This window comes from Podarcis raffonei, chromosome 2, assembly GCF_027172205.1.
Source record: "Podarcis raffonei isolate rPodRaf1 chromosome 2, rPodRaf1.pri, whole genome shotgun sequence".
NCBI classification, from domain to species: Eukaryota; Metazoa; Chordata; class Lepidosauria; order Squamata; family Lacertidae; genus Podarcis; species Podarcis raffonei.
In genome coordinates, this window is record NC_070603.1 from 97658540 (window position 1) to 97730628 (window position 72089).

Here is a 72089-nt window from a genome sequence, read left to right on the forward strand (position 1 = left end):
TTCTACATAAATGCTAAAAAAAAAATTAGAAATATCAGAAGTATGAACTTAGATACAATATTAAAAAAAAGTTGAATAGATAAAACCAGAAAGCAAGTTGACACGAACATAGACAGGTTGAGGTTTCCCCCTAGAGGTAATATTTGGAAAATCCTGTAGCATTTCGGTTCATACATGAATTCAGATTTTAAAATTGGCAAAAACATAAACTCTGGTCAGAGTATTGCTTTGTCTTGTAGATTCGTAAAAACAAACAAACCGTGAAATACGGATGAATCTGTCATGTAGGCATCCTGATATCTGTAATCAAGTCATCTTCTTTCAGCAACCCAGAGTAAGGCAATCCTTTACATTTTATCACATCCCCTCTCAGTTTTACTGGACAACCAACTTGGCAAAGAGCTCTGATGAACTCAAAAACTTGCTTACTTTTTGGTGGCATTTTTGTGTCCATAGATTGATTCTTCTTGTATCAACGCGATGTGTAAATTTTGCTGGCATCCCACTAAAGCAGGGCTTATTTTCCAGCTGGAACTCAGTTCTGGCACATCTCTGGTGGGCACCATTGCCATTATAAGAGAACAAGGGTTCATGGTGAGTTCCAGCACCATCCAGCCTTAGTTGAGATGAGTGGTGACTGAGACAGAAACTTCTTGGTTGTGACACCCAGCTTCTGAAATTCCTTCTGGGACCGCTCACCTGGTACCTATATAGATGTCTTTTCAGTGCAAGGCAAAGGGCTCTTTATTTCCCATGACACCTTTAACATTGAATTGCACTGTTTTATTTCTGTTGTTTTGCCTGCTGCTATTGCCTGTTGTATTATTTTAGCTTGCTCTGGGGACTAGGAAAGGAAAAGGTGGTTGTGGAAGAGGAGGCAGGCCCTCCCAGGACCCTGAGCTTCAATCACCTCACTCTTGCTCACATCCAGTTGAACAAGAGCGCTCATTTTGCAAGTGAATTCATGTGGCATCCCTAAAACACTGATCTCAAACGACTTGGACAGGGGTCGGGGAAAACTTACATCAGATATCTGTGGAGTAAGTGGACAAATCCTGCAAAGGACTGGTAGCTGGTTAAAGAACAGTAAGCAGAGAGTAGAATTAAATAGCGAGATGCTGGCTCAACCCTTGGTGCTAGATGACAGCATTTACTGTGAAGGGACAAAGGGAAAATCCCCCTGCCAAAGCAATGCCCCTTTAGCCTTCTTAAATAAGTAGTTGTGGTTGTGGTGGATAGCTCCATGCACATCAATGCATATGTGAAGAAAGGAATTCTACTCCCTCCCCAATGCTTGATTACAATGAACCACCTTTAACATTTTAGTGCCTGGTTTGGGGATTATTATTTTTTTGGAACAACTTGGTGTCATCAGCAATAACTCCATATTATTAACACCAGTCCAAAAGGAATCAATCCCAGTGCAGAGCTTTGGAGAACCCCGCTTCATACATCCCTCCATTACAAGAACTGATTATTTTCCAGACTACTCTGACATATTGGTGAGGGTATGCCCCTCTCCTGTACCCATGAGGTTGATCCTTTACACCAAGGTTTATGATCTATAAGCCACAATTTGGGGATTTGGAAGCCCCTTGTAGACTGCAGAACGGTCGTTTCTACTTAGTTCAGAAAATGCTGCGGTGTTACAGACCTGTTGGCATATTTATAGCTCAAGGAGCTAGTCCAAAAGATTACTAACCAATACCACTTTACCCGCCATTACTATGAAGAAGTATACCCTCAAACAATATCGTCGGTGGAGGAAGGGAGAAGCACCATTGATTTGAACAGAAGGACTAAATTATATGGTCTTATGACTACAATGTGATTCATATCATAATTTTGCCCCAGATGTTTCCAGTTTGAAAGTCGGAGAAGTCATTATTGGACATAAAAGGTTGGTTCGCAGTCTGCTTACTCCATAGTCTTTCCACTAGGTCTGGAAAAAAATTAGGCTTTTTTTCTTCTTATTATTATTATGCCAATTGCAAATGGTGGCTTATGTTTCAAATTAGCTGAAGTTTGTTATTTTTCCCTCTTAGGTAGGGTCTAAAACAAGCTGTTCACAAGAGGTCCAGCCACAGTATACAAGTCCCCCTAGAATTAGTTGGAAGAACTCCTGATGAGTTCACTCCTGTTTGTACATTAACCTTGGGATGAAAGGCTAGCCACAGTCATGTGAGAATCAAACCAAGTTTTCCAAAGCATGACACAATTTGATGGAAGTGTACGGGGCTCACAGAAAAATGTTTCGTGAGCCCAGAAAAACAATGAAAACGCTTAAAGTTTTTAATGGTTCCACTTGAAGAATTACTAAGAGGTTGTTGACTCCAGAGGCCACACTGTAATGTTTGGAAGACGAAACGGGTCAGGGAAGGAAGAACAGCCAACTCAGCTTGTGATGGGCAGTAGAAAGTCACGAAGGTGGGTGGAAAATTAGGCTAGGAATACAGCTCATCTGCCCCGCTCCATATCAGCATTTGCCGAGAGCAAAAATTAGTATCCCAGATGAATGTTGGTGTTTGCATAGGACTGCATCCATAGATTTGTCAGATATACAACACTTTATGCAAAGAAAATATAAACTCCACATTTATAGCAGTAAAGGGCAATGGAAGGGCCACTGTGCCCTGCAGATGGACAGCTTTCCCCACCATTTCAAGAGCTATTGCCAGCCTACAGGTGCACCACAAGTAAGGATGCTTGAGGAATTCGACCTTGCAATGCAATCGTTCTCATCCTCACTTCCTGGACTGAAATCCAGACTAGAAATTAGTTTATCCCCCAGCTATCAGCCTTCCTAAATATTTTGCTGCAGTTCTCAGCACACCTGCAAAAATCAGAGCTACACTTTAAAATGTGTGTTTTGAGAGACACTATGTTTAAAAATGTGTATTTAAAATGCAAACTTTGTGCAGCGTTTTTTAAAATGGGATGCATGTCAACCCTGGGCAAGAAGACAGAAGACAGCACACAGTTCTTCCACTGCCTATCTCTGCATTATGGTGCAAGGGAAAACGTGCCACTGCTTACAAAATGTGGTCTGAGCATGGAGCACCACCAGAGCAAATAACAAACGACAATATCAAAAATGAATTAGATAAAGTGATTTTAATTTTGCAATGCAGAATGCAATCCCAACACCTTTTAGAGCAATTGCTGGAATAATTTCCATTTAAAGCTGGGGGTGGGCGGGGGCTATAACACACACCGACAAACATTGACTGTCAATCCTCAGTTTACTTTCTCAAGACAAAATCCTGCTGCAAGAATAACTTAGCATTTCAAGCATTTCTCTTCCCACCCCCCATGCAACCCCCCCCCCCATATTTGACATTACAGCTGCAGTAGAAGTATCAACAAATTTTCTTGATTAATTGAAGCAGTAATTTAGCAAAGATTCAAGCACAACAGTCAAGCTGGCAACAGGATGTCTTCTCTGTTGGCTAAAATATAGGATCCTACTTTATTTTTATTTTTTTAAGTACAAAATTATTTGCATAGTGGCAATCTGTTTACTCCACTGAACTGAATGTGTCGATAGAGGGAAAATCAGTGTGTGTGTGTGTGTGTGTGTGTGTGTTACTACAGCATTCAGTCTAGGGCAGATTTTTTTAAAAAATAAGCAAACCTCCACATGCAGACTTTTGTTAAGACAAGAGGTGCTGTAGATTGGGTCTAAAATAGCAGTTTGGAAATTAAAAGCTGTATTTTTTGGAAGAAGGAATTAATGGACAATGTCAAGAGAGAAGCTGAACACTCGTAACTCGTGCAGAACTGCAATGTGATCAGGGGAGTCTTTCCTGTGTGCCTGTCATTCCTCCGCATGCATTGAAAGAGCGTTTCCATTCCTTTTCTACCATAAGCTTTGCCCTCCTTCAATGACTAAGTTGTGGCCAGTCATATAATCTGAAGCTTCAGATGCCAAGTATATGACGGCAGCTTGCAAGTCTGTCACTCGAGCCAGCCGTCCGGCTGGGATGTCCGTGAGCCAGCACTGCACAAGAGGTTTCAGCTCCTCAGAATGGATGAGCGGTGTTTCGACAATCCCCCTGTATAAACATATAAGACACAAACCGGCTTGTTATGGCTTCTTTCTTTCTTTCTTTCTTTCCTTTGCAGCACAAAATTGCAACAATACAAAAATAGCCCTGGGGGTACTTTTCAAACGAAGGATGAGAAAGATTCCAAACCTCCCTGGCTAAAAGCCACCAGAAACTTCAAACATGATTCCCGTTAAATGCCTTTCTAATATAGTTTTTATGTATCATCATTGTGTCCTTCATTTATTTCCACATTAGCGATACATTATTTAGCATAACGTCCCAATTGAAAGATTTGCCTCACAAACAATCACATCATCTAAATTGAAAGTGACTTGCGAGCGTTTACCTACAAATAGATTTTTTGGAACTGGACATAGCAATTATTCTATTCATTAGGAGACACTGAGCAAGGGGGTTTACAATATGTTCAGCAAATGCTATCATTTCAAGAGGAAGGCATAACCATTATTTATTTCTTTTCTAATTTTAGAATAAAAGTTCACATTCACTAGGACTTTTCCCGAGAAGAAAATGTCAGTTAGTAAAAAGCTTGAAGGAACTGGCTCCTAATATCTTCCAGCTTAGACACTTTCTCTGCAATATGACAGAGAATTTATCAGGAAATGTTTGCATATATATATATATATATATATATATATATATATATATATATCCCCCCAAAAAATATATGAATGAGAACCAAAGAATCCACAGCACTCCATAAACATTTGGTGGGTGTTTAGGGCTTTAACAATAACTGATTTGTCACCCTCCTCCTTAGCAACATATTTGTATTTTGAGAAATGTTATAATTCTCTCCCCCCCCCCAGTCCCTGTATAAATATATTTACATAACTGGGCCTATCAAGAAATTACATTTAACTTCTCAGAAATGACAATAACTAAAACCTGAGCTGCCAATTCCACTTCATTAGTGTGGTAGAAATGCATTCCAAATGTTAATAAAAATTCCAACATGCTGATAAATTAGTGCTTCTAAGGAACATGTGACACCTTGGTTAACATATTCAACCTCAATTATATTTCTCTTCAGCACCCTGTTATCTGGAACCTTTGCTGGCAATCAGAGGTGCTGTTTTTCAGCGGCCAATTTTCTAGATAATGTAGCTTATCAACACTGTGGGTAAACTTGCCAATGAAATCAGACTGCACTGAACCACACACGCGCTAATTGCATCTCTTTTTTATGCATATTTACAGACTGTCACTTCAAAGAAATCAGTGGCCCATTGAGGCAGCCAGTTAGCTGGAAGAATTGCCTCTTGCAAATGAAAATTAGCAAACAAGCTAGTGATAAATATGAAATGAACAAAGTCTCGAAATGCCGTTTTGTTCTCAAACTTCATCCTCATCCCAATTTATGCTTCCAAAGAAACAGGGTTTAGAAACACTGAATTCTGGGAACGAGAAACCCCCGCCTTGTACTTTTGTTTTAAAAGAAACTCTTGCGATATTGTTTAATGGATGTGGTTCAGACTTTGCTCTTGTTCTCATATACATGTTTTAATTTTTTTGCTTAACCGGGGCACTCTTCCACAACCCTACTTTCTTTTCAGTCTGAAACTGACAATAAACAGGATAGCTATTCAGAAATAATACCACACAAGGGCAACACGATTGACCTCTGGCACTATCCTGCATTCCAAAGTAATATTATAATCACAATATTATTTTCCCTAAGTAGTTCCCTATCCCAGTCTTCTCAACCCCTTGACTCTAGCACATGTTTTCTACGAAAACAATTTGATTTTTCAGTTGCAAAAGAATATCAACAGGCTTATCATTTACTGTTACTCAACAACATTTCCCCCCATATATATTAGACACATGCACACACACACACACAAAATATGAAACAATACTAGGCTTGGATCACACTGATAATAATAACAACAACAATAACTATCAAAATATGCTAGGTGCTCTAGGGGTAGTGACGGATGATCCAAAGAAGGTCAGCCCTATTATTTTATTTTACTTTTAGTAGACATTTGGAGACTGGGGCGGGGGGGGGCATCAATCCCATTTTTTCGCACATTTTCTGTGAATCTCTGATTACAATTCAATGCCAGTTTTATTTGCAAATGTTAGCAGGGTGTGGCCTTAGGCTTCATGCTACATCATTTTATTTTCTATTCATCAGAAAGTAGATAAACAGTCTGGCTTTGATCATTTAAACCAGATCCAAGCAGCATCTCTTTCTATGTGGAGATATATTCAACAACCAATTGTGTAACAAATAGATAGATTGCTCAGTTTGTTTACCTTTTCACCAAACAAAATGTTTTTTTTAAAAATAAAATAAATGAATGGGTTTATTCAAATGAGGAATATCCACACAGAGATATTTGGTGGGGTATATATGTGTGCAGTGATGCAGTTTGGTAATTTTAGACTCTGGAATCAAGGGGAAGAGCTCCTATTAATTCTGCTGAGTATGGCCCTGAACGTCTGCCTGAAAGTCCAATGGCACCCTTGCTGGGGGGAGAGGCACAGTCATCTCTGACAAGTCTGTCTACCCAGAAGTGTGTATAATGGGGAGAAGAGGAGAGCAAGCTTAGCTTCTCCTCACAACAAACAATACTGGGCGGCAGGTTTCTGCAGTAAGATCTTTGCAATTCTCCACTAGGGAACAAAATAGGGTGAAGTAGGACGGCTTGAATGAACCTTTCCACCTCTCTCCATTTAACAGGCTAACAGGATCGTCAAACCTGTCCATTATAGTCCTCTAAATTTCTCCTTTTCCAATCTTAAATTCAGTTATCCACATTTCCACAAGGTTTTGTTTTTTTAAAAAAATCGTCATGAACGTTCATCAGCATTTTAGTGTGAATTATTCCCAATAAACACATTTTTGTTGTATGCAGTTTTGACAAACGCACACATTTTTGCAAGCAGTTCTTCTTATTATACTGCCTTTTAATACGTTGTTTTCACTGCTATATGCATTTTTAGAATAGAATATATTTATTGTTTGGTTGTCAAACTGCCTCACAAAATTCAGACAAGCGTGCATTTTGAAGGATAGCTGTGTTTGGTTCACACATTGGTTCAAAATATGTAAATTAACTAATTTCTCAGTAAAATAAACACAAAATTCAATTTTGTCCTTAATAGCAGGACAACAACCAGCTTTCTGAAAGGAAGGCCTCAGAAACCCTCCTGAGCATATAGAAGTCCTGTGGATAGCGCTGCAGCCAGTGCCTCCAGGCAAATAAAATCCAGCAAAACTGAAATTTCTGAAGTTAATTACGATATTCATAAATTATAGAGCACAGTACCACATAGTAGAACTTAGGCCTTTCTTTTAATTATGCTGGCGGTGGGAGGAAATTGAACGTTTTATTCTAAAGACAGCATAATTTAGGACTGTTCTGGTTTGAAAAATAAGCAAACGAGAAAAATAATAACAACAACAACATAGTGGCTTGTAAGCACGCTTTTAGGTTCTTGTACAAATATTAGATATGCCCCAGTATACTGCACATCTTCTGGGAGAGGCTCGGTGCCAAGATGGGCAATTTAATGCTGGAGATGGAAAAACCCTTTTAGGCAAATGTGCGTTGGCTCTTAACCATTCTGAGCGGTGACAAGTGCCAAGGCGTTAATTCTCTGCCTCATCTGGAATGCAATGCCGTTGCATAACAATGGCTTATCACACTATCTAGGTTCCCTTCACGGGAGATGCAGAACTGACATTTCGCTGCTGACTGCGGGTTGATTTAAGACTCAAGTAGCCCCCAAACGATCCCACACTTTATGCCAGTGGATATGTTGGTCTTTGAGTGCCCTGTTTATCCGCTGCTCCCTTAGAATGCTTGCAAGAGTTCTTCTCCCAAAGTGTGTGCATTTGTGTGTTTTGGAGAAAGGGGTTTCCATCTGTGTATAAGTTGATTTCTTTCAGATGAGTTATTAATTTGAATGATTTAAGTACACTTCAATTACTCAGGAAGTGTTTAATCAGTAAAACCCACTTAATTGGGACATCTCCCAAGAAACTACATAAAAGCCCAGAGATATTTAAGAGCAACTGCTGTTGCTTAATGGGGATGGTAATGCTGGTTAATTGGGATGCCTTTAAGTGATAGGGCTTTGCTTGGTTCTTCCCTCTGGTGTCCTTTTATGCCAGTTCCATATACAACGGAACCTTGGTTCCCAAACTTAATCCATTCCAGGAGTCTGTTCGATTCCCGAAACAGTTCAGGAACCATGGTGCAGCTTCTGATTGGCTGCAGCAGCTTTTTGAAGCCAATCAGAAGCCAGGGGTACGGCTTCCAAAGAACATTCAAAAACCAGAACAATTACCAGAAGTATTGTAAAATGTATGAATGCTGATGACATTGAAATAAAATGAAGGGGTTCTAGTAATAAGAGATAAAAATTATAAATTATAAATTTGGGAGGTAAAATATATAAGGACAAAGTAGTAGGATACGAATTTGCTGAACTAATTGTTAAAAAGGGATATAAAAAAGGGAGGCGTGAGGAAGTCAGGAAAATAAGTTAATTGAAGATTAATAATTAGAAAAGAGTTGTGTTTTTCTTATTCTATGTTTTGTGTGTTGATCTTTTTTTCCCCCTTGTTAAATGTTTGTATTTTATGTATTGTGAAAGTTTGTATTGTGTTTTATATTTTTTCTGTGTTTTTATTGTTCTATTTTTCTATTGTTAAACTTAATAAAATATTATTTTAAAAAACAAAAACAAAAACCAGAACAATTACTTCTGATTTTTGTTCGTTTGGGAGCCGAGGTTCCACTGTACACACAAAAACTTATTGCCCACCCCCCTGTCAGTGTGAAGATGCTTCATCCTACCCTGAAAACTTCAGCATTCCAGATCTCTTGCAGATTTTGTTGATCCAGATTGGAGAGCAATGTTTGGATTGCTAGAATAAGCATTCGTAATCCAGCTGTCATTCTCAATTGGCCTTGTCAATTCTCAATTGGCCTTATCATTCACATGTTAACACAAGAACCGAAGGTGCGCTTCCAAAGGAAGCTTCAGCTGTATTTATGTATGTACCTAGCCACAGCAGCAAGGGATCTTTATGCACAGAAGTGGAAGGAGGAAAGAATACCCTCAAAGGAAGAATGGCTGGTAAAAATCATGGAATATGCAGAAATGGCAAAACTGACGGCTCTGATAAGAAACACATTTAGAATCTTTCAAGGAGGACTATATACTTTTTCTGTATTTAAAAAATAATTTTCCATATGTGAAGTCCACAGCAGGGTTTGAAGTTTAAAGGGGGGGAAAAAGAATATACTAAGATACCTGTTAAAGAGGATGAAACTTGATAGGATGGATTTTTAAGACGCAATCGTATATAATTATGATTATAAACATGGGTGAGTATTTTGGAATAAGCATTATAATTGCTGAGTGATCAAATGTAAGTTTGAATTGAAAAGAAAAAGAAAGTGTAAAAAAAAGAGAGAGAGCTGTAGAGAACATTATGGCGTGATTGAATTCCATTTGGACGTGATCATGGGCTAACTGCGGTGAGAAAAAAGCAGCAGATGTTACCAACGATGGAGACCACAGTCAGTGGTTCACAAGAGCACAGAAGCTGGTTTGATCACAGAACCATAGTGAGTAAATGCCGTTGGTTTCCTGGAAGTGTGATTGAGTGGGCAGCCTCCATAACATGAATTCCGTCTACAAAGTTATTCATGCCCACAAACCAATCTCCTTCCAACTCCCAAACCCAGATTTCTCTCAGACCAGGAATGGGAGACCTGTATCCCTCCAGATGCTGTTGGACTACCACGGCCTTCATACCTGACCACTTGCCATGCTGATGGGAGTTGGAGTCCAAACCAACATCTGGAGAGCCCCTGGCTCAAATTTTCTGGGTTTTGAAGCTAACTGCCTAGCCCAAACAAAAACCGCACAATATCCTCTTTACACCACATTCACCCACCCTTCTGGGGATCCTAGGAAACCCAAATTCAAAGTGTTGGTGCTGACCTTTAAAGTCCTAAATGGCTTTGGCCCTGTATAACTGAAGGAATGTTTCCACCCTAATTTTTAAGCCCGGACACCGAGGTCCAGCTCCAAGGGCGTTCTGGTGGTACTCTCATTGCAAGAAGTGATGTTACAGGGAACCAGGCAAAGGGCCTTCTCAGTAGTGGCGCCCTCCCTGTGGAACACCTTCCCATCCAATGTCAAACTGATCAGCAACTACACAACTGACCCATCTGAAGCAGCCCTGTATCAGGAAGTTTTTAATGTTTTGCTGTGCTTTTGATTATGTTGGAAGCTGCCTAGAGTGGCTGGAGCAACCCAGTCAGCTGGGTGGGGTATAAGTAATTAATCCTCCTCCTCATCACCCTGGTCATTTAGTTTGGGAGGCCCTATTGTTATAAAAGTGACCCCATGCTTTCCTCTTTATCAGCCTGTCCAGTCTTCCCCCATCCCTGCACTATATCTACCACTAATTGTGTGATGTATATTAGGACATTTCTGTTGTTTTATGCATAACTGGAAACAAAACATAAATGCACAAGCAGATATGCATTAGTTAAGATATATGCATTAGCACTTTCATACTGCAATAATACTGGCAATTAGATATTACTAAAGGAAGCCTTAGGCACCGACACAGCAATAAATATGGATTCTCTTGTAAAATTTAGTTCAGGAATGCATTTCCTTGTGGAGCTGGAGCCTGTATACTTGCTAAAACCCCATAGAGCTTTAAAAAAATGTAACACATAGGGAACAGTGCATACAGGGCTCATGTATTCACTTATCTAATACAAAACTGTGAAACGTGTCAAAGCTTCTGCCGGTATAGCTATTACAGCCAAGGTAAAAGAGCTAATCACTTCAAAGTGCTTGTTGTTGTTGTTTAGTCATTTAGTCGTGCCCGACTCTTCGTGACCCCATGGACCAGAGCACGCCAGGCACTCCTGTCTTCCACTGCCTCCCGCAGTTTGGTCAAACTCATTTTAGTAGCTTCAAGAACACTGTCCAACCATCTTGTCCTCTGTCGTCCCCTTCTCCTTGTGCCCTCAATATTTCCCAACATTAGGGTCATTTCCAGGGAGTCTTCTCTTCTCATGAGGTGGCCAAAGTATTGGAGTCTCAGCTTCACGATCAGTCCTTCCAGTGAGCACTCAGGGCTGATTTCCTTCAGAATGGGGAGGTTTGATCTTCTTGCAGTCCATGGGACTCTCAAGAGTCTCCTCCAGCACCATAATTCAAAAGCATCAATTCTTCGGCGAACGGCCTTCTTTATGGTCCAGCTCTCACTTCCATACATCACTACTGGGTAAACCATAGCTTTATCTATACAGACCTTTGTCAGAAAGGTGATGTCTCTGCTTTTTAAGATGCTGCCTAGGTTTGTCATAGCTTTTCTCCCAAGAAGCAGGGATCTTTTAATTTCGTGACTGCTGTAACCATGTGCAGTGATCACGGAGCCCAAGAAAGTAAAATCTCTCACTGCCTTTATTTCTTCCCCTTCTGTTTGTCAGGAGGTGATGGGCCCAGTGGCCATGATCTTCGTTTTTTTTATGTTGAGCTTCAGACCATATTTTGCGCTCTCCTCTTTCACCCTCATTAAGATGTTCTTTAATTCCTCCTCACATTCTGCCATCAAAGTTGTGTCATCTGCATATCTGAGGGTGCTTATTGCTTGGTAAATAATGGAGGCCCATCAACAGGAACACAACCATCTTTTTTTAAAAAAAAAAATACAGGTAGGCATGTTGGCCCATATGCAAAATTCCAAGACTCATCTTAGGGTGACACCTTTATTAGACCAGATGGCAACAACTGTGCAAGCTTTTGAGTTCGACAGGTCTCTTAATCAGGCTAGATGGCAAACAGAGCACTTGGGCTGGTGATGGTGGGGAAACAGCAGGAGATTGCAGACATTCCATGAGGTTCTTTTGGACCCTTGTGCTTATCAGGTTACACCTAGGCCCTACTGGCATAAGGGGTTCACCTGGTGGGGCAGAGCTGCAATACTAGCTTTCCCACAGAGGAGTCGCTGTGGCTTACTGGGAGGGAATGGTGGTGCTTGGGGTGTATGGGTGCACTGGTGCGAGTGTAGTTCAGCTCCTCCAGTGTGCTTCTGAGGAGCCTCAGAGACTCCACTGATGAGAAATCAGGTACATGGGGTATCCCTGTCACCTAGGTCCACCTCCATCCTGAGACAGAACATGCAGGTTCCTAGATAGGTGGAAAACATGACTCAAGAAAAACTGGACGGTCTTCATATCAGCAAAAGTGGATATTAATTTTAAGTGGTGTGCTAAGCCAAAACGAAATTGTCAAAAGCCAAACTGGATGGCTTCACCGAGCCTTTGTAGAGAAGGTTCCCTCCGAAGTCCTATCTGTAAAACCCTACTTTCTCTAATTTAGGATTCTGCTGTTGAACACCTCACTTCAGTTGTTGGGTTTTTTCCAAGTCACATAAAGGTGGCCTTGTTGATCAGGCAAAGGAGAAGATGGTGCCCCTCCCACTCCAAAAATATATAGAAGCCCACCAGAGTCACAGTTGAATTTTACTTTACACTGATGACAAGACAATGTCCTCCAACATGCTGGAGGCTACAGGGGGAGCTTAGGGGGAGCCCAGGGCACGTAGTGTGGCACACACAGCTCAGGTACCCAATGTGGAAGAGAAATGTGTGTGTGCGCATGCACACACACATGCACGAGTCTTGTATTTTTACTTTTCAGAAATTCCCACCTTTAAGCCTTCAAAAAATAGGTAAAATGCAATTGATAATGAATATATTTCATAAAAAACAAAAATTATACTGAGGTGACTTGTAATTGCTACCGCCGAATGGAATTTCAATGATGGTAGTATAATGACGTCCCTTTTAAAGTGCCTGTATATTTGTCTGAGGTAAAAAGAAGGGTGAGGGGGGGGACTGGAAGGGGGAAAATATTGTCTGTTAAGTGTCAAACGCCTTTTCTTTTACCACAGAAGACTTGGACAGTAGCAAGGAAATATTTCACCTGGAAAAGAAATGTTAAAAACCACCCTTCACAAAATTAGAAAACCTGTTATCAAATGGCATAATCTTTTCAAAAATCCCAGAACATATACAGCAATAGAGAAGACTTTTTGCTATGCACTTAGCATTGGTGTTATGCTTGAGAGTATTCCCCCACCCTTATTTAAGGAACTGAAGTTTTGCTAGCTAACAACTTTGCTTTCTTACATTTTCTTGAGAACTTCATCACATTCATCCTTATTTCCTTATTTCCTCACACATACCCCAAACCCTACATGTTACTTACGGAGAAATGCAGTTCACTCTCACTCCTCTATCAATCCACTCCGTCCCCAACGTCTGAGTTAACTTTACAACCCCGGCTTTCGAAGCATTGTAAGCTAATTGCTTCTGTGGATGAGGAACTGGGTGGTTGGGAAGGGAAAGAGATAGAAATTTAATTATTACTTCCCGACAGAAAAAGAGTAAATAAAAACTGAAACAGTTATTTGTAGAGGTTTGGAAATCAGGCAGGCATACCTTTCCATTGTATTATCCTGACTTTTGGAACAACATATGGAAAATGGAACAACTGCAAACAGACCCCTCATAAGTACCTACATTTTAGTGTTACATATAGCAAACCTATATGCTATTTAAAAGAGACTGCCACTGCGTTCAGTAAGACTTATTATTCCCATGTAAGTGTGTGTATCATATGCCAGCCTAAAACTTATTATACCTGCATATGCTTATTAAAATTAAAACTCAATCTATAAAAAGGCAAACAAGCACAAAGTTATAGAGCATGGGTAGGCAAACTAAAGCCCAGGGTCCGGATCCGGCCCCATTGCCTTCTAAATCCGGCTCGCAGACGGTCTGGGAGTCAGCATGTTTTTACATCAGTAGAATGTGCCCTTTTATTTAAAATGCATCTCTGGGTTATTTGTGGGGCATAGGAATTCATTCATATTTTTTTTCCAAAATATAGTCCGGCCCCCCACAAGGTCTGAGGGACAGTGGACTGGCCCCCAGCTGAAAAGGTTTGCTGACCCCTGTTATAGAAGATCAGACATTTATGCAGATATTGGTACACTTGTGTCCCGGAAACGCCAATCTCTCAAAGCAGCTTAACTGGTTGGATGCTTTGGATGTGTGTGTGGGGGGGATGCACACATGTCACATGTCAGTCAGAAACTAAAATGATCAGCTTTGTTAATTATAACGTTCACGCTTACAAGCGACTTTGGTATATTCTCCTCCTCCTTGCCCCTTTCCTTAAGCTGATATACCTGCAAAAAGACAGCTTATTTTTAGCAACCAAACCATACTTGTGACATTTTAAAACAGAGTTTAGGCTCCACCAGGCAGTATCTATGAAAAGTGCCTATGAATTGATTTTAGAATGCATTTCAATTAATTGATTGTGATTTTATGTAAACTGTTACTTTTATTGTTGTTAGCCACTCTGAGCCCAGCTTCGGCTGGGAAGGGCGGGATATAAATAAATTATTATTATTATTATTATTATTATTATTATTATTATTATTATTATTTATTATAAAAATTTTTTTAAAAACCTGAGAGGGAAATAGGACCATATTATTGATCAATTTCATCATTAACATGAATTTGTTGACAAGGATGTATTTTAGACCCATTTTTTTTGTAATGCACCTACAGAACTTTTCAAAGTGAAGACCATCATCCCACCCAGAAATACCCTTTTTAGTAATCTATTCTTCATCTGGGCTATTTTTATTCCCTTCCCCTCAATTTTATTCTGGCGTTCATTCATTTGCTTCAGTATTTCCATGCTGACTTTTAGGGCCAAGCCCTCACAAGGCAACTTAAATAAAACTGTCATAAAAATTATTAAGAACATTGGCTTAAAACAGCAGTGTTTTGAATAATACACAGGTGAGCAACATATCATTGCAACTCAGCTAAAACAAATCAGTTTCACAATGGCGACAAGTATAAGACATATTTTTGTTTAATTGTTATTTCGATAATTATTGGGGTGGGTGCAATTCTGCCACAGATCACAAGTCTGTGGAGTTTAACCATAATCTCCAATAGTGCTCAACCAGATCCTTGCATCACTACATTCCCCAGAAGTTCCATATCAGGCCACAAAACACTCTGCAAATTTTCTTTTTTTCAGTTTTTCTTTTTTTTAATTACAGTAATAATAATATGCTTAAATGGTTGGAAGTGTGGTAAGATTTAGGATTTTTTATTTCTAGAAAGAATAAGAAAATACAAATAAAAGGAAAACAAAAAAGCCCCACAAATCAATAGTTAAGTTATTACTGCATGTCAGAGTGGTTTTCATTTACTGTATTTTTCGCCCTATAGGACGCACTTTTTCCCCTCCAAAAATGAAGGGGAAATGTGTGTGCGTCCTATGGGGCGAATGCAGGCTTTCCCTGGCTTCCTGCAGCTCTGCGCCACCCTCCCGATCCCGGCGCGAAGCCGCACAGGGCTCCGAAGGGTGGCACGGAGCTGCCTGGGCTCCAGGGCTTCCTGCAGCTCTGCGCCACCCTCCCGATCCCGGCGCGAAGCCGCACGGGGCTCCGAAGGGTGGCACGGAGCTGCCTGGGCTCCAGGGCTTCCTGCAGCTCTGCGCCACCCTCCCGATCCCGGCGCGAAGCCGCACGGGGCTCCGAAGGGTGGCACGGAGCTGCCTGGGCTCCAGGGCTTCCTGCAGCTCTGCGCCACCCTCCCGATCCCGGCGTGAAGCTGCGCGGGGCTCTGGAGGGTGGCGCGGAGCTGCCTGCATTCCAAAGCCTGGTGCGCGCTGAAGAGCGCCCCCGGGCTTCGCGCACCTCTCCGCAAGCCTGGGGAGACCTGCGCGGCTCCCTAGGCTTGCGGATAGCAGGCTGTTCTGGGGGCTGGGGTCGGGGGAAGCTCGGGCTTCCCCCGCGCCTGCCCCGTGCCTGAGGAGGGAAATTTTTTTTTCTTTATTCCCCCCCCCCAAAAAAAATTAGGTGCGTCCTATGGGGCAGTGCGTCCTATGGGGCGAAAAATACGGTAATTGGGAGCAGTCCTATAACAAAGTCAGGAGAATTTGACCAAATAAACGAACTTAGTAAAACAACATTTTAAAAGGCTGTAGCAGATTTATCCTTCCAGTTCATGTATTTTGCTTGCCTGCCTGCTTTCTCGCCGGTTTCTTAAAATCAACACGGTGGAAAAGAACGTTTTTGTTGAATTGTACAAAAGCATGTAAAAACATACCACATCTTGAAATCACTTAAATAGACATAAGACTGTAATCCTAGCCAGCCGTTGCCTCCCTTTTTCCACTGCATAATAAAACTTGATTAATAACGATTTTTTAAAAAAGAATCCCTTTGCTTTACAACAGAGAAATCATTTTTACAGACCCAACATATTTATTCAATAAGCTTTCATTACAAATATTTTCCCTCTTTTTGCTGTTGTTTGGTCTGGCATACCGGCAAGCAGCACTCCATGTGGGCTGGAGAAGAGGAGAGGAATCTAATTTCTTGATTAATTACTCTACTCAAGATCCAAGTTACATACAACTTTGGTAGTTAACCCCATTGCCCTTGCAAAAGTAGCACCTGCTAAAGTTTCCAAATATGCCTGTTTATGATATATTACTGCATGTTTGCTTAAAGGGGCCAAACACTTTTGCATCTTTCCCATCTGAGAGTCTTTGTTTCCAGAAAAGCAGAAACTTATTTATTTATTCAGCCAGTTCTCTGACCTCTAATTCTGAACAGACCTATCAGGTGGCTTCCTACAGTGCTTATCATACATTTTATAGGATAAACTTTTGAGACGTCTTCCTACTTCATCCCACCCTTGACAGCATAAAAGTTTGTTATAGAGATGGACAAATTTGTCAATTTCCATTTCTCATGTTTTCAGTCTTAAGTTCTGTTCTCTTTTCCACATTTCTGCATCACTTTGCTTATTTTTTTATTTTTAAATCCTCATTCAATAGCATTCTATGAATATACACATTTCTGTAGGTAATTTTGCCTGACATTTGTACAAGCAATCTATATGTTCTTTTCCGCAACATACACATTTTTTGCACACATGACTTGTCTGGAAAACCACATCACAAAATTCAGAGACGTGCAAATTTCGAAGGATGGTTTTGTTTCCGTTGGTGTAGCGTTTTAGAAATTGCAAATTTGGGAGGTTTGCTCTTACACCGCATCAATTATTATCAGTGATACAGTCGGGGGGGGGGAGCTATGAAAAGAAATCTCTCCTTGTTGAGTGAGATGATGTGCATGCTTCAAGCTGTGCAGCTTGCAGAACGAAACTGCAAATTGGGAAGAAGGACCGTGCAGAAGGTCCCAAATCCTATCTCCAGTCGAAAGGATCAGATAGCAGGTAAAGCGAAATAATTCTGCCTGGGGTCCTGGAGAACCACAACTTGTCAGAGTGGTCAGTACTGTCATAGACAGCCAGCTAATATGATCAGATCTAAGCAGCCTACTTTTTTGGAAACAGCGATGCTTAAGTCATTCTCACTATTTCTGATGCTTCTGTTGGGAGTGCCGTTTATATAGCCCAAATGGCATCATGAACATAAAAGAAGGAGGCACCAGCAGACTTGGAGGAATCTTGAGGTTTAGGGGGAGGAAAAGTCCTCATGGCAGGAACACCCTAAAACATCCTAATGAGGATTGAATTTAGGGGTGGGACTTTCCAAAAATCTCAAAGTTATGATTGTCTGCATGGATTCTTTTCTTAATTCTCATCTCACAGCTTGATCTCAATTACAAGGGAATTATTCCTCCCTGGGTCCTTTAAAAATACAAACATATTATATGCATTATTATGTGTATCATTATAAATATAATATTACACACATATTTCATACATATACCACCCTGGTTTTCCTAAAGTAACCAGCACATAAGTAAACATATACAACAACGCCTATAAAAATACTTAAGGATTAATTCCTTAATGCTGCAGAAATATAATACCACATGTGGTTTGACTATTTCATACTTTTTATACTCTCTGCAGGTATAAGTATTAAACTGTCTTAGATGCCTCCTAGAAAACTTTTTTATTTGAAGAAGCCTTCCCATAATTTAGACTTGTATTTTAACGTATGCTATTTTACCTATGTGTTACTGCTAATGGTTTTATGCATTTAGAGGGTTGTTTTTGTTTCAGTTAAGCGTCTTACAAATCTTTCCTAATAAACAAATAAATAGGAGATGTAGTTTGCAAATAATTCCCCATATAATGTGCCAGAGTGGCAACCCAGTCAGATGGGTAGAGTAAAAACAAAAACATAAGAATAAGAATATTTAAATAAGACTTCAAAAACAAACAAAGAAACCGACAGTTTGCAGGTGGCTCAGACATAAGCCGGCACTCTGTGCAAGAGACAGTCCAATGTGGGCAAAGCTCACCAAATCCCATATGTAAGGGCATAAAGCAAGCCAGTGTAAGTTAAGCCAGTGTAAAGATATACCAGCTATACCAAACAGAGCGGCTGCTGCTCTGCCTGAGCCTGGCAGAGGGAAAATGAGCCTTTTTAAAGCAGTGTTTGATGCTGTTCATGTGACCAAGGAGAAAGTATCCCCATGGCCCACGAACAGCCCCTTTTAGGGACTTAACACCAGGCTCAACTAAGCCAGATTTGGCTCACCTGGGATGAGCACATGATGCTGTCATATCGTTGGCTGAGCTGGGGTTGGGGACTGTGCTGATTTGAGGTGCAATCTTGCCGGTTTGGGGCGAGATCTCTCCCCAAATCACACAGGACCTCGTGCACTCTGCAAGCTCCCATGCAACGATGACGAGATCTTGCCCAAAATCAGCACCAGTGTCGGTGTCGCTTCTCCGCCTCATCCTAAGGCCTACCGACAGCGTTGCCTCCTCAAGGGTTTCTGCTGCTTGAGGCATTGGCTTCACTATTCCTAATGGGTGGGCCGGCCCTGGACTTCAAACTGGCTGAGCCAGGGAACAGAAAATGAAAGGAATGAAAGGGAGAGGATGGAATCCTGACCTCTGCACTCCACATAGCAACACTTGTGGCATACTACACGCATTTCTGAGTAGTATTTTGTCGGGATTGATATCTGAGAACCCACTCTTGCAGAGATATGACATTAAGAAGTTAAGAAAAACCTTGCTGGATCAGGCCAAAGGCCCATCTAGTTCAGCATCTAGATCCCTATAGGATGCCCCCAAGCACTGGCGGAGGAAGAGGAGTGCGGGGGGGAGTGCACCACCCCTGGCAGCACAATCCCGGGGGGGTGCCATTGGAGCTGCTCCCCACCTGCGCTGGGTGCCACGCCCCAGCAGGCGGTGTGCCACACCTCCAGGATGCGCATCACACCCCTGCGGATGGCACATCACGCCCCCAGGATGCGAACCAGCCCCGCCCCCATCTGCTCTCCACCCCCTGGTGCCGGAGCATGAAGCTCCGCCACTGCCCCCAAGCAGGACCCAAAGGCTTGAATTTATTGCAAACTTGAATTTTTAAAGTGCTGTTTGCTTTCCAGCCAAACAGTGAACTCGTTTCCAGTGCTGATCTTTTCAGTGCTGCAAATTTAGGCAGAAACGTACTTTTAAATTAAACATTTCAGAGCAGAGTCGAAAAGAGATCAATGAATCACGGTGCTGAAAATGCCCTTCTCGCGCTTTTAATATTATTAACAGGATCTCTAATCCAGTCGTATTATGGCAACAATGATATCAGGAAATTGTTTCTGGAAATGATTTTTCAGTAGCAGTGGATTACTCTGAACATGTCGGTTCAGCTCAGAGGAGTGCCGCTTTGCCGCTTTCGTGAAAAATAATGGTGTTTGAAAACATCTCTATATTACCCTAATCTGTTTTGCCTTCCCAGAATTCCTGATAGCTGTCTTGAAATAGCTGAAGGGCTGCTAGTATTGAAGATGGAGTGCGCTTGCTCTCGCTTGCTCCAAAGGACCAATGGGTGGAGGAGGCAGCGATGGCCAGCACTAAAAGAGGATTGGACAAATTCATGAAGGATGAGACTATCAGTGACTATTAACTATGATGGCAAGGCTCTACCTCCAGAGCTTGAGGCAGCCTGCTTCTGAATACCAATTTATGGGAAGAGTGTTCTTGTGCTTGGGCCCTGCTTTTGGGTTTCCCACAGGCATCTGGGTGGGCCCTGGGAGAACAGGAGGCTGAATTAGAAGGGCCGCTGGCCTGATCCTGCAGGCTCTTCCTATGTTTGTGGGTTCTCCCAAAAGTAAGAGTGGGAACACAGTGCCTTGGGAGATGATGGGCTCTCCTTCACTGAGAGCACTTAAGCAGAAGCTGGATTGTGATTTATCCTGCATTGCTGATCCTGCAGGATGTTGGAATCAATGACAGTACAAGATCCCTTTCAACTCTAAAATCATTACTATTCTTTTCCCCCCAGCTCCAGTTCTTCAAATTTTGGCATTATAATATTCATAGTTGACAGACTTTGCCACAATTGGAGGTACTGTTTTGAGCCTCAGTTCTCTTTAGGTCAATGGATCTCAACGCATCATGAAGCGTTTCTAGGCTGCTCTCTTAATAAGAGCGAGAAGCTGTTTATGCTGGCCTGACACGGAATGTTTAAACATTGTGAATGTCTAAATGTGATTCCTTTCCAGAGAATGGAGTCTAAAATGTTTGTGAGATCTTCTACTTTAAAGATGCCTTTGACTTGACTAGCAAGTCCTTACTGACTCTCTCCCTTATGGCTTTGGAAATCCACACCTTTTGCCTAGAGAGAGAGATAGAATGCTAAGCCTTTTTAGAAGGCTCTGGCTAAAAACTGAAGTATACTGGGTGCCACTGCTTCCTTGAGGAATCTGGTGTAGAACCAGTGTTCGTACTGTTTGTGTTCAGGAGTCAGTTTGCTTCCAATAGGCTTTGCTTGTATATTTGTAAATAAACATATTACACGATCTCTCGCGCCTTTATAATCCAAATGTAATAGTTTTGTAGTCCTGCCACTGAATTTCACACCAGGATATCCTAAAGAATAACACTCTTATGCTGCTCATTCATTATGCATACATTTCTAGATGCATTGACTTTCCCATCTCTAGCAATCAGCTCCCAAAGACTGTTTCTTTTCCTTCTCTCCCTTTTCCAAACTTCCCAGAAGCTATTCAGTAATCTAGTTAGTAGCCAACGCGGTGCTCTACAGATGATGTTGGGTGCCCTACAGATGTCTAGTGCTCCCATCAGAGCCAACCAGCTGAGAATTCTTCTCTGGCTCAGGTTAAAATCTATGCAGGTGAACAATTCAGGGGTCATAATGCTCACCTTATATATCAGGTGATCGGTGGAGGAAAACAAGTCCAGTGGCATCATTATGTTTGAGATGGATCCAGTGAGTTGCTGCCAATTAGGGAAAGACTGTACTGGTCTACATGGATCAATGGTCTGACTCAGAGCCATCGCTGTGCCCAATTTGACATTCTGCAAATGACATTTAATTAATTAATGGTCCTCTGTGAGCAGCCTTTAACATGGCTAGCCCAAAATCCAACAGGGCAATCCACATACAGACTCTGTAACCTGAGAAATGAATGAGCCTTTGAGGAGAATGAGGAATATCAACGCTGGAGTAATGCGGTCAGCATCATGATTATGTCTGGCCTCTCTAGTCTAAATCACCAGGCCTACTGTTCTTCAGTCATTTGATAAGGAAAGCTCATCCTCAATTCTTTTCCTCCTTACTTAGGGAACACTTACTACCAGTCCAATGGTGTCTAAATCGCCAAGGTGTTAAATGGCCATTTTGTAATCTATATTCACAGTGCATTTTCAGCCATTGGCATTTCAGCCTAACTGCAAACCACATGCATCATGCAGCACAGGCCATTGAGCATTGCTGCTGTGCAATCTTCATTCCTGCAGACACTGGTGCAGGGAAGGGACTGTGCTAGACCATCAGGGGGTCATGTTTTATACCTGCCCTGCCCCTACCCTCTTCCTGAGACGCTTACAAGGAGGAGCTGCTCCCTAAGGATTTAATCCTGCTCTCTCTGACATGCTTGTGGGGACTGGCCTTTGCCAGGACCATGGATTTATTTGGACTTCAGTCTTTTTTTAAAAAATAATACATAAAAAAGGTTTCTATTTTGTTGTCTTAAGAGTATATTTTCCCTCCTTGAATTTTATTCTCATGTGTGAACCTTTGTGAGCTGCCTTGGGAACCTTTTTGGTTGAAAGGTGGCATGGAAATAAGCTCTATCACAATCCCATTAATTCAAATAGGACTTCTACAAAAGCCATATTCAAATCTGGTACACTGTAGACTTCAGCCTTCGCTTTCCATCACGTGTTCTGGGTCAGGTATTGGAGAGATCACTGTTTATTGTACATTACCACTGAACAATAAACAATACAGGGAATGCATTTTTTAAAAAAAACCCCTACAGGACTTGTTATTGTCCTAAACTGAGACCAGTATTTTCCTCCCCTTATTTTAAAAAAATAACCTTATTTTTTGTTTGCAAAAAATGCCTTCCACTTGGGCAAGAGCGACATCTCTGGTATTAAAAACCGTAAGTGAAACAGCTGGTAAAAGCACTTGAAAAAAAAATTAACAGCAACATTATAAATGCATTTTTTTTCCTGAAGAAACAGTTAAAGTTACTAAGTAATAAACTGAACAGAATGTCATAGAATGTCAAACTGGGCACAGTAAAAATAAATGTTATTCCCAAGGAAAATAAAAAGACTGCATATTTATGTAACATTCAGCAGATGGACATGATATTAATATCGAGCTTTTCAGTTGCACTTCTATAGCTACTGGATTTCTCTCTCTCTCTCTTTTTTTGCCTAACTTGGCAGCCCACAGGCACCATTTGATTTTTGGATTTGGACAATCCTGCAACAGATGTCCAGACCAATAAAACAAATTCCTAAAGGGCTACGCTTAATTTGTGTAATTGATCAATTTTTGTTACATGGGCCTCAGTTCACCAGCATGTAACTGCCTTCCAGATTAGCTCTGCAGTTGGGATTTCGTTCCATATGTTGCAATAGTTTATTGGCTCCTTGACGGCATGGCTGATACAACAGCGCAAGTGGGGAGACACCTGTTGGCAAGAAGCATCAAATAATTGGTATTAGAGCAGAAGCAAGAGAGCCCAGCTGGCACACTAGGGTACACTCTCAGGCATGGGCCCAAGGCTGGGAACGGAAAGGTCATTGCCAATAACAAACAAAGACCATCTTCCAAGGCCAAATGGGCCTGGACTGACAAGGTGACAGGGCAGAGGGTGGGTACAGACAAGGGTGTGAATCAGCAGAGGCAAGTGTGGCCCAATTTGGCTCTAAGAGCTAAAGCTGAGGTAGCAATGATGCACAGCCTGCACACGTCACACCCGGAATAAGGCAGGAGGCTGCCTTATGATGAGTCAGACCACTCGGTCCATCTAGCTCAATATTGTCCACATTGATTGGCAGAGACTCTCCTGGGTTTCAGGCAGGGGATAGTCCCAGCCTTGCCTGGGGATCTCAGGGATCAAACCTGGTACCTACTGAATGCAAAATGTCCTGTCACTGAACCACAGCTCTTCTCCTTCTGGAACCAGGAACTGGTCTAAGGAGGCATCAAATTGTCTGAGCAATTCAAAAGACGATGCTGGAGAATAATGAGAGCTCAATTTCCATATATAGGGTGGCTCTCCACCTGCAGTATTTTGGGGCTGTTCTCCCCATTATATAGAATGGAGTAGTAGAACTATGGATTCCAGCATGTCAGCTTTAAGGTGGGTGTTAAAGTATTATTATTATTATTATTATTATTATTATTATTATTATTATTATTACAGTCGTACCTTGGTTGATGAACACCTTGCTAGTCGAACATTTTGGCTCCTGAATGCCACAAACCCGGAAGTGAGTGTTCCGGTTTGCGAACATTCTTTGGAACCCAAACATCCATCGCGGGTTCCAATGTGCCGCAGGAGATTCCTGCAGCCAATTGGAAGCTGTGCCTTGGTTTCCGAATGTTTTTGAAGTCGAACGGACTTCCAGAACAGATTCCGTTCGACTTCTGAGGTATGACCGTATTGTGTATTTAATTTATATACTGTCCTCAAGTTCTCGAGGCGATGCACAAGATAAAAAGACAGGGTAGAAGCACAAAAGAGGTAGTTGAAACAAAACAAAACAATAACCCTGTGATTGTATGACTTCACTTCTTATACTGCATAAAAAACTCTCCAAGTGCCATGAAAACAGCACATTAGGCAGAACTCTACACTGGTATGCTCATTCCATACTCTTGCAGGAAGCTTCTCACATGAGAGAACCTTTTTTAAATTAAAAACAACAACTATGCCTATCCTACCTGCAGCCTCAAGTGCTACAGTTCAGAATCCTACCATTTACCACATCATTCTGCATAATGGGTAGATTGGCTGTGAGCTTCCTGGGTGCATCATGAGGTGGAAACATCCACCAACCAAGGCAAGGGACTTGAGTTCCAGTCCTGTATATAAATGGTGAAAGGATTAACACGCCTTTCACTCTGAGGTTGAATGTAGATTACACCCAACACCTTTCTTATATAATAAAATGTGTCAGCTTCAGAGAGCTTTAACCCCACCTCCTTATAGGAGTAATAAGTGCTCTAAAATGGAGAGGACAGATAAATGTTGAAAAATGATATCAATAAAATTTTTGTAGTACATTTTCCTTAATACAAAATGTCAGTGATTTACTTCTGCGCAATACAGGTTTAATTGATTCAAATAGCATCGGCAGTAATTAAAATATGGATTCTGAAGCACAACTGTTAGCTCTCATCACTCACCTATTAAACTTGCCATAGATGCTGTGTTAATTATCTTCCCATATCCTTGATTCAGCATAATGCGGCCTGCAGCCTGTGATAGAAATTAAAGGAAAGACCAGTGACCCCTTTTGTGATTCCGCTAATAATGACATGATAATAAATTAGTACTCACTTTTCAGAAGAGTTTATGTGCTAACTAATTTTCCCCTTCTCTAAAGTGCTTGATGTAAAAACTTGATATGGGGGAAATGGTTAATGCGGGAAAGTTTACGTAGCCATTTTAGTGCCCTCCCAAAGTGCGGCTCCCAAAAGCCGTCAGCAAATTTGGGGTCTCTGCTTTAAGTCCTTAGAGCCGATGCTGAAAATACAGGGCTTCTTTTAAAGGACTCACCCTGTATTAGCTTGAGTTTTTGTATCATTAGTAAATGCAAGATGAATGAAGCACCCCCCCCAAAAAAAATCTGTACCTATTGCACTGGTTGCAAGCCCAATTCAACTTGCTGGTTTTGACTTTAAAAACCCTAAATGTTTGTAGGCCACATGATTTGAAGGACCACCACCCCCCTCTTTTCGGGAGGAGGGGACAGATTGTAGAACTCCCTTCTCATTGAGTTGTGCATGGTCTCATTCCCAAGTGTTAAATGGATGTATAAAATACACCTCTCTAAGTCTGCCTTTTATAATTAAAGCCTTTCAAAAGAGCTGGCCATAAAGGGAGAGTTTTTGAGTTCTGATATTGATGTTTGGCTGTTCTTTTAAATTGTGCTAAAATGATTGTCTACACTGCTGCCACTGATGCTTAGTTTTATATTTTGCTATATTGAATTTGATATTCTCATGGATTTAGGAAAGAGAAATCAAGAAAAGCCATAATTTAATCTAATTAACATATTAGAAGTGTTTATCACCCACTCTTCACTGAATGTTTTCAATCTCTGAATGAGAGTTCCACAGCAATTCCTTACATGTCTAATGTTTGTAGCTTGGACTGTAGATCTTAAAACCTCCAGAAGCTGAGCCATAGCAGTGGGATGTTCTGTTACTGGTCTGTGCGTCTGTACACTTCTGTTCTAGCAGATAGAATATGGTGACGCCTAGGTGGCTAGTCTGATCCAATGAGATGATTGTGATATTACTGAATGCTAACAAGAGGGGATTACAGACTGATGTTTATTGTGGAATCGGCGCCGATCTTGCATTGTCCACATGACATCATCATCACAATGCCAGCCTGATTTTTTTTTATTTGTTTATTTGAAAAACTGGTAAGTAACAATAGAGCAGTTTTTGGGTGGTGACATTTTGGTGAGTGGTCTCTATAGTCACATCTGTATTTTTGCTTGTGCCTCACCTGAGCCCAGCCAGCCATTTTGTTTTTAGTGACCCAAATGATGCAAGCATGCCTCCCTCCAACAATTGCCACATACCAAAGGCATTTTATTTACCGTATTTTTCGCTCTATAAGACGCACCAGACCATAGGACGCACCTAGTTTTTGAAGGAGGAAAACAAGAAAAAAAATATTCTGAATCCCAGAAGCCAGAACAGCAAGAGGGATTTGGCTTCTGGGATAGCCGTGCAGCCTGCATTCACTCCATAAGACGCACACACATTTCCCCTTACTTTTTAGGAGGGAAAATGTGCGTCTTATAGAGTGAAAAATACGGTATATTATTATATTATATTATATTATATTATATTATATTATATTATATTATATTATATTACATTACATTACATTACATTATATTATATTACTTCAGAGTTTCAACCACTCAGACAGGAGTAGCTATTCTATCAAAATCTCAACACATTGCGAGAGAGCCACTTCCGGCCTGCCCAGGAGGTGGGGTTGCCGGCTTCACGCCCACCCCACATGAGCGGGGGCTGGTTGCAGCCCCCGCGAGAGCAGGGGAATCCTGGTCGGGTCTGCCCCCCCCCCAGCCAGCCAATCAGCTGGCTGGCTGGGGGGGGGCATGGCCTGCCCTATTTAGGGCCGGCACGGAGGGGGCTCACCCTCTTTTTGGTAGGCATTGGTAAGAAGGGGTTAAGAGGATGTGGGGGGGGAGGAACGCCATCACCTCCCCCCAGCGACCGAAGGGTGGTCCGTTAAAGGACTCCGGGGGGCGTGGCCCTGTCCGAAGCCTATGGAGGTGAGGGCCAAAGGCACACCCCAGAGCGGTGACCCGGGGGAGCTCCTAGTCGACGTGCCTTGGCAGGAGACTCCCCCGATATAAGGTTAACCCTTCCCCGTGTCTCCAGCAAATGGGCTGGAGCCGGATAGTCGATAGGACCAATGCCTAAGCCAATGCCTCTCATTCCTGAAATTCAATAAAGTTGTGGCCTAATTCGCCCAATTAACCTTAAATTATGGTGTCTCGTGTCTTTATTTATCCTGGTGGGGGGCGGGAACTCACCACGCAAAGCCACTTGCGGCCTGCCCAGGAGGTGGGGTTGCGGGCTTCACGCCCACCCCACATGAGCGGGGGCTGGTTGCAGCCCCCGCGAGAGCAGGGGAATCCTGGTCGGGTCTGCCCCCCCCAGCCAGCCAATCAGCTGGCTGGCTGGGGGGGGCATGGCCTGCCCTATTTAGGGCCGGCACGGAGGGGGCTCACCCTCTTTTCGCCGGCTCGCCCCCACGTTTTCCCACCCTCCCTCCCTTTAACTAGGCTTAGGTAGGTCTTTGACTTTGCTATGGACTTCGGTCTGTCGCCGCAAGGGGCATGGTAGGAATTTTTCCCAATTGGCGATTTCTGGCCTTTTCGTTTTTCGCCTACCTCGTAGCAACTCGTCACAACTTCTCGGCATTGGCGGTAGGCATTGGTAAGAAGGGGTTAAGAGGATGTGGGGGGGGAGGAACGCCATCACCTCCCCCCAGCGACCGAAGGGTGGTCCGTTAAAGGACTCCGGGGGGCATGGCCTTGTCCGAAGCCTATGGAGGTGAGGGCCAAAGGCACACCCCAGAGCGGTGACCCGGGGGAGCTCCTAGTCCACGTGCCTTGGCAGGAGACTCCCCCGATATAAGGTTAACCCTTCCCCGTGTCTCCAGCAAATGGGCTGGAGCCGGATAGTCGATAGGACCAATGCCTAAGCCAATGCCTCTCATTCCTGAAATTCAATAAAGTTGTGGCCTAATTCGCCCAATTAACCTTAAATTATGGTGTCTCGTGTCTTTATTTATCCTGGTGGGGGGCGGGAACTCGCCACGCAAACTATGTTGCATATTGTGGTCAATATCCAATTAAATAATTCTGTCAGCTCAAGGATTTCTTGCTGTACAACAGAACCTACTTTCCCTCCCTCTCCCTCAATTACCCTGTAAATCTGTTCTGGGGTTACTGCAACCCTCCAGAGCGAATCTGGAGAGGATGAAGGGCACATGAGGAGAGCTGTCCCTTATGGGGGTCAACCTTGCAACCTTGATGTTATCAGCACCATGCTCTAACCAACTTAAGCTATACTTGTGTTAATACCCTGTAGTTGTGGTACATACATCAGGACCTTTTAAAAAGTCAGAGGTCTTGTGCAAGACCTATTTTATCAGAATTTCAATCCAGCTAAACATCAGAGTTGTGCAAGATCTCTCTTTTCTCTTTTCCCTAGCCTTTGACACTTCAGGAGCCTATTTTTATGACCTGCCCTATTCCTGTGACTGTAATTTGCTATAAACTGGTTTTAATGTTATTTTAAAAATTGTTTTAAACTACCCTGAGACCTTAGGGCATGTAATAAATCAAATAAATAAATTACTAAAAAAAATAGTGTGTTGTTTTTTAATTAAACCCCTAAAAAATAGCACAACCATCCGTTGGGCCCGTTGAGAAACCTGATAATTAATGGGTGGTAATGTTTCTCTTGGGCTCTTTTGCACACTTCCTGCGCAGACAGATACAGAAATTGCCTGCACATCTGCAGATCAGGAAAGTACTGTATAGTGGAAAGATAAGCAGTGGCTATTGAGGGGAAGTTTCAGAACACAAATCACAGAAACATTCCATCAAGGATCACCCATGAAAACAGCATTATAGCCATGCAAAACAGACAGCCATGTGTGTGTGAGAGAGAGGGCCCTCACATGTCAATTTTGCACAAAGAAAAATTGAGATCCGAGCAACTCATTTGCAAGATATACCGTAACTTCCATCAGGAAACGCCTTAGTAAATATAGTGTCGGCAAATTGTTTTTGCTAGAACCTTGTAAAGTAGCCAGGATCTTGCTAGCAAATCTCTGGCAATATTGCTTTGAAAACTAAAAAATGGGAAACATGTTTTATATGAAGCATTGCAGGGTCCGATACTCACCTGGCAACACAAAAACAAGCCTCGCAAATTCACATTGAAAGTTTTGTCCCATTCTTCCAGGGAGGTAGCTTCACTTGGTGAATTCATGTTGATCCCTGCATTGTTACATGCAATATGGACTGTGCCCCACTTATCTACGATTGTAGCAAGCATCCTCTGCACATCTTCCGGTCTGCTTACGTCTGCTGCTATAGCAATGCTTTTTATCCCTAAATGAAGAAGCAAAACAAACAGAAAACTTCTGACTTGCTTGCGGTTTTGTTGATGTTGTCATCGGTTTGCTCTTTCAACCCTCTTAATTACTGTGTGTCATTGCAATTAATACAGTAGTGGTAATAATTTGCAGATGCATAATTTTCGAAGAAGCAAAGCCATTTTCGACAGTGTACAGTGGTACCTCAGGTTAAGAACTTAATTCGTTCTGGAGGTCTGTTCTTAACCTGAAACTGTTCTTAACCTGAGGTGCCACTTTAGCTAATGGGGCCTCCTGCTGCCTCCGCCGCACAATTTCTGTTCTCATCCTGATGCAAAGTTCTTAACCCGAGGTACTATTTCTGGGTTAGCAGAGTCTGTAACCTGAAGCATTTGTAACCTGAGGTACCACTGTATGTGGTTTTTTTAAAAGTAACATTTCAAAAGGGCTATGCACAATCAACCCCTTGCAAGGCTTTTGGATTTTGGCCGAAGCTTTGAACACCCTGCCATCTACTGGCAAAGGATTTCTACTGCAACTCTTCTACTGAAACGTTTGAGATGCTGCTGTCGGTTGTTGAAATCTTTATTTGCGTCTTCTTCTCACCCCTCTTCAATTTTAGAATACAATTCACTGTATTTGGTGTGGGGGGGGGTTGTCTCTTGGCTGCAAATATATCTGAGAATGCTAGTACCCACAGCTGCCTCAGGAAGCAGAGCTATGGACACTGTGATTCCAGAAGGAGACTCACAACTTTCAGGTTCTGTGAAGAAAGTGAAGAAGTTTGGGGAATGCCATTCAGATTGTCCATTTGCACCTATTTCAATTTATTAGAATCAAGGCTGGAGCCCTGAACTTCCCTTATGTCTTGAAAACTGCATTGTGGGAAGTGACCTTTACTTATTCTTAGGGTACTTTTGCAACATAGTTGGACAAGGGTCAGATTAATTCGCCCACCCTTCAGCCAGGAATTACATTTGGCAGTTGCTGCTCTCTGCTCATGCGATGCTGCTTTTTGGAGGCTCAGTCTGGAAAATGCCTTTCGCGCGATTGGGGATGGTGGAATCTGACGATTTCAGCCTCCCTCTATTTCTGCATTGCAAAATTCAGAGAAGTGTGAATGTCAAAGAAAGGCTGTGTTTCGGTTTGTGCATTTTGTAGGTCCATATTTACATGTGAACTGGATCTCCCCTGTCCCTCCCACACCCCTTTTCTGACAGTAAACAAAGAAGACAGCTACTTTCCCAAGGTATTTGCTTTATTTCACTTCCGAACTTCCAGGTACGTGTAAATGCACCTAACCACTATGAATATGGTTGGGTACAGTTGCCGCCAAACACAGACCCCACCATGATTTATTGAGGTAATGTTGTATTGGGGCATTAACTGCTTGCTGAATCCACAGTCAAATCCTGGCTGAGCTACTTACTCACCTGTCGGTCATGCTCAGACCCTTCTCTTTATCATCTACGATTGACCCCTGTGAAAAATGGGCCCCACAGGGTACTTGCAGGAACAAAATTAGGTAAGGATTTTAAAAGTGCATCTCAAAAGTGCCCTATAGTTGATCATAATTTTGCTGGTTGCATATTGTGCCCATTCTAGGGTCAGCCAGCTAAGTCGGGCTCTGAGATCATTAAACTGGCTCATTCTTATCAAACTGTAACAAGCAGATAGCTGCTCCAGGATTTTAAAAGAAGAGATTGGGAAGCCTGGGTTTCCTGGCTTCCTGATCGACACAGGCCTGGGCAGCTGATCCAATGGCCAACCTCAACACATTTCAACATTGAGCCAGTTAAACTAAAGCAGGGCTTAGAAGGGTGAAATGCTCATATTTTGATAATAATAATAATAATATTTCTTCACATATTCCTACATGAAACAAATCTCTATGGAGCAATAGTCTTGAAAATGCAACTGATTAAATAAATAAAATGTAAACATAATTATAATGTAACAACAACCACACCCTCAAAGCTAAAATTGAATATTGTATTGAATCATCTTGTATAGGACCATTTTCCTATACATTTGTCATTATGTTGGCCTCTAGATTAAGGTGGAAAAATCTGTCAGTTTTGGTTTCACTCAGTTTCTCATTTTGCCCCTTCAGCTCTCCCCATTTCCACATCTGTTTGTGAATATATATACTTTCCCCCTCAAGGAAATCCATAAATGCTTTAGAGTATGTTTCTCCTAATATATTTTGTATATTTTGTATGCAGCTTTGCCTAATATACATTTCTTTGAAAAGCAAATTCCCTACTGCTATAATACATGTTTGTTGTTTTTACTAAGATGTGCATTTTTATGCACACTTTACCCTAATATAAGCATTATTTGGCTGCAGAATTGCTCTGCAGAATTTGGAGAAGTGCACTTTTTGAAGGAACTTGGTAATATTATATTACATGTTTCCCAAAGCCAACCTATCCCACAAGGCAAAGAGAGAAGGTATGGACCACACTGGAATGGGAAAACAAGCCTTTTGCCATGTTATAGGGAAAAATAACCCTCCTCTCTATGTCTTCTCTGAAGTAAGCCCTGCTGAATTGAATGGGGCTGACGCCCAAGTAAGGCTGCATCAGATTGCTGTCCTAAATCCTTATTCACTTGTATTGAGTTCATCTGAAGACATTTAAGTATTTGAAACCAAATTTAAACCAAGTTCAACTGCTGGTCCATCTGGCCCAATCCTTTCCAACTCCGTTTGACAGCAACTCTCTAGGTCAGGCTTCCTCAACCTTCAGCCCTCCAGATGTTTTGGACTACAATTCCCATCATCCCTGACCACTGGTCCTGTTAGCTAGGGATCATGGGAGTTGTAGGCCAAAACATCTGGAGGGCCACAGGTTGGGGATGCCTGATTGAACTGGAGGAGTCAAGGACTAACCTTAGGATAGCTATCAAGCAATGCTCTTTCCCTAGCTATGTGTGATGGTCTGGGAATCCGATTCAGAGGCTGAACCGGAGGAATCCCAGCCTGCACAGGAGTCCCTGCCTCCAGGGCCGGCTGAACTGGGGCAGGGTCTTGATTCTGAAGCGCCTGCACCTGTGCCGGATCCTCAGGAGCAGGCACCAGGTAAATCTACTCTGGCTCCAGAGGTGGTTGAGGACTCAGTGCCTACAGGTGAGTCTCCCCCTGGGACCAGTAGCCCTTCAGCCTCTCCTGAACTGCAGAGGCTCAGGGCAGAGAGGCGAAGGGAACTGGTTTCTCCCAGGAGGAGTGCTCGCCTTAAGGCCAGGAGAGGCGGGTCTCCTGGGGGCCGGGACCACCCCTGGCCTCAGAGAAGATAAAGACCAGTCAGCCCGGTCCCAGGTTGCGGGAGCAACGTCGTTGTTGAGTACCTGTTCCTGCCCGGACCCATACCTGACCCTCCAGTGTTCCTGTCCCCGCCCGGCTTCCTGCTTCGGACCTCGCCCCGCTCCTTGTGAACTGTTTCCAGGCTAGTGACCCAGGACCGGACTTTGACTACGCCAACGGTAACCTTCCCCCCGGGACCAGCACACTATGGGAGCAAAGGAGCTCAGGTTCTTCAAGTTCTTCTTGCAGAGTTTTCCTTGCAAAAGAGCTCAAGTCTTGCACAAATGTCTGCCTTCACCCAAGCCTACAGCTTCTCCAGTGCTCATTTTCATGAACAAGCAAATTATTGGGGAGATGGCTTTAATGACATTTCTTTTAAAGCCTGAATGAAGATGGTGTTGACTGGGCTAGGGGTTTGGGAAGAGAGGCAAGGTCAGATTGAATTTCAAAGCCAGAGGCTCTCTCTTACTATCAGGTGTCCTCTCAATATGAGAGAGTTGGCAGGTCTGGATCCCACGGAAGCAACCTGATTTATTAATGCCCCCCTAGTGGAGCTGAGCCAGCATTTTTGATCCGGCAACCATTTTAGCATGTGCAATGCGCCCGTAACAATTTGCACATGAAGGTAATAAAGAGCCCTGGACGGCGTTTGATCAGAACTGGCCCTAATTTGTTGTGGCTATGCAGCGGATGTGTTTTCTGGTAGCATAAAGAGCAGGGAGAGCAATAGCTGCTGTTTGGCTCCACTTTGTTAGGGAAAAATCTTAAATGCCACAGCTGACACATGATTTATTGTATGGAACACCTTCTTTTGCTGGCTGATTGATGTGTATTATATAGAACCGGTTAACAAAAGATTGCTCTCCTCTGTTCCCGTCAGTCATGCCTCATTGTATGTTATTTTTCCTTCAAGTACCCCAATGAAGAATTCTATATAGGGTAATTTGCTTTCCTGGTTGAATCATCTCTGCTAGGCAACAAGGATCCGGCTAAGCTAAGTTAGTCCTTGTTTACCAACAAAGAGTTGAGGCAGTAGCTTTAGAGAACTTGCTTGATTGTTGAAAACAATCCCCTTGGACGGAATATCTCTTAAGCCGCAGGTCACACACACCTGCCCAAATGTACTGATTCACCTGCAACCCCAGTCTCTCACCTGCAAGGTGAGTGCCATCGCTTTATGTAGCCTTGGAGAAACCTGATTGTTTGCAGCAGTAAAAACCTCTAACTGAGGGCAAGGGAGAGCCAAAAGAAAATACAGTGGTACCTCAGGTTAAGTACTTAATTCGTTCCGGAGGTCCGTTCTTAACCTGAAACTGTTCTTCACCTGAAGCACCACTTTAGCTAATGGGGCCTCCTCCTGCTGCCGCGCCACTGGAGCACAATTTCTGTTCTTATCCTGAAGCAAAGTTCTTAACCGGAAGCACTATTTCTGGGTTAGCGGAGTCTGTAACCTGCAGCGTATGTAACCTGAAGTGTCTGTAACCCGAGGCACCACTGTAGCCCAATGAGGACTGAGCAATCTCAGTGGCCACAATATATTGACTAGCTGTTGGAGAGAGCAGAAGGAAGTTGGGGAAACGGAATGGAGTCGACTGGAGTGGCTGGCACACTGATTGGCAACCCTCTGCACTGTAACATTTTGTTGCAGCATCCCACTTGTGAACATCCCACCTCTGACCTTTCCATTGCTGTTCTAAAAAGAAACATACACAACGTCTTTGTACAAGAGCCATGCTTGGGAACTGAAATATGTAAACTTGCCAAATGACACCAGGAGAGCTCGCGGCGGCAGACGGCAAGAGCAGAATCATTGCATCCCGGACTAAGGATTTTACTGGCAATTGCTGGTCTGTGCTAACAAATGTTCTAGCCAAAGACAATGAGAGGTTTGTCAAGACAAGCAATGCCTGCTGGCCTGCCTTTGCCTTGGTGGGTTGTACAAGGTCCTTACAATTGCATTTATAGGAACCAGCGCTGATGGCAAATGTTGATGTCCAGGTACACGCTAAAAAGTCAGAGTTGTGTAAAAGATGCTGCGTTGGATTTGGGTCAGTGACCTTTGGAACTCGCTGTTTCATATGCTATTCTCCCTCGCAGGGCTGTTTTGAGGACGAAATAGTGGGGAGCAATGTATGCTAGCCAGAGCTCCTTGGAGAAAGAATAGAGTAGAAAAGTAAAGTAATATATAAATAAAGTGCATAATTGTTCTGAATGATGTCCAGAACATTGGGGGCATAGAAGATTATACTGTCAGAGGAATGGTCTATCTAGCTCAGTATAATTAACACTGACTGGCAGCAGTTGCCCAGGGCTTCAGGCACAGATCTCTGTCTGGAGATGCCTAGTGTGCAACTGGGTAAATTTGACCCTGGATTTAATCGCCTTCTGCTTCTGCTCTTTGGATGGCCCTTCAGTTGTGAAACACACAGCATTTCCCTTCCTCCTACCATGCTTTACAACTACTTCTAGATGTCCAGATACATTAGAACAGGGTTTCCCAAACTTGAGTCTCCAGCTGTTTTTTGGACTACAAATCTCATCATCCTTAGCTAGCAGGACCAGTGGTCAGGAGTGATGGGAATTGTAGTCCCAAAACAGCTGGAGACCCAAGTTTGGGAAACCCTGTGTTAGAACAACTACAGCAGCAAAAGACAAGCCTGTTTGTTTGTTTGTTTTTAAAAAGTTACTCTGAAAATGTGTTGTTTCACATTTTAAGCTCGCTTCAATCAAAGCACCGTAAAGAGTTTTGTTTCTACTGTCCTGGTGCTAAGAACGTACTTACTTGGAATAGGCACTATTCCAAGGAAAGGATGATCCATATTTTTAACAGGAAAAATATATTAAAGTGAGCATGTATACCCAATTACATAGCTGGGCCCCTGCTTTTTATTAAATTTGTGCACTGCCCTTCACCCGCAGATTCCAGGAGGATTTGCAAGGTAAAATTACAATATAAACAAACCAATAATTCCCCCTCCCACAACACATTTAAAAGGCCATTGGATGTCAGTCAGCCAAAGGCCTGGTTGAAGAGGAACATTTTCACCTGGTGCCTAAAGGGTATATAATGAAGGCACCGGCCAAACCTCCCTGTTTGCTACTGCCTTCTGCATCTGCTGTTTCTGGGTGCCATTGGCTAGGGACCATAGGATAGGGACCGTGCCCCCAACTCAGCCCTAGCTGCACCACTGGAGACACCAAGGATTGAGTCTGGAACTTCAGCACAAAAAGCAGATGTTCTCCTGTTGCTATCTGTGTTTCATACCTTTGAGCCGCAGCTCACATGCTACTGCCTCTGCTTTGGCAAGCACCAGGTCCGCCACAGCTACTTTCGCCCCTGCTTCCCCCAGCGCATGGCAAAAGGCTCGGCCGATCCCCTGGCCTCCTCCGGTGACATAGGCGACTTTGCCGTCCAGCTGCAGGCGGTCAAGGATGCGGCAGCCACGGTGGCCCCAAAACACGTCGTCTTTCACAACACCCTTTTGTAATCAAAACAGAGGAGTTCGCTGAGGCACGAAGGAAGGAAGCGTGACATGTAAAGATGAGCCGACACACTCTCACTTTCAAGAGCTTGCGATCAGGAAGCTCGGCAAGCCTCTCACCGTTAATGAGTGTATACATAGTGCCCCCATATGGATAAGATGTGGATTTCTAGCATGGACATTTTTCCATGCTTAGAAAGAGTTGCATTTGCTGCTGCAAGCTTAAGGAAGGATTCGGCCAGTCCAACCCCCAGGAAGCGTAATCAGAATCAGCTCAACAGTTGCAATGGATAATCAACATTTAAATGAGGAGGAGGACTGTGCCCTTCTCCCAAACTGTATGCACTTGCTTTTTTTTTCTTTACAAAGTTGTTATTGCACTTCACCAGCTCTTAACCTATTACAGGAATTGCAAGATTGGATTCCAAATATCATTGAATTTATCCATGGCAAGTCTGCGTTTATGTGCAAGTTGTTCATATGTTGCGAATTTGTATAAGTCTTCAATCCAATTCAGTATCAGTCTTTTTGCCATGGTAAGGGCACAGAGAGTCCACTCATATTGTCCTTTTGTAAGGTTCCACATGCTGGGCATATAATTCAAAAGGATATTTTGCTCTGTAAATGTAAGGTTGTTCTGTACAGTTCTGTTGATTGTTTCTGTCAGTGCTTTTTTCCCCTGGGGGTACGCAGGGGTACGCATACCCCTAACCATTTTGTGAATCTTTGTATTTTGTCCATTTACTGTATTTATTTTTCCCGACTTGAACTATAAAATTGTGATTTTCTTGAGTCAAAATGAGAGTACCCCTAAACATTTTTTTAGAAAAAAAGCACTGGTTTCCGTTACCTTCTGCCCAAAATCTTTCAATCTATGCGCTCACTCAAACTTGTGAATAGAGCACACACACAACTTGTATGCATCTATAGTGGGGGTTGACAACATTTTTGACACAGTGGGCACATGTGGAGTTTTGAGAAAGCGCCTTGAGTGCCAGTCCCAGAATCATAGAATTGTAGAGTTAGAAGGGACCTTGAGGGCCATCTAGCTGAACAGCCTGCAATGCAGGAATCTCAACATACGGTTGGTTCCTCCCCCCCCCAACCAATCTGAAAACATTCCAGACCTGGCTTGGCTTTGCAAATATGCTAGCAGTTTTATAAGGGAGCACAGGCAGGAGCTCACTGTTGCAACCACAGAGGTGTGCCAAAACAGCTGCAACTTCACTGCTGCCCTTCCCTAGTCCTATCTAGCTGCAGCGATGCCACTGTTAGAAGGCAGACTCCTTAGTGCTACCCCATCACATGTATGAATACTTCTTGAGATAATATGGTGCTATCATGATTAGTGGCCAGTGGCCACTGGGTACTCAGGACTGTGTGGCTCAGGATTGCTGGTTAGGAAGTTTGACTTTATTTCTTTAGGGTAGATTTGTGTTTTGTGTTATTTGTTTATATATATAAAAACATACTTATATGCCACTATATCACAACACTGGGACACGGGTGGCGCTGTGGGTTAAACCACAGAGCCTAGGACTTGCCGATCAGAAGGTTGGTGGTTCAAATCCCCGTGATGGGGTGAGCTCCCGTTGCTCAGTCCTTGCTCCTGCCAACCTAGCAGTTTGAAAGCACCTCAAAGTGCAAGTAGATAATAGGTACCGCTCTGGCGGGAAGGTAAACAGCGTTTCCGTGCGCTGCTCTGGTTCGCCAGAAGCGGCTTAGTCATGCTGGCCACATGACCCGGAAGCTGTATGCCGGCTCCCTCGGCCAATAAAGCGAGATGAGCGCCGCAACCCCAGAGTTGGTCACAACTGGACCTAACGGTCAGGGGTCCCTTTACCTTTACCTATATCACAACACTATCAAAATTCTTTTAGGATTATAGACATATATAATTAAAAACATATACAAATTAAAAATCAGAGGCCATCAACTGGGGGAGCGAAGTTCTGACTGGGAGGGATGCAAATGTGTGAGGCCAGCCTTACTAGCAAGTCAATGGCGTGAGGGGAGAAACTGGCAAGATGTGTTTTTTTGTTTCTTTCAAGTTTGAAATGCACACAGATTCCTTTGAGAGAGAGGCAAATACATACTCCTAGGTTAGTCTCCTCATCGGCACATATCCGACTCCTTTGGAGAAGAATCAAGCCACCTTCCACAGGAAGGACCACCTGGATAAATGAAAACACACTTCATGAAACGTTTCAGATAAAACCTCATCCATTCACTTTGACCCCAGTCATGGCAACTATTTCAGAGAGGAATGTCAAAAACATTCGCAATGCCCCTCCCTCTCCCAGTAACAGGGGTCCTTCCCTCCCGCAGTGGTCTCAGGAAACACTCGTTACAAACCACCTTTAGATACAGCAACGTCAGTTTTGAAAGGGATCAGTGGAAGGTTTTCTTCTATCTTGGTGGCGAAAACTAGTGTGTTTGCTGCTGGTCTGAACTGGGTCTGTGGTCTTGGAATGCAAGACTTCACAGTCGCCTGGCTTCTGTCAGCTTGAAGAGGGAACATAGAGGTGAGTAGGGGGGGAGAGAGAAGCCAGTGTGGTCCTGGAGACCTAGGAGTAAGCAGGGCTCTCCTAAAGCTGTGCATGTTTGAGTTTACCTGAAGTACCTGGAGTCTAAGGCAGGCAGCCCTGCTGGGCAACAACACACCTGTGTCTGCTCTTGACTTGAGACAGAGAGCACCCTTCCTTCCCTATCTTCCTTCCTTCCCTATTTCACACATGTGAACAGTGTGGAAAGATGCCCAGTGACAGCATGAGGGACATTCCTTCAGTGATGAGCGAGGGATTCGCTCGATTTTTTTGCCAGACTTACCCTTTCTCTCAAATTCTTCTTTTTCCCCGAAGCACCAGCATTAGACCCTGTCTGTGTCAGACTCAAGGAAAAACCCTGGGACCCACCAGAAACCCAATACAATTTCACAGGCCTATAACTATCTGATATGTAGGAAAGCCAGATTGACAGCTCCATCTCATTAGTGCCACACTAAGAAACTTACAGTGAAAAGCTACGGTGATAACTTTTATCTGATTCCATCTAGTCTCCCCATGCCCAATGAGGCAGGCATCTCAGCTATCTTGAAACTTGTGGATCCGGCAGAGAGAGAAAATAAGCAGCTCTTAATGTATTTATTATTTAGTTTTACAGTGAATCCCACCAGAGGTTTCCTCCCACTCTTTTTTTACACTCACACACACAGAGAGAGAGAGAGAGAGAGAGAGAGAGAGAGAGAGAGTGCAAGGGAGAGAGAGTCTTATACAGTGGTACCTCTGGTTATGAACTCAATTCATTATGGAGGTCTGTTCTTAACCTGAAACTGTTCTTAACATGAGGTACCACTTTAGCTAATGGGGCCTCCTGCTGCCGCTGTGCGATTTCTGTTCTCATCCTGAGGTAAAGTTCTTAACCCAAGGTACTACTTCTGGAGTCTGTAACCCGAAGTACCACTGTAACAGCAAAAGAGAGCAGCAGGCATACTTTGAATAAGCACTAAAAGTACCAAACATACTTTTAAAACTAGAGCACATATACCAAATCAAAAGGCCCGGGCAAATAAATTTGTTTTTACCTGGCAACAGGCAGAGCATTTCAGAGTGAGTGGTGGGGGGAGAGAGACAAACAAAGAAGGCTCCATCCTCAGTCACCACCCACCTCACCTTAATGTGATTATAATATATTCCTATTAGCGAGGGAAGCTTATATAAAGATAATCAGTATGTTTATGTCAAATGGAAGGGAGCAGGCAGAAGCGCCTAAACAAACATAGCACTTCCACCCCGAAACATGCAGAAAGCTATTATAATATTGATGTCACCCTTAATTGTATCGCACTAACCTGCTCCGTGTGAGGATCTGAATTAATTACTTGATTCAGTTTTTTGACACCTAATACATTTTCATCTGCCGTATTCTCCAGGTAGGCCTCTCCTTTCATGAGGGCGTTCTCTATGCAGAGCGTCCCATCCATCCTCAGCAAATGGTTCTCCATGACAAAGCGATAGTACTCTGCAGGGTTCCTTTGATCGGCATCAATAAAGACTATATCAAAATCTTTCCCCACGGCTGCTAACTCCTGGAATCAAAAATATTATAACCATGTCAAAGGAAACATCATAGCTATGTGTTATTTGGCCCCGAGGCCAAAACAAGTCAGGTGTCCTTGCTTTTAAACAAGCAAATGTCTTGCCTGCTTGCTTTTAAAAAAATACATAATAAAATCCAGCTGCCAGATAGTTCTGGTCAGGTCTAGACATGTTCTTACAACTCTCACTTTGTGGATCATCATGACCCGAGCCAGGATTTCTAAGCTTCGCAAGCTTAATACACAGTGGATTTCACCCTGCACTGCTAGTTGACAATGGCTGGCAGTGGCTGGTGCAAAGACAAGAATGGCGCTCAAGCTGGTATTGCAGAGACACCTAAGGAAAAGAGACCTGCCGTGCTTTGAGTATTCAAATTGGAATCTGGACATTGCCCAGCAGCCCAATCAGACACTTTCAAACATGGCTATCTGGTTTCCTTTAAAACGAACAGACAAAGGATGGATTCTAGGGGAAGGCACTTCAAACCCACTGGCACACAATCCAAATAACTTTTTCGTACTAGTCGCTGCCCATGACAAATCTGAATAAAAAACAAATACACATAAAGGGATGCCGTGCCACATATAATAGTCTCTGTTTAGATCTCCATCTCCCTTACAGTTCAATAATGCTATATTATCCAGGGTCTTCTTTCTGATCTTTTTGGCTGCCAGAGGAAAAAAGGGTGAATTTGTGAGTCAATGAAGTGTTTACATCGCTAAGAAGCCATAGGACCTTCTCTGCTGTGGGGAGAAACATCTTTCCTGTACAGGTGGTAGGGTGAGAAATCACCTCCTGGGTCATAGTGGGCAGTATAGTAAATAGGGCAAGAGGCGGTTGCCCACATATAGAAAGTCTGTCTTCATACGGTGCTGGTACACCTTGGTAATTTCCAGTGATGCCCCTTGTTCTTGACCTAAATGAGGTTGTAATTCTTCTGCACTGCAGAATATATAGGATAAGGCCCAGGTAGCCAAGAAAGTGCACTACAGATGTTGTTGACCTATAGGTCCAATCAGCTATGGCCAATACTCAGGGATGATGTGAGTTGCACCTCATTGGCTACCCCAGGGGCACCTAATATACCTGGGGGAAAGCACACGGCCCTTTTAAAAACACCATTGGAATATTTCACTGTATGTGGACATCCACTCTTGTTGCTTCTGGATGCTATTCTATTGAGTACAGTTTATATTCACTGGCAAAGCTAAATCTCGGGGGAAGCTGGAGAGGGAATGCAATTTCTAGTAATAACAGCTCACAACAGTGAATACTATCCACTTATCCCCACAATTTCCAGCTATTTTGGACTCCTTTCTGAATTAACCTTTCATATCAAAAGGAGCAATTCTGCACACTAGAGACTCCGACACAATTTCATGCATAATTTATTCACTCAGCTCAACATTAAACGTGGAGTCCTTGACTTTGTCAAGGTGGATTCTGTTGGCAGACTTCACAAGCAGCCAAACAGGGGGAAATGAGATCTGCGCTTCAACCTCTTCACCTAGCCTGTCGAAGAAACGAGAGGAGGGGATGACAAAGGCAGCAAAGTCCCTCGCGCACGTCCACAGCGGCGCTGCAATTACCAGCAGCTTTTGCAAATGCGTCCTTATTACTTCCCGGTATTATCTGGTTAAGGCTTTCAAACGGAGCGATCTGAAACTGCGCCTCCATCAAAATAATAATAAGCCTGGAGGGCGTGAGGGAAAAGTTCCAAACCCGCTAGATAAATAAATAACATGTTACAACGGTGCCTTACACGATTGGGACCCTGTAGCATGTCACCAGGATGATAATGTATGGTTTCTGCCCTAATCAACGTGAGGGGTATCAAACACTCAAAACGTTGAGTGTTTGTTGTTGTTGTTGTTGTTGTTGTTGTTGTCGTGTTTATTCTCATTATCCTTTTATTATGAGGCAATTGTCTCCCTTTATGGGCGAGGAATTAAGACACAAGGCAAAGGAAACGCAAGACCCTTGTGGCCGCCACAGGATATCAAGAGTCTGGCTATATCAGCAGCTCCTTTAACATGGCCTGGGTGTCTTAAAGAGAAAGGAGAGCATTCACAGAAGGCCACCGCATATGTTTTGCTCGGCATCCAAGCAAGCAGAGAAAGCCTGTGCAGCAGGAGGCTACCGGATAATTTTGCTTGGCAGCTGTTCAGAACAGCATCTGCAAAGGGATTGGGGAACGTGCGAGAGTAGGTCCGCCCTGTGTGCACAACCATCTGCTAATTCCCTGCCTTGTGTACCCAAATCCCTACTGGGGCACCTAGGCAGCCTGTGGGCTGCCCTATCCTTCAGTCTATGATCTGCGGCATGAATTAGAGCTTGCCTCCTTTGACCTTCTGCAAAGCATCCGCACAGGAAATCTTTGGCTTTAGCTTATTGGCGCGTCCATGCGAGACAATGAAAAGCTCCACGTAGCCAAGTCTCATATAAGCTCAACAGGGGCTGGCCCGAAACATTTTGATGCCTAAGGCAGCAAAGGAGAAGACAGTGCCCTCTCCAATTCCAGGTACAGAAACCGACCAGACTGGCAGCTGAATCTTGCTTTAGTGCTGGCAATGGGACAGCATCTTTATAGCTCCCCAGGGGGATGACACATCTCTTCCTTCTGTACCATGCCATCTTTTATACACAGCCAGTGTGGTGTAGTGGTTAGTGTCTCGGACTAGGACCTAGCAGACTAGGGTTCCAATCCCCACTCAGACTCCTTGGGCCACTCACTGCCTCTCAACCTAGCCTACCTCCCAGGGTTGTCAACCTCAAGACTGGTGGTTCGAGCCCACACAGCGATGCCTGTGGGAGGGATTCCTGCATTGCAGGAGGTGGACTAGATGTCCCTCAGGGTCCCTTCCAACTCGTCAATTCCATGGTTCTATGAATCCTTGGAGAAAAATGTGGGGGTAGAAGTGAAATAAATAAATACTAGTGGCTTTTTTGTCTATTTGAACATTACTTTCTTATTCCCCATTTAGTAAAGCTGTCTTGCATAGGGTTGCCATGCGTCCTCTTTTTCCAGGATACGTCCTCTTTTTCAGGGGTAAAAAATTGAGACAAATTGCATTTATTTGCTTTGAATGGCCACCATGGCATCCTCTTTTTTTGCTCTTGTTTCTAGAGTCTAGAAACAAACATGGCCTTATCTCAGGCACCATAGCACTGTTTGGGCAGAGGGCCATGTTGAACTCCTTAGAAAAATGCTGAACTCCATAGTAGGGGAACACCCTTATGAGCCAGCCAACTGTCACAAAAGGGTGGGCAAGAAGTCTTTTGCAGGCTGGATGTTGAGCAAAGCATGGGAGAGGCGGGGGGAACTGCCTTGGTGCTAAAGCCATGAAATCTGTGTTGGAAGACTGTGGCTAATTTCAGCCAGAGTCTCCCATTACTATTACACAGGTGGCTACTCCACACTGCAGGGGCCTGATCTGGTCCCCCCAATATCTCACCAATTTTGGCCAAAAGCATAGGCCCCAACTCCTAGGGGCTGAGGTCCCTTTCTGCCCCCCCCATAAAATATTCGAGGGGGCCTCTGTCCCAAGTTGATGGGCGTTGCCATTCAAATGGTGTGTGAGGGCTACATCTTGTGATTGATTATGCAAGGCAGGGCTTACCTGGGCCTGCCCAATATTTTATTCAAATTGACACCCTTGAACAAAAGGGGGGGAGTATAATAGACATAATACTGGGATGAGTGGAGCTCCGAGCCCCGACAGAGATGCAAATGGATCCCTGCCATCAGATAAATTATTTAATAAGTAGAGATAAGGCAGCAACCCTGATCTGCACAGATCAGCTGAGGGGGGGGGGACTGTGCATCTCTCTCTCTCTCTCTCTCTCTCTCTCTCCCTCTCCCTCTCCCTCTCTCCCTCCCCCCTCTCTCCAGTTCTTGGCTGCCAAATACTGTGCTTAGTGCTGTGCTGACCCATAACTGCAAATGCTACTATTCCCACTTAATAAGCATCGAAAGCATGCCAAGTTATGTACCATCCTCTTATGCCATGCCTTTGTGCTTTCATAGGATCCCTTCCACTTCAACCAAAGCTTTGTCTTGACAAATCTTAGTGCCAAGGTGTTGAGAGCCTTAGCAGAAGTGGTGAGATCTCCATACCAGCCTATGCGCCCAACACTATATGCTTCTTCTATTTGATCAATTAATATCTTGCCCTTCCTCCTAAAGAAGCCCAGGGTAGCAAAAAAATAATAATTCTAAACATCTAAAAATAATTCCTTGTATTAACTTTTTAAAAAGCTATAAGCACCAAAAGACAAGCAGCAAGACAACTGTGTGTTAATGATCCTAGAAAGAGATCTTGAACAAGCTGGCCAGAGCAGTCGCCTAAAATGGACAGGCCTATACAAAAGCTTCCAGGTGCTTCTTATTTCTTTGGGCTGAGCAACAAGAAGGCTCCTGCTCTTGGTTCCAGTCCTAGTGTAGCCATGGCAGGCAGTTCTCTTGAAGGAGTCTTCTATTTGAAGTGTTGCCTAGCCCAAGTCCACTTTAAAGGTAAAGAACTCTAAGAGGCCTTTTGCAGTTGCCCCAAAACAGTTAGCACACCTCAGCAGGCTGAAGAGTCCACCTGCGTCACCTGTTCACAGACCTTCCCACTATGGCGAGGAAATCACAGGAGCTATTTCAAAATTTGCACATCTATGCAAATAAATTAGCATAGACACAACATTTATGCAAACTGTACCAATTTTTTTTTTGCGAAGGGTAAGTATCTGCCCTATCCAGAGCTGCCTCAGTTTTGCTTTAACGTCCCAGGCCTCATTTGCCTCTATGTGATGAATTATTTTTCAGTCTTTTGGCTTTGTCATCTTAAACAACCCTCCCCTCCACACACACACACACACACACACACACAAACTTGCAAGGAACAAATCTGGCAAGCAGGCAGAACACATAAGGCACCTCCATATGGCACATTTGAGAAGATGGCTCTACACACACTCTCTCTCCCTTCTCTCTCTGAGAGCAACTCCATCCCTCATTCAGTATCGTAATCTTCTTGGCCCATCTAACCAGAGTGCTTTCTGCAGCTCGTCTTCAGTCTGAAGAAGCCCTTTTCTCCCTTGAATGGGCGCACCTTCAGGCACCAGGAAACCTCTCTGCACTAGAGAGGATGTGCTTGCTCCAATGCATACAGATTAGTAAACCCTGTGTTTGCAGGAGCTTCAGTGCTTTAATGATCATGAATGAAAGCTAACCACAGATATGGGATAAACCAGGAAGGGGCAATAGGGGGGCAGGGAATGTTGTCTCTAATGCTACATCAATCCAATCCAATGCACTAACAAGGAGATCGTATGAACATTCTGCTGAATTTCTACATGAAGAGGGTTGCCACCTTAAAGGATGTGGCGGCAGCCTCTCCCCGCTGCCCAACCACATGATAGGTGCTTCAGATCGCAGTAAGGTCCACTACCACAAGACCTTCAAAAGCTCAGATGTAATCGATGTCCAAGGTGGAACCAATCACAATGAGAGCTCAAAAGTGGGCAAGAATATTTTCAGTTGATCAGTGTGTGTGTGTGTGTGTGTGTGTGTGTGTGTGTGTGTGAGAGAGAGAGAGAGAGAGAGAGAGAGAGAGAGAGAGAGAAGAAATATATTCCTGAATGCAATATGTTTGGTGGACAATGACCACCATGGGTAAGACATGTGGTTAAATAGACAATATAGTGGTACCTCGGGTTAAGTACTTAATTCATTCTGGAGGTCCGTTCTTAACCTGAAACTGTTCTTAACCTGAAGCGCCACTTTAGCTAATGGGGCCTCCTGCTGCCGCTGTGCCGCCGGAGCCCAATTTCTGTTCTTAACCTGAAGCACTATTTCTGGGTTAGCGGAGTGGGCAACCTGAAGCGTATGTAACCCGAGGTACCACTGTATATGTATTCCTCTTTGGGCATTTCCTGCTCTCTCTCTCTCTCTCTCTCTCTCTCTCTCTCTCTCTCTCTCCTCCCCCCCCCCCCATCTTTGGGAGCCTCTGTTCCCTCATTCTGGATATTCAGGGCTGAGAGAAAAGCAGCAGTGCTAAATGTGCTACAAAGAGTTTTGACTCTTTCCAACTTAACCCCACTTTGGAGGTATTGAAAATGTGCTGCCTTCTGGCCGCGTTTGACAATCTAGATCACTTAGCCTTTCGCAAGGGCTGTTTACAGCACGCCATCGGAAAATCAACCGCAGCGCTCTCCTTTAAAAGTTCCATTTTCATGTCTTCGCTCCCATCCAGGGCCCTTCTTTAATCTTCACACTGCATGTACTCTGCTTGCCTCTAGATATTTTTATTCGCAGTCAGTTACACTGAATGAGCACTAGAGAGCAACAGCAATTCAATTAATTTCACACTCTTTGCAGGGAGCCAAAAGGATTTTTAAAACCTTGCACCATTGCAGGTGATCTGTAACGTTCTCCCCCCCCACCACCACTCAGTGTATCTGCCAAAATCATTGTATTGAGGTGTACATATTTATTTCCTGTCAAGCACACAGCGACAAAAGAGTCCGAGAAGCTTGCAACCATTTAACTGAGAACCAAAGGGAAGACAGCAGAAATAACTCAAAAGAAAGCTGCAGGGAGGAAGAGCAGGAAGAGCATATGAGGATCTCAGTTGGCCCTAACTAAAGCACAGCTGGGTAGTGAGATGTTGGGCCTTTTAAAAGCTGTATCGTTGACTGGGAGGCCTGATCTCTAGCAAGCCCACCAGAACAACTTTATATCCTCCTCTGTGTCCAGGGCAGCTGTTTACCAGCTCCATCTGGTACATAGGCTGAGACCCTATCTGCCTGCAGACTGCCTCGCCAGAGTGGTGCATGCTCTGGTTATCTCCCGCTTGGACTACTGCAATGCGCTCTACGTGGGGCTGCCTTTGAAGGTGACCCGGAAACTACAACTAATCCAGAACGCGGCAGCTAGACTGGTGACTGGGAGCGGCTGCCGAGACCATATAACACCGGTCTTGAAAGACCTACATTGGCTCCCAGTACGTTTCCGAGCACAATTCAAAGTGTTGGTGCTGACCTTTAAAGCCCTAAACGGCCTCGGTCCAATATATCTGAAGGAGCGTCTCCACCCCCATCGTTCTGCCCGGACACTGAGGTCCAGCGCCAAGGGCCTTCTGGCGGTTCCCTCACTGCGAGAAGCCAAGTTACAGGGAACCAGGCAGAGGGCCTTCTCGGTAGTGGCGCCCGCCCTGTGGAACGCCCTCCCACCAGATGTCAAAGAGAACAACAACTACCAGACTTTTAGAAGACATCTGAAGGCAGCCCTGTTTAGGGAAGCTTTTAATGTTTGATGTATTACAGTATTTTAATATTTTTTTTGGAAGCCGCCCAGAGTGGCTGGGAAAGCCCAGCCAGATGGGCGGGGTATAAATTATTATTATTATTATTATTATTATTATTATTATTATTATTATTATCCTCCTGAACATGCTTCCCCAACTCCAATATTTCTATATACAGTAGTACTCAAGAGTTCAAGAGTTTAAGGCCAGCAGCATGGGGAAATCTGAGGATTGGGGGGAAAGCAAATAGCGCCCTTTTCCTTTCGACTCTCAAACCTCCCTCCCTGTGTAGCACAGATAGGCGACCTTTACAACCACAAAATGTGCATCTTTCTGATCCTAATTCCACTCCAGGTTAGTATGAAGGTCAAGGTCTAGAAGGCCGATTTCCTCTTTCCTTCCCTGCATTTTATGTAAATCACCTGGAGGCTCATGAGCAAGATGATTAATACATACATTTCCCCCCTCCCCCACCCAGATAAGACCCTCAGTATTTTGCAGCAGTATTCTGCACCAGGCAACTTGTTAATTGCAAGGGTGGGGTAATCTTAGGAGCCTAGTCTAATTTGTATGACCTTCGTTCATGGAGTCAATCTTCGGTGGGTCTAATGAAGCAGCAAGGGAATTTAGAATACAGGTGTATGTGAAGTTTTGCAATAATTAACAGTGTTTGTCACTTAGATTCAACAAACAGTTCTTAAAGCAAAACCGTACCTCCAAGGAGTCCATTATTGGTCCTATTTGTGCCCTCATTTTGTTGCCATGAGCTGAGAAATCAAAGGCCTCCTGGCTGGATTCTCCAAAATGGGGCTGTGTGGCACATATGGTTATGCTGCTATCTTCTGGCACCAGTTCAGCCATAGCCAAAATGGATGGGACTTTTAGCCTTCCTATTATCAAAACCGTTTTGGCTCCCGTCATACGCACCAGCATCCTGTGAAGTTGCCCTGGGCAGAAAGGAAAACAGGATGCAAATACATTACATTTCTACCATTTTGATTTCACATACACAAGTACCACTGGCAATGTCCAATGCATGAAACTTTTATATTTATACAAACTGACTAGAAGCTGCCTTGGGGGGGGGGGGAGCTGTGATTCTTAGACTGGGAATTTCCATGAAAACAAAACACTCTTCTAGCCCTTGCAGTGGAGGTCTTGAGGAATATTGTGGGATGTGTGCTTAGTATCTGAAAAAGGCTTTAAAATGGTTCAGGTCTGTGTAGGGCTTTCACAGATATTGCTTTGCGGCAAGCAACTTGTGACCTCTGTTGCAAATTTCTAAAATCAGATTGTTTTGTTCCGTTACATTTTGTCGTTGTGCTTCTATGGCTTATGGAAACCCCAACATAAATTATAAATTATGTTTCCCAGGGAGTTTTTTGTAGGGGAGAAGCCATGTCTGTTAAACAAGGTATTCCTGTCGATCTACAGTGCAGCTGGGGCCAGAGTTTCACTCAAGACGTACTCAAATGGCAAGCAAAGGCGCAGAATGAAGATACAAGAACATTTCAGAATTGGGACTATAACCACAAAGTGACAGCATCAACATGGAGCTTCAGGAAGTAACAGGCAATCATTTAAAATGTTAAAAGCCTTTTTGATAAATGCCAGCTAGCATTGTTCTAAAGCAGGGCTTGAACCGCTGAATATTTGAATATTTGCCCCTGTGAAAAAAGGCTTCAAGATGTTTCACATATCATGTTCCTGGGACATGTTAAGTCGATGGGGGGTTTGAGAATCACGAGATTACCTTGCATTTGCTCTTAAAGTCATTATCCCCAGACAGCAACATCATTTAAGAGATTTATCATCGCTGCTGCCCTTTGAACAATGTATTCCTGCTATACGTTTCCAGGGCACTTTGTTTCGATGATGTATTACTCAAAAGATGGAAACATCTGGGATGCACGAACCTGGCGATTTAGTGTAATAACTTCAGAGAGGAGCAAAGGCACTGAGTGTTGAAATAATCTGAAATGGACCAGTATTCATCCCTGACAAATCATCCTCTATAAAAACACCCAGATTTTTGCAGGAATAAAAATTTGACTCCTCCTTCATTAATTTAATATCCTTACTGCCAGCAAAATAAGTAAAGATGGCTTGAGGGGGAAAGGCTGTTCACTCATATCAAATGCTTGGACTGTGCATTCTTCAGGAACGGAATAGGTTGCTACTGGTGTGATGGCAACAATGGGTTGGATCCAATGTTAATCCTACTCAGAGTAGACACATTAAAATTAATGGACACGAGTAACTTCGGCCCATTAAAACTTTGCTGTATACAACCCTAAATCTCCACATCTTTATCTCCCATTTGCATGATTTTGAATTTATAACTGGAAGCTTGTTAAAACTTGTCTTCAGCCTGCGGGTGTGCATACCTATTACATTTTATCTCTTTGTGGGGTACAAAAAAATTAGAGTACCTATGGACCGTAATAAGATTGCAAGCCCTCCTCTGAGACTGCATACTTATAATTTTCAGCGTGTTGATGCAAATCATGGAAATATCTGTGGAAAAGTACCGGTACCTCTTTTCTAAAATTGAAGTATGACTGCTACTACGTAGAATGTGCAACCATTACAGGTTGTAGGATCAGTGGCGTAGCTACCTGCTCAGGCACCAGGAGCGGTGTACAGCCAGGGGCGTGGCTGGCGTGCTTCCCAGGGGGTGTGGTGTGCCCCCTGCGGGGGCGTGGCACGTGTCAAGCAAGCAGTGTGCATCCCGGGGCGTGAGCGGTGAGCGTCCCGGGGGTGCATGGCAGGCACCGAGCATCACGGGGGCGGGGGCGGGGGCGGCCATGATGTCACCCCCCCCCCGGGATAGCACCCAGGGCGGACTGCTCCACCCACCCCACCTTCGTCTCCCGGTGTGTAGGATTGCCTCCTTTTGTGGCAAGGAGAGGAAGGGAGGAGAAAGAGAACTGTGGACTCAATTGTACAAAAACTGTGGTTTCTGCTGTGTATGCATAGCTGTCAAGGTTTTCCTTTTTTTAAGGGAAATTCCCTTATTCCAAATAGGATTCCTCGCAAGAAAAGGGAAAAGTTGACAGCTATGGTGTATGGTCCATACAACTGACCGCCTTCAAAACTGCTGTTTAGATGTTGCCATAAGCAGTACCCAGAATGCTCAGTTGGCAAGGCTGCTTTTCAGCAGCTTAAGTTAGTTCGCCATTTTTAGCCTTTTTGGGGATAGAAACAAGTTAGTACAAGTAAGTCATGCTTTGGTGACATCCTCTAGACAATGGTAACACACTTTAGGCAGAGTGTGGCTTTTTGGGGACTGCAACTGTTCCAGAATGCAGCCGCCAGGTGGCTAACTGTGCAAACCAAATGCTTCTTTTACATACACTGGCTCCTAGTTGGTTTCTGGACCCAATTCAAAGTACAGTAGTACCAGGATGAGAACGGAAATCGCGCACCAGTGGTGCGCTGGCAGTGGAAGGCCCAATTAGTGAAAGCACGCCTCAGGTTAAGAATGGTTTCGGGTTAAGAACGGACCTCTGGAACGAATTAAGTTCCGAGGTACCACTGTACTGGTTTTCACAAAAAGTTTCAGGCTAAAACTCCCATCACCCCAGGCAGCATGGGGGGATCGGAATTATAGTCCCAAACATCTGGAGGGCACCAGGTTGGAGAAGGTTGTCATAAATGGTCTAGGTCTGGGATACACTAAGGACCATTTTCTTCCAAGTGGACCTTCCCACACATTGAGATCTTCCTTAAATTTCCTGCTCCATTCATCCCATTTTTATGAAGAGGATAGGGCTTTCTCTATGGTGCTTTATTGATTCTGTTGCATGTGCTTGATGTTGGTGCTGTGTTTATTTGTTTTAGTTTTTATTGTGTATTATAATGTGAAATGTTTTTTCAGTATTAGCCAGCTAACTTATAGAATCCATAAAATGGAAAGGCAGGATATCAGTATTTTAACAAATGAATGAATCAGGCAGGCAGGCAGGCAACATTCACAACGTTCACTAGATGTCTGCAACATTCCACAAGAAATAGTTGTTGCAGCCTATACACTACATGATATTGTAATAAATACAAACTAAAAAATAATAATACAAACTACACTGGCATAAAGCTAGTCTACTCTTGGGTATAAATAAATAGTACAAAATTATAAAACATGTGATCACATATCTATGCTTGCAGGTATGCATCTCATGGTTCCTTGGTTCTACCCAGAATTTGGAAATCCATATATGCTTTGTGAGTAAGCATATAGGATTAGATGAAGCCTTTGTTCAGGTTTGCCAAATTTTACCTGCATGCAAAGCCTAAACTCCATTATCAATGTGCAAAACATAGTTATTTCATAATGCAAAAGACTCACCTTCTGCATAGCTTGAGAGCTGCTCTTCATTAGTCTTGACCTTCATTTCACTGAATTGGACATTCAAAAGGCAATCCTTGGATGATGTTGTCCTAATAATTGGAAAGGAAGAAAAGGACCATCTCATTGGAAACAGATTTTTTATTTTTATTTTTGGTATCCCTTTCTAATAAATCCTTAGGCTATGACCCTAGTGTTTAAAAAAACATCAATTTGCTACCTCAATATGTGTTGATGAACACAAGCTTAGCTTGCTTTAGATAAATTTGTGAAGGACAGATCTCTTCATGGATACTTCTGGTTATCAGGTGCCAGAAGCAACTAATAGAACAGGTGTGGGGAACCTTTGAGTCACCAGATGTTGCTGAACATCCATCATCCCTGGCCACTGGCTATGCTTGCAAGGGCTGGTGGGAGTTGTAGTTCAGCAACATCTGGAGACCCAAAGACTTCCCACTCCTGTAATAGAAGATGGCCATGATCTTCAAGTCCTACTTATAATCTTCTCAGAGCCACCTAGTTTGTTGTTGTTAAGCAATAATACGTTGTTGCATGGAACTCTGGCCTGATCCAGCAAGGCACTGCTTATATGACTATGGCCACCCATGTATAAGAATAGTCATTGTCCAGGCACAACAGACATCAGAATGATGAACCCCCAAAGAAACTGTAAGCTCTAGATCAGTGGTTTGTACATATCGGTGGGATCACCTTGCTGAAGGAGAGCATTGAGGAACCATCTTGTGTAGTTGGCTGTTTTTGGCCACCTAATTGGCAATGCTTGACAATTTTACATGCATTTATTCCACACTGAGCTAGTGTGGTGTCATGGTTAGAGTGCCGGCCTGCATCTCTGACTAACCTACCTCATAGGGTTGTTGTGGGGAATAAATGAGGAGGGGAAGAACCATGTACATCACCTTGAGCTCCTCAGAGAAAAAAGGCTGGGCATAAATTCATTCATTCATTCAATCAATCAATCAATCAATCAATGTAGATAATTAGTATCACTCTATGCAGCTGTTTTTTAAGGGGGTCGCAACATCAGCTCCAATGTTCGAATAGCCAAGCATTCCTCCTCCTTTCAAGGAAATGAGATCTGCCTCAGTGGAAGAAAGCAGAACCCCAGAAGGCTTAGGTATGAATACCTCCAGGCCAGCATTTGAAATAGACATCATCTGTTCCTGCTCTGCTCCCCACACAGTCTTCCATAATATAAGAAAAAATTCATAACCCATAACAGATATGCTCAGCTACTCCAAGACTGGAAGAGTAAGACATTTCGGGTAACCTCTTTGCTGCCCCTCGCCAGTGCTTGAACAACTTTAATAAGATAATGTATAGCTATTATCACCAGCAAGCGTTAGTCAGACAACTACCGACTATTATTTCAGCAACAGAACCAACACTCAGTTTTCCCCTAACCTACAGACTGGAACAGTTTACACATTGGTAGCTCCTAAGAAATGAACAAACTTTTTTCTCTTCCCCCCATAGTAGAATATATGCTGATAAATGGGAACTATTTAGCAACCCAGGTATTATTGTTATAGCTGAGAAAGGAATAATGACAGCCCCAGTCAGGCTGCTGAATTAATGATACCTAAAATTAGCTTAATTAATTAGTTTAGTTACTAAAGCAATTTAGTTAGCAGATTAATTAATGCTCGCAGGGTTAGTTATTTGAAGACCCAAGCTCTGGTGCATCTAAAAGCACAATCTTAAAAGTGTCTAAGTGTTTAATGGAGTTTTATTCCCAAGATAAGGCTGAAATCCTAACCCCATGTATCTGGGAGTAAGCCCAATTCAATAGCATACTTGTTTACGATTGCAACCTGTGTAATATTGTAACCTAAAATAATTGAATAACTGGTGTGGGTCCACATCTATTTCGTATTTGTTTTGCATACATTTTCACAGACTGAAATAAGAGCCATGCTTCACCCATTAAACTTTCTGATCTCCATATTTTCCTGATCTCCATTGCTTGACTTGAGAGGCACATGAGCAACAATTTTACTTGCATGTCTCATTATTTGCATTGTTATAAGACAGGAGTTGGTTTAAGTTTGTCATTGTGAGCTCCCCTAAATAATTTTTGCTTACATTGAGGAATATAACTCCCCTCTCAATGCTGCAATTTGGCATGGGAGGGAAGCTGTAATATCCCAAAATTGTTTCTTTTGTTCCTTCACACACAAACAGACATGTACACAAACACACCAGCCTTTTACTAGGGGTAGATTAGAAGTGTCACTCTCACGAAACTCTGATTCTTCTCTCGTTGCAAAACAATCCCAACAGAGACTATCAAGAAAACATTTTCTAATGATTAGATTCCATGAAGAGAAATCACCTAACCATCATGGGCCATTAAGAAATATTAATGGGGTGGGGTTTTTTCCAGATTTCCATCAAAACATTTGTGATAATCCCACTCGTATCTGAAGAAGTGTGCATGCACACGAAAGCTCATACCAAGAACTAACTTAGTTGGTCTTTAAGGTGCTACTGGAAGGAAAAAATTTCTTTTGTTTTGCCCACTCATGGCAGTAAGAGAGCAAACATATAACAATAGATTGAACTATACATTCACAATGTAGAGAAGGTAGCACAAGATAATTAGATGCGCCTTCTGTCACAGCCAGATGATAAATGTGTTACCTGTTAGAACTTGCCTCTCTTGTCAGGTAAAGGTCCAATCCTCCTGCTGCATCAAGAGCTTTCTGCAGGTAACATCCTAGCTCTTCAGGAATTCCAGGGTGACCATGTGCTATCTCTTTCGCTTTCTTGAGGTTCTCAACTATAGACCCAATAGATAATTCTAAAACAAAAGACCGAAGGTAAGAGGTTTTAAAATGAAAATCTGTGAGACATCTCCATTGCTCAGGCACCTACGGGTGATGAAGACGAAAAACTTGGTGTGATTTTTGAAGGAAAAAATAGATTTGTAGAAATCAGTTGGCAAAATAATATGGGTTTACCTATTGCGGATTGACATTTTCTAAGTTTCGGTTAAAAAAAAGGAAAGAAGAACAGGGGCAAAAGTGTTTCCTTTAAAGTCAGTGATTTACATAATTTACCTACAAAAGCACAGCTAATTGCTAACTGTGCTTTGCTGCCCGTGAATTATGGCCTTGGCATCTGTAGTTTTATAACCCAACTCCACCCTTAAGGGTTATAACACCAAATGCAAGTCTCTAACATGGTGTGGGAATGATGACTGTCGAGCATCATGCTTGACTGCATAATAAGATCAGAAGTGAACATGGCATTTATATATTCAATATGGCATTCATAATGGATATTACACATGCAGAATAGGGCACCACATCCTGACACTAGACAACAACGATGCATTTCTTTATGCAAGCCCATAAACATGAGCCACTGAGGCATCCCCAGACAACGTGTTCAAATGGGACCTTATCTAGACAAGAATTTACGCAAACATTTGTTAATATATCTATTAACAAGCCCTGAAAGGTCCATTATCAGGTGCATTCAGTTGTTTTGAGAGGGGAGATCATGTCTAGCTTGTTTCAGAAGACAGCTCCTTTGCAATAACTAGGAGCATCTTGGAAGTAGGAAGCTATTATTCAAACAAGAGTGACACAATCATGCAATAAATGTTAGCAATTCAGATTTCTGACAGTACATGGAATATAAAGCATGAATGTATAATATTCATACCCCCAGAGCAATGAAAACTAGAGGACATTCTAAGAGAAAACAATGTTTTATTACAAATCTTTTAGGCAGCAATGTTTTATCAGCAATCTTTGTCACAAAGTCATATTTCCCCAACATGAAATATTTCTTGCAAAAAAACCCAAGCTGCATTTATTTTTAGTATTAAAGGTAAAGAACCCCTGATAGTTAAGTCCAGTCGTGAATAACTCTGGGGATGCGGCGCTTATCTCACTTTACTGGCCAAGGGAGCCAACATTTGTCCGCAGACAATTTTTCCGGGTCATGTGGCCAGCATGACTAAGCCGCTTCCGGCAAAACCAGAGCAGTGCATGGAAATGCCATTTACCTTCCCACCGGAGTGGTACCTATTTACTGTTGTTAGCCACTCTGAGCCCGGCTTCGGCTGGGGAGGGTGGGATATAAATAAGATATTATTATTATTATTATTATTATTATTATTATTATTATTATTATCTACTTGCACTGGTGGGACGCGGGTGGCGCTGTGGTGTAAACCACAGAGCCTAGGGCTTGCCGATTGGAAGGTCGGTGGTTCGAATTCACGTGACGGGGTGAGCTCCCATTGTTCGGTCCCAGCTCCTGCCCACCTAGCAGTTCGAAAGTACGTCAGTGCAAGTAGATAAATAGGTACCACTCCGGCGAGAAGTTAAATGGCGTTTCTGTGCGCTGCTCTGGTTCGCCAGAAGCAGCCTAGTCATGCTGGCCACATGACCCGGAAGCTGTACGCCAGCTTCCTTAGCCAATACAGCGAGATGAGTGCCACAACCCCAGAGTCGTCCACGACTGGATCTAATGGTCAGGAGTACCTTTACCTTTACTTGCACTGGTATGCTTTCGAACTGTTAGGTTGGCAGGAGCTGAGACAGAACAACGGGAGCTCACCCCATCGCAGGGATTCAAACCACCGACCTTCTGATCAGCAAGCCCAAGAGGCTCAGTGGTTTACGCCACAGCGCCACCAGCATCCCTATTAACAAGGTACTAAGGACCCAAATAGGCAAACCTGGGTCAGGTCAGCCTCATGCCCCCCCTGCCTGCCCCCTGAAGGTCTCAGTAATACAGACTTGGGCTGCTGCTTCATCCACAACCAAATTGTGGATGACTGATGTTTTATTATGGGATGACCTAGTGTTCAGGATCAGCACACACATATCCCACATACAATAGTCTATTGGTGTTCTAATTTCTAATTTCTTTTTTTATTTTCCCTTGCTTTAAACTTTTTATGATTTATTGTCTGGTTTTATGTTTTCATGTAGTTGTAAATTGCTGTGATACCTTTTTTATGATAAAGTGGAATTTGGATATTTTTACAAGCAATAAATAAAACACAATTAGGAAGGCTAACATAAGAGCCTAAATCTTGTTGGGTGGGAGAAGGACCAGAAAAGGGCAATAGCTTCCAAATGTCTAAAGCCCCTCTCCTTACATAACTAGTCTTACCTCCAATATCATCCATCCCTCTAGAAGCCGCAATGAACCAAGAATTACTTTTTCCTCTTTTGATCACCCAGGTACTTGTCAGGCCCTGCCCTTACCTAAAACAACCAACAACTAGATCAAAGTGACTGCAAATAACGGTTAAATGACGGACAAATAACAACAGTTGAAAATCATGGCCAGGGGAAAGGCATTGTTACCAATACACTCATCTCCTCCCAGTCACCAACTCCATCCTGTTCCACCACTCCTGGACAGAGAAACAAACCAAAACAAAACAACAAGGTTTCAAATAAAATAAACAGTTCAACCAACTTAACGTGTCACAACAAAATGTCTTCTCCCGCCCCCTTTCGTGATGCAGACCCAGCTTTGAGGTTGAAAGACACCTTTCAAAAAGAAAAAAGAAGAAGTGAAACACAAGGAAGTTGCTCAGAAGTAAAGATGGGAAGGGTTACCTGCAAAGTGTGGCATTGTGGTACCCTTCACCCAGGCTTCTGGAGATGTTGCGGCTGATTGTACGAGATCGGTTTTGCAGAGCTGGGGAGGGGTGCATATCTTTTTGTCCACGTGACGGGCAGGGCCAATTATGCCAGCACGTTGGAGCCTGTGGGCTCTCTTACAGAACGACTTGGCTGAGGTGCAAGATCAGCAAGACTTTCTGGCGCCCGGGGGCATTTTCAAAATTTGCTCTTTGGCTAAGGAGTATAAGGACTTCTGACAGTATCACACGGCAGCAGCGGCAGCACATGTGCTTGTTTGTTTTATATAAGCTGATATAAGTCGGTCTTGGAGAGGGGGCTCTTGCCGAACAAGACGTGTGCCTGGAATCTGAGGGAGGGACCAGCAGGTGCACTGAATGCAAAATGAGACCATTATACTGGGTGTCATGAGGCAGGACATGCAGATTAATTACAGTTGGAATATGATGGGTCGCTTGTAAGATTCTTGGGGGGTGCAAGAGACTGGCCAGAGATGTAGTAGTCACAACAAAGCTTTGATCTGACCTAGTGCAATGTCAGTGCTTTTGCTTTTGTCTTACAAATGTGCTGAGAACTTTGGATCCTACACATGCATTACCTTTATAAAGATGGTAACTGTTCCACATGTGATTTAAAAGGAAACAAGAAAGCATGGGTTTTATAAGGTGTACAGGGTTCGCTCAACAAGTTGCTAGCTTGTTATATGTTGGATACGACCCATGGTGGCTGGGGTACAAATAATATGTATTATTATTATTATTATTATTATTATTATTATTATTATTATGTCATTTGGGGTGTGCCTTGAAAAGCCCACAGAGCTGAAAGAGGAAGTGGCAAAGAGTGCCACTCTTTGGACTTCCTCCTTTCACTCAGTGCTATTTTTCTAGAAAAAGACCTGCTGGAACTCACCACGAACGCTTCCCTTTTCTCTTATAATGGCAATGGCGCCCACCTGAGAGTTGCTGGAAGTGAGTTGCAGCAAGTTCTGGCTGAATAAAAAGGCCTGCTTCCACTCTGTGTATTGTTCAGAGGAAGGGGCAAAGATAACCACCCTCACCGTTTCATGATAAAGGGGACTATGAGTGGGGTTCAAGGGAAGTCCTCAAGGGCAGCATTCCACCCAAGGTACCACACTGGCAACCCCAGGGCTTTGGGAAGGTGGTGCATCTTGGCCCATGTTCTGTGTCTGTGGAAATATATTGCATACTTGTATAGGGGAGAGAAATCATGCAGGAGCCCTGAAAAAGAAGAAGAGTTTGGATTTGATTTCCCGCTTTATCACTACCCTAAGGAGTCTCAAAGCGGCCAACAATCTCCTTTTCCCTTCCTCCCCCACAACAAGCACTCTGTGAGGTGAGTGAGGCTGAGAGACTTCAGAGAAGTGTGACTAGCCCAAGGTCACCCAGCAGCTGCATGTGGAGGAGCGGGGAAGTGAACCCGGTTCACCAGATTACAAGTCCACCACTCTTAACCACTACACCACACTGGCTGATCACTCATAACTCTAGATTAGAATGGAAGACGGAAAATTTTAAAAGCACACTTTGTTTTTTGAGATGCTTTGGACTAGAAGACAACGTGGCATCAGCTGCTGTGTGACAGTATAACATAGCGGATAGTGCTGCAATTTGGATGGGAAGACCTGCCCTCAAATCACTGCTTAGACATGACCTTGCATGACCTTGAGGCAATTAGTTTTAGCCATGTCTATTTCATTGGGCTGTTACATCAATGAAATGAGGTGGGGGAGGCAGAGGTGTATTACTATGGGCTGCACTAAGGACAAGTGAGCCACAAATGTGAGAGAGATGAGGAGAAAACAGAGATTGAGAATTGTTGTGAAGATGATCTCATGCATTTATTTTATGTACTGCATTTACAAACAGCTTAATATTTTTTTAAAAAATCCTCTAGAAGTGCACAGTATAAAACAAACGATATGTTTAAAAAACACAGCATAAAACCAACAAAACAGGAGCACAGAAGCCCATAAAAACAAATATAAAACACACAATTCAGCAGGGTCTTAGTATCCAGTTCTAACAATAATATGTGGCTCTATCTCAAATACCATCAAGGCTTACATAAAGTTGTGTTATAATCAAAAGGGTCAGGAAGTTGAGATAAATTCCTGGAATCCTTCTTTTTATGGCATAGAAATGATTCAACATTAATCACTGCCTTTTCGTTGCAGGGCCTCCTGTTAGAAGTTAAGTGCACTCTAATTGTACTTTTTGATCATTATAAAACTATTGAGTTATACAACCCTAGGCTCTGCATTTTCACTGTACGTGTGTGTATGCACACGTGAGCACGCAGGTCCGGGTGATGTGACCACCCCTCTTTCATGTCTACAGATTAAGTAATGATAGTTTTGTAATTCCCCCACCCCCCCAGCCCAACCTTTTCACTTCACCAGGTGAGGAACACCTCCCATTCCAAACTATGGTCCCCGTGGAGCTTTTATAAGCAAACAGCAAGTCCCCCTCTTACCAGACACCTCTTGAACTAGACATTGCAACCATGCCACAGTCCAAAGAGATCTTCTTGGCTGATACAAAATCTGGAACACAGGGTTCCAAGCAAACAGACTTCCAGCTAGTGCGGGTCAAAAATACTTGGTGCCGAATCAAGAAAGATGAAACCATTCATGATGCTGAGAATGAGATCGTGGTCTCCCAGGCTAAAATGTAAGTAGATGAGGTTACTACTAATAATAATTTTATTATTTATATCCTGCCCATCTGGCTGGGTTTCCCCAGATACTCTGGGCAGCTTCCAGCAAAATATAAAGACATAATAAAACGTCAAGCATTTTATTTGTACAATACTTGTGATGTGAAGCAACAGAGACACTGTTCCTCTTATTTGGGTTAAGTAATCATGCATGGTCTCTGCAATGGGAAAGCATGGAGGTATTAGATGTCAATGCCTAGATTATTTGTTCTCATATATTGTCCTGACGAGTGTCATTGCTAAGCTTTCAATTTCAATATCAATATTGACATGCAGCCCAATCCTAGGCATGTTTACTCAGAAGGAAGTCTCCCTGGGTTCAATGGGGCTTATTTCAATGTAAGTATTTTACTGGGTTTTCTTCTTGTTGATATTTACATATATATATATTGTATGTGCAAATTTAACAAGGATAAAGATAAAATATAATTAAAGAAGAGAGAGAAATGGAAAGAAACAAAATAATAATATACAAACAATGCTAATAATATGGGTAGACCATCACCAGCTCACACCGCGGATACATTGGCCGTCAGCACACAAATATTAAAATTAAACATACATTATAAGCCCTCCACGTGTCCGAGTAGGTATCCACGCAATATTGATGCCTATATGTAATATGCTTTAATGTAGCCAGGGTGGTAAGGTCCTCAAACAACTGTGTAATAAGCGGTTGTTATTTATCCTTCAAGGCTTAGAGTGCACAGGTCTCTTAGCCATCTGAGTATGGCTGAAGTTGGAGACAACCCTTTGAATTCAACAGGGTTGAAGCAACCTATGGTCAGATCTGCAGCCTAGTCAGAATAAGAAACCAGTTTCGGTTGAGCATAAGTACCGAGGCACAAAAAAAGGAGACTGCAGTGGCATGACTTAATGATGTTGCCTCTCTCATTGTTGTGCTAAAGCTTTCTCTAATGCTTGGAAAGTCTTTTGAGCTAAAATGGAATTTGATTGGGGTTGGGAATTGAACAGAGAAGGGATTTTCAATGGCAGACATTTCCAAATTCACAGACACGGGTAATGAACTCGAGATGGGGGAAAACAAATACAGTGATACTAAAAACCATCAGCTTGATAAAAAAGCATAATGCATTTGTCATAAACTTCAAGTGAAGTTTGCATCCTGCAGCAACATTAAAGGGGGGAAAGTCACAGATGGGTGAATGTCTGACAAGTTTCCCCCTAAGGACAAACGTTACTTTCTGTACAGGAAAGTCATCTCTCCAGTTAATTAACCTTTGAGTGTAGGACAATCTCCTTCTTCTTGCAATAGAGCACATTTGTGACCATTAAATATTAACCATGTTGTATTACTTCACATATTGCAGATTTCCACAATATTTGCAGTTGTGTAAAGATCATAATCATCTTTGTAGAATCAAGATGAATTTCAATGTAGACCATCAACAGTTACAGATTTTTAGGCTGCATTTTACAAAGGTAGAAACACACTTCGGTTCCTGTTCATTCTGAGCCACTGTGGAGCTGGCAGGTTCTAGTGGTGCAATGACTGTTCATATAACCTTGCCAGCAACAGTGTGAGTGAACTACAGAGATTCTTTGACTGCTGCACAGAACTTATGACACAAATAATGTGTTTGATTCCCCCTTCCCCGCCAACTTGCAATTTTATCCTTACAACAACCTTGCGAGGTAAGGTAGTCTGAGAGGCGGTGACTGGCTCACAGCCACTCAGTGAATTTCACTGCTGGGTTCTTAAGTTTCTCTCCACTTCCAAGTCTGACACACTAACCACTACACTGCACCTAATAAGGCCCACCAGGCCTCCCCAGTTGGTCTTGTGACATGGTTTAGCCCAAAGCATCTCACCTGGTCCATCATCTGACAACACACAGCATCAGGAGCAAGGCAGAAAAAAACTGAGAGGCTAATTCAAAAGAAAACAAATCATTCCTTTCCAGCTGCTGCTTGACTTCAGCCTTTTTAAAAGTTGGCACCTTCTTTTGTTGCCCTGCATAGCGACAAAAAAAGACATCGAGTTCAGAAAGTGCTACATTCAAACTGAAAAGTAAAAAGAAAATAAAATTAAGATTACACCAAGGCCCCATCAGCGGCACACATTTAAGGCAGACCACTTTAAACAAACATGGTTTCCCCCAAAGAATGCGGGGGGGGGGGCCTCTTGCTTGCTAAGGTGCTGAGAATTATTAAGTAGCCCTCATTCCCCTCACAGAGTTGCGATTCCCCAGAGTTCTCTGGGAAGAGGGATTGATTGTTAAACCACTCTGAGAATTGTAGCTCTGTGAGGGGAATGGGGGCGGGGTTCCTTCCTTTGTGGCTGTGGTAAATCAGGTATTTCTTTTCACGGTAGCTAGAGGTTACCATTTTGTTCTCCTCAGCGTACCCCTGTGAATGATGTTACTTCCTCTGTATGTGATTTTGTATACCCCATGGAAAGAAAAAGAGAGAACCCAAGGCTTTAGAAAAGCCACAGAAAGAATTAGCAGAGGAGAGAGCAAAATACAGAAGACTGAAGAGAAATCTAAGAGAGCTTATTGGGGGAAATGGCAACCCCTCGTTTGTTCACATTTGTTCACCCCCCCTCCCAAAAAGAAGTGCCTCTGTCCTTTAGAAGGACCCCACATCTACATGTTTCATAATGCTAGGTGCATTCCAAAGGAGAGAAAATAGCAGCCAGAGGAGGGGCCTCTCTACCAGGAAGAGCTCCAAGATGGCAGTGAGAGGGCAGCGAGAATAGCTTTTCAAAAAGATTAAAAGGAAATGATGATGCTGTCACTGAAGATAAGAGTGGGTCTGATTTTCAGCAGCATCTCCATCAAATAGACTCTGCCCTTCATGTGCAAATGTGAGAGTGAAAACTGTGGAGGGCATTTTGGCTCAGCCATAGACAAAACTAATGTATATTCCATACTACTCACCCCCACCCTCATAATTCCCAACAGATCTGAAACTGTCTCAGATGGAGAGGTATCCTGGACAGTGGAAGCACCTATCTACCTTTGCTATAAGGTGGTGGAAACACGCGGTCTCCTGGATCCCTCCAACAAGACATTGCTGTACGGGCACATCAGAGATCCAAAGGAACTGGAGAGAGCCCTTCACAACAAAGAGGCCCAGAGGCGTTTCATTGTAATCGATAAGACAGTCGATGACTTGTATGGCACCGCAGTCAGAGAATATTTTGAAGCAAACTTGGTTCAGTGTAAAATCCTTTCCCTGACCACCACAGAAGAGACCAAATCCATGGATTTGGTGCTTGATATCTTGCAGGAAGTGCAAATCTTTGGCATCGACAGGCGCGCTGAGCCTATTATAGCAATTGGAGGAGGGGCTTGCCTGGATATTGTGGGGCTGGCAGCATCGCTTTACAGGAGGCGCACCCCTTACATTCGGGTCCCCACCACCCTCCTGTCCTACGTGGATGCCAGCGTTGGAGCAAAGAACGGCGTCAATTTCCTTCAGTGCAAAAACAAGCTCGGGAGCTATGTACCTCCTGTTGCCACTTTCCTTGACAGAGCCTTCCTCAAAACAGTCCCCCGCCAGCACATCTCCAATGGACTTGGGGAAATTTTAAAGGTATGATGGTTTTGCTGCAGAGACTCCTTCCTCACTTTCACCAACTGTTTCCACGCTCTCTCTGCTCCTTGCAAGCTTATTTCCACGGATGCTCCCTGTTTATTCATTTCTCTCACAGTGATTTTTGCTATGTGGCTCTTCAAGAGGAAACTGGAAGGACAGGCCTCTTTCATTTTTTGTTTCTGCATCTCTCTGCGATTCCTAAAGTGGTACTTACAACCCCTTTTACCCCTTCCTGTGCACATCCCTCTACACATGGAAATGAGTAGTCCCATGGAGCTGCCTTATGCTGATTGGTTGTCTCTTTAGCCCAATGTTTTCTGACTGGTAACAGGAGAGGTGCTCACCTGACCTCCCATCATGCACATTGCTGCTGCTTTCCAGGAGGTATACGAGGAAGGGAGAGGCAGCAGTGAGGTTAGGGTGGTGCAAACACACCAGCAGAAACACCAGGTTCCCCAGTGTGTTTGCACTGCAACAACTTCCCCACTGTCTTTTCGCTCCCCCTCTACCTCCCAGTAAGCAGCACTGATGCAGGTGATAGGAAGACTGGTGAGTGTCCCCACCCCATCAACTACTTGGCAACAGGAATCCAAGGCTTCAGGTCTGGGTCTTTCCCAGCCTTCTTACCTGGGCTTCTTTGCCTGGGCATGCCAGGGATTAAATTTAGAACCTTAAGCATGCCAACTATGCACTGTACTGCTTTTAGCTATGCCCTCCCCAATTCTTGCATATCCAGAGTCACTCTCAATGCCGCTCCCTTGCTATTATATCCTATTCCCTGTATTGGAAACATCTTCTCCCTTCTTGCATTTACTGCTTATCTTTTACATATTCAGAGTCTCCCCACAAAACCCACTCCATTCACTTTCCTGGATCACTGCATGTCAACTGTTACACAGAGAGCACCATCTCCCTTCCTTCCTCTATCTGTACCTTTGTTGTTTCTTAATCAAACTCTGTCCAATGTCTTGGTATTTGTCCCATATACAGTGGTACCTCAGGTTACCTCAGGTACTCTCAGGTACTTAATTCGTTCTGGAGGTCCGTACTTAACCTGAAACTGTTCTTAACCTGAAGCACCACTTTAGCTAATGGGGCCTCCCGCTGCTGCCACACTGCCGGAACACGATTTTTGTTCTCATCCTGAAGCAAAGTTCTTAACCTGAAGCACTATTTCTGGGTTAGCGGAATCTGTAACCTGAAGCGTATGTAACCTGAAGCATATGTAACCCGAGGTACCACTGTATCCTATTCACAATAGCTTTCACTGCATGCACTCCTTATGAAACACCTCTCTTCTCTTGTGGCTCATGTGGTCTTTTTGGCTGAAACATCTACAGGACAAAGCTGTTGCTTCCTTTTCTCCTGTGACTGACTTTCACTCCCAAAATATCAGCTTCATGTGCATGCTAAAGCCACTCAAATTGCCTATGATCATCTCTGAGATCTACTCAGTCTCTTGTTTTATGTCTACAGTGTGAGGTCCATGCTTTCAAAGCAAGCCTCTTCCTGGCATTATTGTACAACCCTCATTCAGTCCACTGCAACCCTTCTTTCTTTCTTTCTTTCTGTTCAAGATGGCACTAATGAAACACAAGGGCCTGTTTGACTTGCTGAAAAGTCATGGGAAATTCTTACTGGATACCAAGTTCCAGTCACACAGCGGCTTAGCTGACCATGGTGACGCTGCACTGAAGACGACCAGAATTGCCATAGAAACCATGCTGGAAGAGCTTGCCCCCAATCTGTGGGAAGATGATCTGAACAGGCTGGTTGATTTTGGCCACCTTATAAGCCCAGAACTGGAAATGGTGAGGAGCACATAGCATATTTATTGTGGAACAACATTTCTATCCTGTCTTTCCACCCAATGGGCTTACAATAGTAATATCTTAATTGCATGCTTCTGCATTTTCAGCTTGTGACATATCACTACTTGTACCCAGAAGTGTGTGATGATATTGGGTGGAATTTAGTGTCACAAACTATTATGATTGTTCTGTAAGCGCAAGGATGGATTTCTGCTTGCCAGGTGAAAAGATCTCCCCCTTTGCCTCCCCAGTGCACTATTTTGGGGGTTCTCCTGAGTCCCCCCCCCGAGCTAGTTGTGGGGGTGCAAGGGGAGGTGAGGGGGCAAAGCAAACTCCTAGCTCTGGCTCCCGCTAGTCCAACTATTTAACTGAACCCAACCCTTTGCTTTTATATAACCAAAAATATTCAGCAGGAAGCACTCTTCACATGACAATCACATGTACAAGTAAATTATTATTATTATTATTATTATTATTAACATACTCCGCCCATCTGACTGGGTTGCCCCAGCCATTCTGGGTGGCTTCCAGCATAATAAAACCACAGCACAACGTCAAACATTAAAAACTTCCCAATACAGGGCTGTCTTCAGGAGACTTCAGTAAGTTGTGTAGTTGTTTATCTGTTTGACATCTGATGGGAGCCACAGCCCCACTTCCCCCATACATGCAATTATCATGTGAGGTGTTTGACAGGGGGCTGGGTTAGCATTTCCTGCCTTCTCCCTTAATATCACAAACTTTGGTTTCCTTTGGAAGGAGGTTTATGGCATTTTGACATGTTTGGGCTTATTTACAAATGTACAGATTGAGCATAGGTGGAGGTGACCCCATGAAACCTCTCCTGTCTAAATTCCCAATCTCGCAACAATATTGGTATGCTATAAAGGTAAAGGTACCCCTGACTGTTAGGTCCAGTCGTAAACGACTCTGGGGTTGCGCACTCATCTTGCTCTATAGGCTGAGGGAGCTGGCGTTTGTCCGCAGACAGCTTACAGGTCATGTGGCCAGCATGACTAAGCCACTTCTGGTGAACCAGAGCAGCGCACGGAAATGTCGTTTACCTTCTGGCCAGAGTGGTACCTATTTATCTACTTGCACTTGACGTGCTTTTGAACTGCTAAGCAGGCAGGAGCTGGAACCGAACAACGGGAACTCACCCCGTCGCGGGGATTCGAACCACCAACCTTCTGATCAGCAAGCCCTAGGCTCTGTGGTTTAGACCACAGTGCCACCAGCGTATATGCTATACGATATAATAAATGCTTGTGCGTCCTTCATTTCAGAGAGTTTTACCAACGCTGATGCATGGAGAAGCTGTGAATATTGATATGGCTTTCATGACTTATCTGTCCCACGTGAAGGGATTTTTGAGTGATAGTGAGAAGACTCACATCATTCAGTGCATGGTCGCTTTGGAGCTCCCGGTGTGGCACAAGAAATGCACATGGCATCTTATCAAAAAGGCCTTGACGGAAAGATTGAAGCACAGTGCTGGGCACATGAGAATGCCTCTTCCAACTGGACTAGGAACAGCAGGTGCGTCATTGCTGGGGTCATCCGTTTAAGGGCAAGCTGAGAATGGTGTTGTGCTTCTTTCTAAAACACAATATTGTTTGTATTTCGTTCTGAAGTCCAGACCATTCTAAAGGCTCAGGATGTGGAGCAACAGAGTGAAAAGCAATATGTAAAACGATAGATAGATAGATGATAGATAGATGATAGATAGATAGATAGATTATAGATAGATAGATAGATAGATAGATAGATAGATAGATAGATAGATGATAGATAGATGGATAGATGGATAGATAGATGATAGAGCACAATGGGGTGAGCTCCTGTTGCTCTGTCCCAGCTCCTGCCTACCTAGCAGTTCAAAAGCATGCCAGTGCAAGTAGATAAATAGGTACCGCTGCAGCGGGAAGGTAAACTGTGTTTCTGTGTGCTCTAGTTTCCGCCACGGTGTTCCATTGTGCCAGAAGTGGTTTAGTCATGCTGGCCACATGACCCAGAAAGCTGTCTGTGGACAAACGTTGGCTCCCTCGGCCTGAAAGCGAGATGAGCACCACAACCCCATAGTTGCCTTTGAAAGGACGTAACCATCTAGGGGTCCTTTACCTTTACTTTTTTTTTAAAGATAGATAGAGTAGATGTCTCACTGTTGTCTTCCATCCAGGATGTGCCTGGGTCAACGTGGAGAATGTATGGACCCAGTACCACCCACACATGCCCAATGAGGAAGGAAAGCCCCCCCCCCCAGAAAAGCCCTCTCAAACCTGGAGCCAGCCCTGCTCACAAGGAACTTTTCAGTGCTCTGCACTATGTGTTCATTCATACATTTAGCAGATATATGAATAGGTTCTTGCCAGACCTTTTCTCCTGGAACTCTGGTTGCAGTCTTGAAACCACTCACTCCAGAGCAGTTCCAACAGAGTTCTAATCTTGGTTCTTATTTTACACTGGCAGTGTTTGTGGGAAGAGGGAAATGGTGGGGTGAGGAGAAACCTCTGCACCTGAAATCTCAACCATTGCAGCCCCACAAAAGGGATGTACATTAGCATGCCCGTCACACAATTTGCAATTCCATGCTTATAGTTTTAATTGGGTTTCCCTTTTAATTACAACATTTTAATAAACTATGACAAAGCATTTCCTTCAGATATTATACAACCACCAGAATTATTATACAACCTCCAAGATGTAATTAAACGGGCAACTTCAAGTAATTGCATTAGGGTTGACTAATTCCCTTTGTAAAGTTTAGCGGGTATCAAAAGCATTTAAGCAGCATGTGTAATTCCCATTACAAAACCAGACTTAGGCTCCAACCCTGCTCACACTTACTTGGGATTAAGGTAACCAAGTCTGGAAAGACAAGGTTCTGATAGTGGGCAATCTGAAAGAGCCAGGAAGAACAGCTGACAGAAAATGCTTTCTTCATCTAAGACAGGGACAGGGACCCTGTGGCTCTCTAGGTCCCATCTCCCATTAGCCTCAGCCAGAATGGCCAGTGATCAGGGATGATGAAGTTGTAGACAAGGAGGACAACAGGTTCCCCATGCCTGTTCAAAGATGTACAACCACTGCACATGGTTGCGAGTCCCTTGTCATCAAGTGATAGCACCCAACCCTGAGGCCACCTTAGCTCTACCTAACAGAACCATGTCACGAGCACAAAGCAAGAACTAAGAGCGATTACAAAGACGTAAATAGGACAAGTCTATCTGCAGACTGCCCATCAAGTCACATGCATGGCTCTCTGATTTTTTGAAAGGAAGTAAGCATTCAGAAGACATTTAACCACAGTGGGCAACACTGAGGAGAGTCCAAGGATCGCCAGTAAATCCATGGACAACACAAAATGCACACATAGCCAAGCAGCACTCAAGGAAGTGAACAAACTTAGCTGCAGACCATGGATTAAATAATGATATATATTGTATGGTCAATTAAGCATTCACAAAACGTTTACTCAGGGCAAAAATGCACACACTCACACCACAAATACAGAACTTAAACGCAATGAAACAATTGCTCAATTTATCAGAAACAAAAAGAAACTAGATAACTGTACAAATCTTAGTTTGGCACTACAGTAGTTTGGATTACTGATTAGAACTTTTGCTTTCCAGATATATTCAACGACATCAGCGAGGAAACCCTGGAGAGGGCTTACATTCTCTGGACCAGTGAATGCAAAAACACCTCTGCAGAAGCATGAATACAATGGAAGCAGATGAAAACAATAAATCACCAATAGAGCAACAGGCAAATTGGGAATTCAGATAAACAGCCAATGGGCACTTTTGAAGGACCGTTTGGCAAAATCCCAATACCTGTCTACATGAAGTATGGCAAACAACATGAATCCAGGATGAAATACCACCAGCCACTCCTTCTTCCTCCTTCTCCAAGATGGCTCTTGGGACTAATCCTTATACTATCTCTGTAGTATGGTTGGTTGTAGTCCCCATCTGATCAGGTTAAATGGGGAGACTTCCTGAGAGAAGCAATGCCCATACAGTGGTACCTTGGGTTACAAACGCTTCGGGTTACAAACTCCGCTAACCCAGAAGTAGTACCTTGGGTTGAGAACTTTGCCCCAGGATGAGAACAGAAATCGCACAGCAGCAGCGGGAGGCCCCATTAGCGAAAGCATGCCTCAGGTTAAGAACAGTTTTGTGTTAAGAACGGACCTCTGGAACGAATTAAGTTCGTAACCTGAGGTACCACTGTAGCATGGAAAGAACCATGTCATCTACTTGCCTCAGGTAGTCTTCCTGGTTCACATATGACAGAATTGGCAAAAAAAATATTCTACTCACTGGATACTGTTTGGGCCACTCCCAAACTTTCACGACAAACCATCAACTGAAGAACTAAATTGGTTCTTTAACTAATGTTAAAGAATGTTTTTAGATTAGCAATGTAGACTCCATCTTTTCTTTTCATTTATAGTTTTTTCTGTCTTCCAATTTTTGTTTTACACCTCGCAGTCTATCTCAGAGTTATTATGTGAATTGCTATTCAGTTCAATCCAATTCACCATGCAAGTCTTCACAAGCAAAAGTTTGACATCTAACAGGCGGCTTGTCAACTTGGGAGTCCAGATTTGCCCTGAGGAATGCGATTAATCTGATTTTGTAGCAAGGAAGCATTTCCATTTCGAGGCATTTTGTTGTGTTTTCCTGTAACTAGTGATTTGTGTAGAAGATGCGTACAGACCCCTCCTGCATTCAGTAGCTTATGTGCTTCAAAGTAAAGAGAGCAAGCAGCCTGAGCGATGTTTGTGGCACTTTTTCTGATGAGCTTCTTTTAACATGCTGAGATACGAGAGTCAGGTGGCTGATTGTATGCATTTCCCCCCCTCCACGAATGCTGCTTCTTATGTGCATTGTACTGTATTGTATTTTGTAGCTTTCATTAAATCTCCAAAGGTCGTCTGAGGTTTAAGGAGTTCATTTAACAAACTCGTCTGAGAGTATTAAGGAAGCAGACTTATCTTATTACTCTTGTTGACTTTTCAGCCTGAAATGCTACTGAGATTTGAGATTCTGCCTTTCTCTGGAGGAAAGGAGAGAAGATGGAGAGGTTCAACCAACTCTGCCATAAGTCTGAAGTAGTTCAGCAGGGTTGGAGGGGGGCTGCTCCTTTCTTGGCTTGAAACCTAAGCTAGCTTCTCCTGCTAGAATGCTGTGATCCCATGGAGAGAGGAAGGATGGTGTGAAGTCTTCCTAATAGCACAGAGAGGGGGAACAGAGCCCAGGGATAAGGCAGAGTGGATAATTCATGACTAAGGGATAAGGAGGAGAAGGAGACAACAGAGGATGAGATAGCTGGACAGTGTTCTCGAAGCTTCTAAAATGAGTTTGACCAAACTGCGGGAGGCAGTGGAAGACAGGAGTGCCTGGCGTGCTCTGGTCCATGGGGTCACGAAGAGTCGGACACGACAAAATAACTAAACAACAACAACAAAAGAGATAAAGGACTGAGGGGGTGATTGATATAAAGAACTGAAGACCATTTGGCAGGGAAGTAGGATATGGTAAAATCAGCAGCAGAGGATAAAATTATTAGGAGTACTTTCAACCAGTTCACAAAATCTGGTATAAATCAGATTCCCTTAAGGGACTGCCTCATTCCATATATCCATAGCAGTCAACTGTGCTCCTCAGACAGGGCACTGCTAGAGTTCCCACGTGTGCTCTTGGTCTGGACTAGAAATTGGGCCTTTAGTGTTGCAGCTGTAGCTTCTCCCACACTGTTCAAGGGGTGGTGGTGGTGGTCCCCAACCCCCAGAGCAGCTTTTAAGGGAGCTGTCAAGGAGAGGGGGGATTGTCAAAAACCACCACCCCTCACCCTTCTTCCAGACAGATATAAATCAGGCAGTCTTGTCCTCAGTGTTCAGCCACTGTCTGTCTTGAGCCGAGGCTGCCGGTGATGCAAATTACATGCTACATCCAGACAAAAGTACTTACAAATTGGAGTATTAAATCACGATTTGCATTAGAGCAACATGAATTTCATTGGGTCTTCATTGGATTAGAACTGATCATATGGAACTAATCTAATGTGGTGTGTGGATGTCACATTAGTTCTGCATTTGTCAGAGAAATTATGCAAAGCTGCAACGTGCAACAGAAATAACAATCTGGCATGCTGGGCCAAGCCCGCGAACACAGATCTACCTTCAACTAAAGCCTCAGGCACGTCAGTTACCTGCCACCCACAGTCATTCCTACTCCCCGTCTGACTTCCCTCCAATAAAAGCTTGGCTGTACCTTGAGCTGTGCATATTGTGAAAATTTGCATCCTTTCTCCAAGTAGAGAGCCAGTGTGTGGAATGCCAAACGACAACCTGAGAGGTCAGGGTTCAAATCCCCTCTTGGCCAAGAAGCTTACTGGGGGACCTTGGGCCAGTCACTGCCTCTCAGCCTAACCTACCTCACAGGGTTATTATGGGGATTAAATGAGAAGCGGGGAGAGCCATGGACCTCACCTCG

The 72089-nt window shown here is 43.4% G+C and overlaps 2 protein-coding genes across 2 annotated transcripts; one reads left to right on the forward strand and one right to left on the reverse strand.

The window, feature by feature from the left end:
- Positions 1-3099: 3099 nt before the first annotated feature.
- LOC128408717 (D-threitol dehydrogenase-like) lies at positions 3100-51911 on the reverse strand. The gene is made up of 9 exons (XM_053378741.1): positions 51834-51911; positions 48200-48432; positions 39947-40183; positions 38193-38270; positions 35880-36093; positions 29118-29326; positions 24834-24906; positions 13338-13455; positions 3100-4055 (listed from the first exon to the last, which is right to left on the reverse strand). The coding sequence occupies exons 1-9, from the start codon at positions 51877-51879 to the stop codon at positions 3860-3862; spliced, it is 1404 nt and encodes a 467-aa protein (XP_053234716.1). The 5' UTR covers positions 51880-51911; the 3' UTR covers positions 3100-3859.
- An 8084-nt stretch (positions 51912-59995) lies between these two features.
- On the forward strand, positions 59996-69847 carry LOC128409616 (2-epi-5-epi-valiolone synthase-like). The gene is made up of 5 exons (XM_053380186.1): positions 59996-60162; positions 63136-63769; positions 65350-65583; positions 66870-67122; positions 69219-69847. Exons 1-5 carry the CDS (start codon positions 59996-59998, stop codon positions 69305-69307), a joined length of 1377 nt encoding a protein of 458 aa, XP_053236161.1. The 3' UTR covers positions 69308-69847.
- Positions 69848-72089: the final 2242 nt, after the last annotated feature.

Coding starts and splice junctions, on each gene's coding strand:
- LOC128408717 (XM_053378741.1), bottom strand. CDS start 51,879: ATGAAGGTCAAGACTAATGAAGAGCAGCTCTCAAGCTATGCAGAAG. Junction 38,271..39,946: donor CAGATCCTCACACGGAGCAG/GTTAGTGCGATA, acceptor TCATTTATCCAG/GTGGTCCTTCCTGTGGAAGG. Junction 13,456..24,833: donor ATCTATGGCAAGTTTAATAG/GTGAGTGATGAG, acceptor CCAACCACCCAG/TTCCTCATCCACAGAAGCAA.
- LOC128409616 (XM_053380186.1), top strand. CDS start 59,996: ATGCCACAGTCCAAAGAGATCTTCTTGGCTGATACAAAATCTGGAACA. Junction 60,163..63,135: donor GTGGTCTCCCAGGCTAAAAT/GTAAGTAGATGA, acceptor AATTCCCAACAG/ATCTGAAACTGTCTCAGATG. Junction 65,584..66,869: donor TAAGCCCAGAACTGGAAATG/GTGAGGAGCACA, acceptor CCTTCATTTCAG/AGAGTTTTACCAACGCTGAT.